This window comes from Diabrotica undecimpunctata, chromosome 10 (assembly GCF_040954645.1).
Source record: "Diabrotica undecimpunctata isolate CICGRU chromosome 10, icDiaUnde3, whole genome shotgun sequence".
Taxonomy (NCBI): domain Eukaryota; kingdom Metazoa; phylum Arthropoda; class Insecta; order Coleoptera; family Chrysomelidae; genus Diabrotica; species Diabrotica undecimpunctata.
Window position 1 is genome coordinate 24470870 of NC_092812.1, and position 72089 is coordinate 24542958.

General features: G+C 33.0%; 2 protein-coding genes across 2 annotated transcripts; both read left to right on the plus strand.

The window, feature by feature from the left end:
• Positions 1-16751: 16751 nt before the first annotated feature.
• LOC140451651 (protein FAM200A-like) lies at positions 16752-17150 on the plus strand. Its single transcript, XM_072545495.1, has one exon. The coding sequence runs from the start codon at positions 16752-16754 to the stop codon at positions 17148-17150; it is 399 nt and encodes a 132-aa protein (XP_072401596.1).
• A 162-nt stretch (positions 17151-17312) lies between these two features.
• LOC140451652 (SCAN domain-containing protein 3-like) lies at positions 17313-17855 on the plus strand. The gene has a single exon (XM_072545496.1). The coding sequence runs from the start codon at positions 17313-17315 to the stop codon at positions 17853-17855; it is 543 nt and encodes a 180-aa protein (XP_072401597.1).
• Positions 17856-72089: the final 54234 nt, after the last annotated feature.

Here is a 72089-nt window from a genome sequence, read left to right on the forward strand (position 1 = left end):
ATTTAACTTAGCCAAGTGAGCTGGGAATGCACCGTGATTAGTTTTCAGTCGAGTAATTGTGGCTGTCAACTTCTTTGGCATTGCATATTTGAAAATATAGTCAACATCTTGTGGTAGGGTAGGGTGGATAGTATAATATTGATTATTTGAATTCGTTGCTATGTTTTTCCATTTTTCTTTCCAATTTATAAAAATTTTGTTATAATAATGTTGTTGTAAGTCCTCCAATGTAAATATGGGAATATAGAGTCCAACATGGGTCGCATCTTTAGCAAGCTGGTCAACCAGTTCATTTCCCTCGATACCTATATGACTTTTAACCCAAATAACTGTATTATCTTTACTATATATTTTATTTTTAATAGCACAAAGAATATTATTTCTTTTATGTTGAGTCATATCTGAGTTTAATCCTTTAATGACCGATAATGAATCTGATAATATTACTGCTTTATTTAAATTGTGTAAATCTAGCCAATCTAATGCTTTTTCGATAGCTACCGCTTCAGCAGTATATATTGAACAATGTGATGGAAGTTTAATTTTCAAAGATTCGCTTTTATGTGGAATGTAAAAGCGATTGTTTTTTGGAACCATCGGTATACATTATTACGTGATCATTATAGTCACTCAATATGGATCTAAGTAAGACAAAGTTTATTTGTGGGAAGTCTGTGTACTTTGGTATAATGACTTTTGGTTTATTTAATGTTACCTGAAAATTAGCTTTATATATTGGTAATCTTTTTTCTTTGCCATAGATATTAGGATACTCATTAGTTTCTAAGAAAGCATCAGCAAGTGGAGGAGAATTTTTTATGCGCCAGTATTTATTTGAGAGGTTTTCAATAGATAACTCATACAGTTGACCAAGTAGATTATTATTATTTAATCTTAGCTTCAGGATATGTTTAATTGCCATAATTTCTCGACGATTTTGAAGAGGTATTTCATTACTTTCAGCAAGTAGTACAGGGCAAGGAGTAGACTTCATGGTGCCCAAGCATATTCTTAGACATTTAAACTGAATGCGGTCTACAGTTAATAAGCGTGTGTTACTGGCGGCACCATACAGAATGCAACCATAGTCTACAATAGATCGCACGTAGGCTCTGTAAAACATCAATGCAACTTTGGGGTTAGCACCCCATCTTCGATTAGTAACACATTTAAGAATATTAATACCTTTTTCACACCTACTTTTTATATATTCCACATGTTTTGACCATAAGAGTTTGGGATCAAGAAGAATGCCAAGATATTTGTATTCTTTGACAATAGGTATATCAAATCCAGACAACTTTATTTTGTCAGGCGTACGAATCCTATGTCTAGTGAATATCATTGTGGCTGATTTGTCAGGGGAAATGGTCAGTCCATGATTTTTTACCCAGTTATTAACGTTTTGCATGATGAATTCCAGAGCCTCCAGGCAGTCAGTATACGAGTTACGCTCTGTATAGATGCATATGTCATCAGCGTATTGGATGCAATTGATTGTGTTGTCAAAAATGCCATGAATACTTGCTGAAAATATGTTGAACAATAACGGACTTAAAACTGATCCTTGTGGAAGACCTGTATGAGCAATTCTAGGACCGTGTAGTTGGTTTAAATGATCTTTAATATATATAACACGATTATTATAAAGATGAACAATATTAGTCGCTATATTTTGAGGTAATCCTATATCATATAGTTTTTTGTGTAAAATGGTTAAATTAACAGAATCATATGCCCCTTTTAGGTCTAAAAACAAACAAGCAAGATAATTGTTTCTGGAAAACGTTATTTGAATGTCGGTAACTAAATGTGATATTGCATCCAGTGTACCAACACTAGCCCTAAATCCATATTGTGTACTTGGAAGGATACTATAATGTTCTATAAGCCATTCTAATCGAGTCTTAATAAGTCTTTCAAATGTCTTGCATATGCAAGACATTAATGATATCGGTCTGTAAGAAGAGGAGAGTGTTTTATCTTTATTAGGTTTAAGTATTAAACAAATAACTATTTCTTTCATATGATCCACATATCTTCCATTGAAAAGCCAATCGTTGAAAATTGTTAGTAAACTTTGTTTAGCTATAAGAGGTAATTCATATATTATGTTATAAGTAATTTGATCGCGCCCCGGAGCCGAGGACTTTGAAGACTTGAGTGCAGCCTCAAATTCTATCATATCAAAACTTTCCTGGAAAATATTGTATTTACAAGTTTTACTGTTATCCTGAATAGGAAGGTTAACATATGGCGGAGCAAATTTGTCGAGCAACTCTTCTATTAGTTCATTTGGCAGGGGATATCGTCTTGTACGGTAATTTTTATTCACTAGTTTATGAACAAAATTCCAAATTTTACTGATGGGAGTATTTTTGTTTAAAGTATTTACAAAGTTAATCCACGAACTTTTTTGTTTGTTTGTAAAGAGGAGTTTACTTTTGGCTTGAATTTGTTTGTATTTAATATAGTTTTCAAAATTTGATGCTTCAATGTATCTTTTGTAAGCAACTTTTCGTGAAATGATCATATTTTTGCATTCATAATCCCACCAGACTGGAATTCGAGATTTTGGCTGAAAGGAATTTTTGATATTCATAGAAAATGAGGCAGCATCGTCAATTGTCTTTAACAGGAAGTCAAAACGTTCCGCTGAAGTGATATTATCGGTTATATTTTCGGATAATGTTTTTTCTATATGACCTTTAAAGATATTCCAGTTTGCTGAAGACTCTTTTCATTTAGATGAAGGAATTATTGTACATGGGTGATAGTCCAAGTCGATAGTGATTACTATAGGTAAGTGAGTTGAACCCAGAGTATCGGGAACAGGATCCCATGTGGTGTATCCAATTAGATTTGGTGTAACAAGGGATAGATCCACCATTGATGGAAGTTCATTAGGTCTTGTTACTTTGGTCGGTCTATAGTCGTTTAGCAGAACTAAATTACTGTTATCTAGCGCGTCTACTATACACTTGCCCTGAGCGGAATCCTTCAAGGAACCCCACCTACTGTGGTGTCCATTGAAGTCCCCACCAATGACAACCCTACCACTAAATTGAGTTAAAAGCTTTTCCCAATCTCTATTATTGACTATTACTTTGGGTGGTTTATAAATACAAACGATTACCAATTTAATTTGTTCTATAAAAACTGCACACGTTTCAATACCTTTATTAAAGTTTTTCTTTACATTAATTTCAGTAAAACAAAGGTTATTTGATATGAGGATGGCTACACCACCGTAATCATCAGGTCTATCGCTTCTAATAACGTTGTAACCTGTTAAACCAAAATTTTTATTTTTAGAAAGCCATGTTTCATTAAGCAGAATGACATCAACAACATTGTGCTCGAGATAATTAAGTAAACTAGGTTTATGTTTATTTATAGATTGACAGTTCCACTGCAGTATGTTAAATGTCCTGTTGTTCCCCATCGCTTTCAATATCTGTTAGGTTGTTCAACATTTTTTCAATTTCTTCTTTTGTATTTTTTTGTAAGTTAGGTAAAAATATTTTAGGGTTAATTTTCTTGATGATATTTTCTATCAAGGCTGGAATTTCATTGATTATTTTACATTCTATTTTTTCTTTATACGCCATAAACTCGTCCCTGTAGGGATTAGGGATTATAGGTTGGGATGAGGTGTTTGTAGCATTGGGAAATCTTGGGAAAGTTGGTGTCTTTTTGATCGCAGTAGGAGAGATAGCTTTACGCTTGTTTCTTGTTTTTTTAATGGTAGGTACATAGGATTGATTTTGATTTGTACCTTCAGGGATGTTAGGGGTTAAGGCGGGGAAATTTTGTATAGTATTGAGGATATCGAATCTATTATTTGTAGTTACCTTGGCGTATGAAGGATTGTTAGCTATGGTTTCTGCCTCTTTAAAGGTAGTGTTTTCTAAAGCCATTATTGATTTTATTTTGTATTGGTGTTTAAATGCAGGACACTGTTTAGAGAGTGAGTTGTGTTCAGTGGAGTTGCAATGTAAACAAAATAGAGAGTTAGTGCATGTTTCATTATTATCATGAGTTTGACTACATTTTTTACAACGATTTGATGTTGATTTGCATTGCCGAGCAGTATGACCGAAACGAAAGCAATTAAAACACTGAACAACCGGATATATATATTGTTCAACATTAAACCTAACCAAGTCTAAATTAACAGTCTTAGGAATGCTATTTCCTTCAAATGTCAAAATGACCATCTGGCGAGGTACAAGAATTGTTTCATTATCCGAATCAATTATTTTCCGTTTTAACCTTTTTACTTCGACAACATTTTTATCTGAAACAATATTTTCTAAAATATACTTTTCATCCAAAAACGTATCGACTTCCCTAATAATTCCCTTCTTTTGAGTAAAAAATGATGGAATATACGCTACAAGTTTATTATCCTTAATAAGCTCATGTTCAATTAGAGAATTTGCGCAAGTATAAGTTCTAAAAATTACTTTTACCTTATTTCTGCCAACAGCTTTAATGTCTAGTACATCGTGTTTAAAATATTGGTTTTTAAATAGATAATGACCGACACGTACTGGTGATAAACGGGACAAGTTTTTGTCTGTAGATTCTACAAAGACATTATAATACCCTGAATCATTTATTTTATATCTGTTATTTAAATTAATATACCTTTTGTCTTCCGTATCCATTAATGATATATTATTCTGGGGTGGCTCAACACCACCCCCCGATTCACTCATAATAATAAATAATTAGATCCTACCTTTTTTGAAGATCGGTTGGTTTATTTTCAAATTAAATACCTATTAATTTGATAATAGCACTAGTTAAGGACCCGGCACAGATTTATCGAACGATGTTCACCTGTTAACTGTCCAACGAATACTGTGATTTTAAACTCTGTTTTACTATTAATCCATTTTTTCAGAAGAATTGACTTGGTACTTGAACTTTGTTTGGACACTTTCAAACACTTTTGATAAACACTTAAACACAACTTTACTGAACCAAAAAATACACCAAACTGAACTAACTGTAACTACGGACAGAACGACAATTGTATTTTGTCTTTTGGTAATACAAATTCTGGTAGTTTGTTATTTGTTAAGCTTTCGGGAAAAATCATATTAATTTATGATTTACGATTTTATTTAATTCCGGCAACCGGATTATCGCGATTTACTGTTCATATTGTCAAATTATGCTAATACCAATAAGGGGTATTCACGAGGGAAATTTGTACCTACCTCGCTAAATTGCATGACGCGTTCTCAGATATTTGTCTATATTGTTGTATATCTAAAGATATGCACTTTTAATAAATGCATATGCAAATGCATATTTCCCAAGCTCTAATGATGATGATCCAATGTGGTTGATAATTTAAAAAGCAAATGCTCCTTCATAAGCTTCTTTATGCTTCTATATTAGAGTAATTAATAAAGGAATAATAAAAAAACAAGTAGTTTTAATTTTGTATTTCAATAATTTATTATTTTCTTTAATTTTCATGTATTACTGATTAAATTGTTTTACAATAAATATTGTTTGACTTCGTATGTTTTTTTTAATTCGCTGGAAATAATAAGAAATCACAGATGATTCCATATAAGTTTGATTGTGTATATATGGGCAGACACAAAACTGCGGTAACCTATTTGTGTTAAATTTATAGAAAAGCACGCTATCAAAGAATGCAATAAAACACTAGAAAAGAAACCAATACGTGTAAACTGCTTATTAGAACGTCCAGCAAATTATAGACGATATAATTTGATATATATTACCTGACTAACAATGAGTTAACTTTCGTGGAAAATAAATCTTTCAGAAAAGTTTCCTCTCTTAGATTTATACGGGGCGGTATAAGATTTATATTTCACATGATTACGGATAACGCAAGAGATAGCAAACAATAAGTGCGAGGATTTAAGGACATCAGAGTAGAGATATCGTATTTGTACGCTACTACTGTGTTAAGAACAAGCATAACCTACATTATATCGTTTTATCTGCTGTATACTAACATATATTTAAGAATTTACAAGTAGCTTTAAATTGTGATAATATACTGATATTATACACATTTTGAATGAAATTCTTCTCAGAGCCCTCTTTCAGTGGTGATAGCTTCTTATGTTTTGTAGAATGTAGAAAATGGGGCGGCCAATAGAGCCTGATACACTGCGACCTTTGCAGATCTATTGTGTTTCCCCCTTATTTTAAAGCACTTCATCTAGCTTGGTCCTCTTAATGAGACTCAACAGCCTTGATAGTGGCCTTTTCATGTAGCCTGGTGCTTCCGGTTTTTCCTCTCCGAGTTCTAGAAACCGCATTCGTGCGAGACCTTCGCAATGGCACAGAACGTGTAGAGCGGTTTCCTCTTCTTCCAGACAGAAACGACAGGTGTCCTCTTCTGTCAGGCCTATGAGACTCAGGTGTCTATTGAGTCTACAGTGCCCAGTGAGCAGACCCACTATCATTCTGACAGTCCTGCGCCTGTGCGAAAGTAAGTCTGCTGTAAATTTAGCCGAATGTCCTTTGATGAACTGTTTGGCCTGCCTCTGTCCTGGTGAGTTGTTCCACCACTCAAGAGACTTCTGTTGCACCCATTTGTGTATGGCTGCCCTTTTTATCGTATTTGCGATTCCAAAGAAGGGTTCCGGACCAACCAGTGGCGTAGATGCGCCTTCTCGGGCCAATTCATCGGCCTTCTCGTTGCCACGATGACCCTTATGTCCCGGCACCCAGGCAAGTGTCAACCTGTTTTGACTTCCCACCTGAGAGAGGACATCCAAACAGTTCCATACCAGCCATGAATCGACCTGTACCGAACTGAGAGCCTTTAGAGCCGCTTGACTATCCGAATAGATAACGATGGAGTCGTTATCTACATTTCGGCCGATTAGTTCCATAGCGCACCTGTGTATAGCAGCTAATTCGGCTTGAAATACGGTCGCGTATGTTCCTAGACATACCCGGACTTCCGTCCTTGGTTTTATGCCATATATTCCAGCCCCCGTACCTGTATCCGTTTTGGAGCCGTCCGTATACCATATTGAGTTTGCTGTTAGCGGCGGACCAGTTTCCCAGTCCTCTCTTTTTGGTATTATAATTTGAAAATTTTTGTTAAAACTATACCTCGTAACCATTCGGTCTACAGGCATTCCTAGAACGGGGTCTGCCTTTATGTCCTGGTATAGCCTTAAGTTATCAGCTCCCTGCATCATACTTATTGGAGCTTGGCCTTGGATCAACCGATGTACTGTTGATCTGGCTTCACTCTGTATGTATATATGCAGAGGAGGTAGGTTTAGCAGAACTTCTAGCGCGTCCGTTGGGGCTGTTCTCATGGCTCCGGTAACACTCAAGCATGCAAGCCTTTGTGTGCTACTGAGCAATCGAATCGCCCCGGACTGTTGCGTTTTGTTCCACCACGCCACTGAACCATAAGTTATCATGGGCCTTATAACCCTTGTGTACAACCAGAGGTTCATTTTAGGATTTAACCCCCAATTCTTACCACACATTCGTCTACATGTGTTCAGGGCCATAGTGGCCTTCTGTGTGACTTTCTGAATGTGTACATTCCATGTCAGCCTCTGGTCGAATATTACACCTAAGTACTTGGCCTGACTTGTGAATGGGATTTCTACTCCCTTGAGCACTAGTGGCTGTAAGCCTTGCAGTGCTCTTTTTCTGGTGAAGGGAACAACAGATGTTTTTTTAGGGTTAACCTTCAGGCCTTCTTCCTCACACCAGCTGTCCACAATCCTCAGAGCGACTTGAAGTCTCTCCGAAATTATTTTGGTAAAGCGTCCTCGGACTACAATTACCAAATCGTCCGCATAACCCAGACAGTAAAAACCCTCCCTGGTCAGTGTATTAAGTAGGTCGTCCATAAGCGTAGCCCACAGTAATGGGGATAAAACTCCTCCTTGTGGGCAGCCGCTTCCTGCCTTCGCTTCAATAGTGGCTTCACCTAACGAGGACACAATGATCCTGTTTGTTAAGGTCGCCTTTGTCCACTCGCATATGAAGGCAGGAACTCCTCTTCTTTTAAGCGCGTCCGTTACAGACTCGAAGGAGACGTTATTAAACGCTCCCTCCACGTCCAGAAACGTCGCCACCGCTATCTCCTTGTCATCTAGCGACTTTGAGAGCAGTCTGTTAAGATCATCCAGCGCCAAGTCAGTTGACTTTCCTGGCTGGTATGCATATTGGCGATCGCTAAGTGGATTCTCCATCAGCACGTCGTCCCTAATATACCTGTCTATCAATCTTTCCAGCGTTTTTGCTAGGAAAGAGGATAGACTTATTGGTCTGGTCTTATGTTTTAGGCATGTCTAAAATTATTTAATACAGTTTGAGACAAATTTAACAGTTTCCAGGATTATATCAGCCAAATGAGCATTTGTCATGAAATTAAAAATGTATAATAGGGAATTTGATTTGGAACAGACGGACGAACAAGAAATTAAATGGACTACATCCTAATAAGATCAAGATGGGTGTTGTCGGACATCAACTGTAAAACATATCCTGGCGCAGACTGTGGAAGTGATCATTAACTCGTGGTATTGAACGTTCGACTTCGTTTTAAAATCCCCAAAAGAAGACTCCTAAGAAAAGTTATGTCTCTAAATCCATCAAAAATCAATGACTTTCAACAAAACCTAGAAGAAGCTCCTTTTTTAAACCAAGTAGATAGTGACCCTGAGAGCACTTCGATCTATCTCAAAGATAAGGTAATCGAGGCTGCAAGAGACTGTGAGGCAGCGGTTTCCACGGGCCTTAAGCCATTGATATCCGATAATACGTGGACTGTGATTAAACGCAGAAAAGAACATAAAACTAGATACGGAAAAAACGATGAACACAGAACATTATCGAAAGAAATCAGAAAACAGTGTCGTAAAGACAAAGCAGATTAAATCTCTTAAATATTCGGAGAGATAGAGGAACATGGCTGTCGAAATGAACCGAGGGATTTATTTCAGAAGACCAAACTCCTTACCAGAGAGTATAAATCTCAAACGGTGTCTGTAATAGATAAGAAAGGTAATCTAGGTAATCTAAAGACCGATACTGACAAAATATTGGAAACATGGTGAAACTACCGTGCTGAGCTATATAAAAATAACGAGGTACCAGCAGTAGCCCTCTGACTACCCTAGAGAACCTACTGTCTTACTCGCTGAAGTCAAAGATGCAATTAAATGGCTAAAGAGACATACATCCCAGGCATTGATTCAATACCAGGTGAAATACTACAGTTAGTAGGTAACAATGGATGACATATCATCCATTCTATCTCTGTCGCTATTTGGAATTCAGAAAAATGGCAATCTGATTGGTGTAGCTCAATTTATATCCTGCTACATAAAAAAGGAACTACCAGATGTAAAAACTACCGCACACTGTCATTAATAACACAAGCTAGTAAAATCTTGTTGCATATCATCAAAAACAGATTAAAAACCTATCTATATTACCAAATACCTCAAGAACAAGCTGGTTTGTCAAGGGTAAAGGTACACGGGAACAAATCCTGAGCCTGAGACAACTAATTGAAAAGTCTAGCATTTGAAAATTCTTTGGATATGTATTGAAATCCCCTCGTATTTGCTAAAGCAATCGAAGAATATTTAAGTGTATTTCATTTCCCATTCGCATGTATTAAAACACCAAATTCTTCCAATTCATCTTAGCGTCGCCAAGTAAAATAAACCATTTTTAGAGTTGTTTATATATTTCCTTGGTATTTTTCTTTGATCAAAACCGCTAAATATTCTGCGTTTCAAATAAATGTTCCAGTTTATGTAAAATACTGTTTGTGTTGACAGTAATAAATGTTTAATTTATCTTTCTGAACCATTTTGTTATTTTAGAAAAATCTCCTAACCCCTGTTTGTGTTCTTTATTTTAGAAAAGAAGAGCCTTTTTCCCTTTTCCAGCAAGATTAGGATTCTTCGAATCGGCGTCCTTATTTCAAATAGCCAGAGGTCTTTCTTGTTGTTTTTGTTAACTCTTTGGTCTAGGAGATTCATGTAAGTACTTGCCATTAAGTACCCTTTGTTTAATTTTTGTAGTTGCCCCAATCCAATCCCCTTGCCATTCAACTTATCCACGACCCAGCTAACCCTGAGTGCCGTTCGCACAATATCGTTTATTTTGCTTGCCCTATCTCCACCTCGGTAACTTCTGTCCCAATTTTCAAACCCCCTTTTCATACCCGCCTTTGTTGAGCTGGAAGCACCTTTCTTTTCGCTCCCAGAAACTTCAACACTGGTCTGTTCCACATTTTTTGGTTAGGCTAGAGCCATTTTAATAGAAATCTGCCATTTGTCGTTTTGCTTAAAAGCCAACGAAGTGTACCTGGTGCCGATTCATCAAGTCGAGCATCAGTTTTATTTTTTAATGTAAATGTGTTAGTACCATAAACAGTTATGATGAATAGTTTTTGATTATAATTTTTGTATGTCCTTTTTTTGTTTTGGTTAATTCCCTGAAGTCATGACGTATTGTTGCAATAGTTAGAAAATGCTACTGTTGTTCCAACCTGGATTCTGTTTGCCCTAAACGAAAACTGGGGGTATTGTAGCATTTGAAAATTCTTTGGATATGTATTGAAATCCCCTCGTATTTGCTAAAGCAATCGAAGAATATTTTAGTGTATCTCATTTTCCATTCGTATGTATTAAAACACCGAATTCTTCCAATTCATCTTAGCGTCGCCGAGTAGAATAAACTATTTTTAGAGTTGTTTATATTTCCTTGGTATTTTTCTTTGATCAAAACCGCTAAATATTTTGCGTTTCAAATAAATATTCCAGTTTATATGTTTTGTTTATGATAAGTTAGGCGAATAAATTTAAAAGATCATGAGATCACTCTCGGTAAAGCCGGCTGCTGATTAAGGCGTGCTTAGTTTTGTTGGAGTCCGAATTTAGCATCAAATTCGTAATCTTTTCGTTTTCCTTTTTTTTTTATCATGGATATATAATATAAAGTGATAATGGCAGTTAAAATGTGTAGTATTGAGCAGTTAACAATTTCAGTTTAAGTGAGGTTTGGAAGAATGTTTATTTCCATCCTCGTTTTGTCCCTCTCTGGTTATCATCCCAGGCTTTTTGGCAGTTTGGAGATGAATTTGTTCCTGTTCAGAAAATTCCAGTATGATTCCGGTTTCAACCTTCAGAAACTTTAGTGCTTTTGTTTTGGTGAAATCAGGTAACTTTTTGTGTTAAATTCTAAAGTCAAGATAGACATTTTTTTTTCATAATAATGTTGCTTTCATTATTTAAAAAGATATTTTTTATTTGCAATCATTTTTTATTTGCTACAGTTTATAGCACAGTAACTGTCCAATATCAAATCTTCATAATTCATATCCGAAATTGGACAGTATAATTTTATCACCCAGTAGACCGAATGAATCTATTTGTTATTAAATACACACACGTAGTTAATTAGGTTACATACACATTTGGTCAATTATAAATAATAATTTGGACATCAGTCAAAAGTACTGACAAAGTTAAACAATTTACATAAATTAAATACACATATCACGCTAGGTACGCGAAAAATATTGACCCAAATAGAATTTATATAAAACTAATATCTCTTGACTAGAGAAGCATTCAATCAATATTCACTCAACGAACATATAGTCTTCAACGATCAACTTCATCAGTCTCTACTCAAAGTAATCCCGGGTCTACACCCATAGTGTACGTCTCAACAATAAACTCTGCTACTATTATTTGGTGTTTCCATTACAACAGAACGAACATCTTCACTGAGCCAACGAAGGGAATTTGTTCAGTAACATTTGTACGTTTTTTAGCAATAGAGTTTGTAAACGAATAAGACATAATTATGTAAGTTTCTTTTTCTTTATTTATTTTGGTATGAATCTATGTAACTAATACTGTAATTTTTTGTGCTATCTGTATTTGTGTAAGCTATCTGTATTTGTGTAACTGTTTGTGGTGAGACACAATAAATGTTTAATTTTTTGTAAACCATTTTGTTTGTTTATCTTGACTAACTCTCTAACCCCCTTTTTTTAGTTTCATTTGAAAAGATATATTTTTTATGTTTAATAATTATTTCAACAGTTACAACTAGCTGTTGTAATGGTTATAATTTGGCACCTCGAATCGGCGTCCTTTTTAAATTACTAGAGGTATTTCCTGTTTCCTTTTATTTTGTTTGTCCCAAAAGATTCACGTTAGTACCCCTTTGTTTCATTTTTTTGTAGTTGCCCCAATCCGACCCCTTGCCATTTACTTATCCACGACCTCAGCTCTCCAAACAAACCCTAAGTGCCGTTCGCACAAGTATCGATTATTTTGCTTGCCCTATCTCCGCCCCAATAATTTCTGTTCCCAATTTTCTACCTCTTACAATAATACCCCATGTGGTAGGCAAAAATATTTCGTTACAGCAACAGTACGACTAGATTAGAAAATCTCAAACCAATTCAAGATCGAGAGAGGTGTTAAAAAACAAGGATGTGTGTTGTCACCAGACTTTTTCAACATTTATGGTAAATATGTCATGAGGATGGCTTTAGATGGATGGGCCAGTGGAGTAACAATGGCTGGTAGGAAAATCTTTAATTTAAAATTTGCTGATGACACTACACTTATAGCAGCAAATGAGCAAGAAATGTTTAATCTCCTGCGAAGAGTTGAGTATGAAAGCAATAAAGTTGGTCTGAAAATCAATAATGCTAAGACAAAAATAATGGTGGTCGACAGATTACATACTATTCAACTGACCAACATGTTACAGGAATACCAGATAGTGGACAGTTTTGTCCACTCGGGTCTAGTATAACTTACTAGTGATGGTAACTGTGAAACAGAAGTTCGAAGACGGATCGGTATGGCAAAAAATGCGATGAGTCGCCTAACTAAAGTTCAATAAAGACAGATCTATCTCTCAAAATATCAAGATAAGACTGGTGAATGCCCTTGAGATGTGGTGCTGGAGAAGAATGCTGCGCATACCTTGGACAGTTCGTAGGACTAACGTTCCATTCTAAACCAACTCGAGATTAAAAAAAAGGCTGTTCACAATATGTCTTCAACGTATTCTGCAATTTTTTGGTCACGTGGTTAGCAGAGGTGACGATAGTTTGGAGAGAATGATCGTTTTTGGAAACGTTCGCGGGAGAAGATCAACAGGACGATCACGAACTAGATGGTCCGACCAAACTCATTCTGCGAAGCTCAAGAAAAGATTATTATCAGTTGTTATCTTGGTGTCTTGTCGTTATTAGCTTCTTAAATAGTTTAGCAATTACCGGTAAGAGACTAATAGGATGATAAGAGGTATATTCGCGCGGCAGTTTACTAGTTCTATGGATCATTATTATATCAGAAATTTTTCCATACCAAATGAAGACAAAAACAAATATATGGTCATGGGAGGGACAGATGGGAAAAAAGAAGACTTTAGTGTGAGGTCTGTAAGTGGTTAAAGCCATAGTTTTAAAAGGGTGGACAAATTTGAATACCTGGGTGTAGTTTTCGATGAAAATGGAAAAGAGAAATGGGAGCTCGAAGCCAGAATAGCTAAAGGAAATAAAAAATTAGGTAGTTTAAGAGGTTTACTAAACTCAAAATACGTTTCTAGACAAGTTAAACTCAGAATACATAAAACAGAAATTTAACCCACAGTAACATATGCCAGTGAGACATAGACATTAAATAAGAAGGAAGAGGATACTCTGGAAAGATGGGAAAGGAAAATATTGAGACGCATATTCGGAGGACGGAAGACAGAAGATGGTTGGGAGAGAAGAACCAACAATGGATTAATGGCTTTATACAAAGAACCTACCATTACCAAGTTCGTCAAGGCACAAAGAATCAGATGGTTGGGACATGTGGAAAGAATGACAACAAACAGAATGCCTAAACTAGTAATAACCAGTAAATTAATCGGCCTCAAAAGAAGAGGTAGACCCAGAACGAGGTGGATTAGTAAAGTGGAGAAAGACCTTAAACACGTGAAGGTGAGGGACTGGAAAAGAAAAGCACAAAATAGAAGCGAATGGAAAAATATTGTACACCAGGTCCTTCAGAGTAGCTAAGAATATTCTATATACATATTTAATTTAAAGTAATTAATTAATATTAGGATTATGTTTAAAAAAAATGCTCTAGGCCTTAACGGCCTGTTGTGCGTGAAAATAAAGTACCAACTGTATTTTCAATACAGTTGGTACAATTTTGAGCTTCAGTAAGGCATTGAAAAGTTCTGTTATCATAACCACTCCTTTATCTGTCTAAGATAGTTACTGTTATAAGGTCATAACCTGGAACTTTTTTGGTTTTTAATATACATTAAATAGCATTTTTTACTTCTCTTTTAGATACTGGTTTAATTTGCTCACCTGGCGGTTTAATTGTTGTTAGACTTTAGTAAATAGCTTCATCTCCTTCAGCACTAACAGGGAGTAGAGGTTACAAAAAGTTCTTTAAGAAATGAATTAATTAAAAATCTAAAAAAAATATTCTTCAGTGCAAAAAAGGTAATTTTTAGAATGTATAAAAAAATGTTTAAACAATTTCTGCTCAAAAATTTCGCCAGGCACCCTTCAGATTTGTTTAGAGGAGACATTTTTCTTACGGTGAGCCACTTCACAACATGGACTAATTATTAATTCAACTGTCAACAAATAAAAAAAACCCAAAATATTTAAAACAATTAACTTTTATCATTATATCTAGTAAATTTTGTTTAGTGCTTACGTTTTTGTGAAAGTACTAAAACGTATGATGCATGTTATAATTAAAGGTTTCCAGATATGTATGTAAAAAACATTACTGTAGCTCTTTGTACATTGTAATGTAAATGTTAATAACACTAAGTGGTTGAAGCGTACTCTCTAAATAAAAAAAGTAAGCACTGATTCGTTTAAATGGTACACGCATTCGAATATTTTATATGAAGTAGCGTTCGAGTAGGCTTTATTTGAAATTTTATGGAATTAACAAAGTGAAGTAGGTAATAAATTTTATTATAGGATAGAAGAGATTGAGCAGAGTTTAACGAAGTCTACAATTTAGTAATTAAGTCCCATTTCATTTGTAGCAATCAATTCTAGGTTCTAATTGTATTTAAACGCTTACTGGCATCCTCTTTAATCACAGGAAATGTTAGTTTAGCGTTGTACTTTGAATTCTTGGTGATTGATTTTCTAAAGTAAAAATGTAGGTGAGGACAATAGTTCCATTAATTTTTTGATTCATTTCAATAATGGACCCCGATTCATAGTAATACAAGCAAAATTGTTTATACTCTTTATAATAAGAATCGAAATTTCAAAACTTAGATGACGTCTACAATAAAGATTATTTATTTAAATATTTATACAAGGTTAAATGTTTGGTATTGATTTACTATGCAAAAACTCTACGAAATACCCGCAGTTCTTTTAACAGAATGTCCCAATAAATTCTATTCCCACGTCCACGCTTGCGATCTCTGGGACATGCATAGCATAAAACGGGTGTACGTTATATAGCTAAAGGGAGGGTGCAAAAATGAGTTTTCAGCACCAAAAAAATTGCAACAAATTGGACAAGGTATGGTAACCCTAACAGAAGAGTTCCTAGTCCTCTAGTTCAGTGATTCTCAACCTGTGGTCCGCGGACCACCTGTGGTCCGCGAACGGTTTTTATGTGGTCCGCGAAGTGAACAGTCATAAAATAATAATCAATTTAAATCTTGACTCTTGAGACGTAAATTAATGCGTCGGCCTATTTTTCTTAACTCAAAACCTTTCCAGGCGACCATCGCGCCTGAACGCAGGTTCATTCCCCTCAATCTTCCGCGTATTTTCCCTTACGAATAGTTAGTTCCGTTATCTTAGTTTAGTTTCGGCCGCTGTCGTGTACGTACAGGACACTGCGTCTTTGATCGCGCGATCGCGCCACTACTCAGTGACTCAGTGCTGACTCAACTGTCAATTGACAAGCGTGCGTGTTTTTTGCTTGGTGATTGTAGTTTACTAAAATGAGCAAACATATGAAACTTTCGGTTTTTTTAAGAAGACGGATAGTGAGAACGTTAAAGCAGGATGTTCTACCAGTAATATTGCCAGTGATAGCACAATATTAACTCAAACTGGTCCTAAAAGAAAGGCTGCTAACCGTAAGTACAATCCCGACTACATAGCATGTGGATTTACATTCATTGAAGAATTTGGTGTCCAGTTACCTCAATGTGTAATTTGTGCGGAGGTATTGAGTAATGAGGCAGTGAAGCCAGCAAAATTAACTAGGCACTTTGAAACAAAGCATAAAAATTTTGCCGGAAAACATGTAGATTTCTTTAAGAGGAAGGAGACGGAACTAAAATCGTCAAAAAATATCCTTAAGGCATACTCAACTTATGATAAAGCTAATTTGAAGGCGTCATATCAACTTTCAGTTAGAATCGCAAAAACCAAAAAACCCTTTACTGTTGGTGAGGAAACCAAAATATTCCTCTTTCCAATGACACCGTTAGTAGGGAAATTGAAGATATGGCATCAGATGTTGAAACCCAACTTCTAAAGAAAATTCATTCCTCAAGGATTTTTGCTGCACAACTTGATGAATCTACAGATATTACCAATAAAACTATTCTTCTTGTTTATATACGATTCATAGATAAAGACAACAAAAAATTATCTGAGGAGTTCCTGACCTCGATTGAGTTGCAAGGTAACACAACCGGAAAAGACATTTTTAAAGCCATTGATGGATAATTCACACTTAAAAGACTGTGTAGTACTTTGCTCTGATGGTGCTGCGGCAATGACAGGTCACAAAACAGGCTTGCCAAGTTTTGTAAGGAAAGAAGGAAACCGTGATATTGTTTTAACACACTGTAGTATTAATCGCAAAATGCTTGCTGCCAAAAGATTAAGTCCCGACTTAAACAAGGTTTTGACTACTGTGGTAAAGGCCGTGAACTTTATAAAAAGTAATGCTCTTAGTTCGAGATTGTTTGCTTTGTTATGCGAGGACATGGGATCTATCCATTCCAATCTCCTTCTACATACCGAAGTTCGGTGGTTGTCCAGGGGCCGGATTTTAGCCAGATTTGATGAACTTCGAGATGAAGTATGTATGTATCTTGATGAAAAAAAAACCTGATTTAGCGGAAACACTGCGTGACGGAGAATTTATGGCCCAGTTAGCTTTTTTAGCAGATATTTTTGAACAGCTCAACATATTAAATCTAGGCCTGCAGGGACCATCTAAAACCGCATTTGACCTTTGGTAAAAAATTGATTCATTTAAGAAAAAATTTTTGCTATGGGAGCTGGAAAAGGATCGTTTGAAATGTTCAACTTGTTTTCAGATTTTATCTCTGAAACTGAAGGCTTAAATGAGAATGTTTTACATTCACTGGTTAAGTCCTACATTAAATCGCTTCAAGATTACTTTGAGAAGTACTTCCCTGCTGATACAGATGTGAGGAAAAATAATCTGTGGGTGATTGATCCCTTTTTAGCTACCCACGATAATAATCTGTCTATTCAGGAAAATGAACAGCTTATTGAAATTTCATCCGATGATCATTTAAAAGTGATAAAATCTCACTGCGAAAATGTTGCAGATTTTTGGATAGGGTTACTTGATGAAAGTCCACTGTTAAGTGAAAAAGCTTTGAAACTTCTTCTTCTTTTTCATTCCACTTATCTCTGTGAGGCATCATCCTCAACATTATATGTCATCAAGAATAAACACAGGAATAGGTTGCTAAATCTGAATGCTCCTATGAGACTGGCGTTAACTTCTTTCGAGCCAAATATTGAGAAATTGTCAAGTGAGAAGCAAGACCAAGGGAGTCATTAACGTCTTAATTTGGCGCTATCTATGACTTTTTATTTTGTTTTTTATATCTCTTTTGTCTTTCACTATGTATTTTCTTTTTTTATTTTGTAAATAATAAATTCATTAGTAAAACTTCAGTGTTCATCTCATTTTACCTATTATTGGGAAATATTAATAATAATATCTAAGTGGTCCGGCAAGAATTCTGAAGGAAACAAGTGGTCCTCAGTGGTGAAAAGGTTGAGAACCACTGCTCTAGTTTACTCTCATAAGAAACAATATACAGCCGAGTTTACATAGGTAGTAGATAACAAACGTGTGCCACGCTTTAGTAAGTTACGCTCCGTGTAAACTATTAAACTCGTGAAATACGAAGAGTCAATTCTTTTAATGAATCGAAATAATTCCGATGTTAAGAAGATCGAACTTGTTTAATGTTTGGATCATGTAGTCAGCTATGCAAGAGCATAAATGTATTAGTTATGGCAGCTTAGTTTTTAAGAATGAATGACGCAGACACCAGACACCAATAAGTTTGTAATATTGTATCGAAATGAGCTAGGTTTGTGAGATCCGACCAGAGAGGATTGTAAAAAACTCTTGCAGCTACAGCAACAAAATTTTGCAAATCTGCTTGTGAACAGGAGTCAGCAATAGCAAGGTTGAGAGAGAGTGCACTACAATGTACATAAAGAGCAGAAGAACATTCTTAACGAATATATACTTGGGCACATGGGCACCATGCAAATACCCACTCATAGCTACAGCCCATTGTAACCTGACCAACGACATAAGAAGATTCACGTCCATGCCTTTTCAGAGCAGTAATTATTAGATTTGCAAGACCGGATCCTGGGAGCATATAGCGCAGAAACATAGATCATTACAGAAAAAACAATAAACCTTTTGAAAAAACAATAAATTAAAACTTTTGAATTGAGAACGATATGATAAAAAGTCAGCTTACTGTGATTGCTAATTTCAATAATAAACCTTTTTTTTATGAGAGTGAAAATGTTCTAAACACCGTACTATTGCTCTATGTGTGTTGGATTCAGGGCAGAGGAAAACATCCGAGCCCATTTCCCCCTGTGTAGAGGAGGTCCTGCAAACGGATGCCTTCCTGTTGCCCTGTCTACCAACTAAAATCACCCATTCTTCGTCAAGACACCCCCGTACGTGTTCAGTCAGTGAACGAAACTTAGAGATGCCTTGCGCTGCCTGAATTGATAATGATTTGTTGCCGGTTCTTAGCTAGGAGCGGTAAGGAACCAGAAGAAAATGTATGTAAAATAGAGACATGGCCTTGCCGATGGTATTATCTAAGAGCGGTAAGGAACCAGGGGGAAAGTATATGGAGTGTATAGGTATCCTAGGTATTAGGTTAGGTTAGTAATAATAAGTAACAATAAGTAAGTATAGTAAATAAGTGTAGTACATACATATATACTTACATACACATATACACACCTACGTACACACACATACATATGTACACACATATACACATATCTATATATTCCTACATAATAATTAATGATAACCAATTTTGAACGGAGGCGGATTGCCCCAGATCACTCTCACCCTGTCTCAGTTTTTTTCTCTATCATGGACTTTCTCTTCATAATTTTTGTTACTTTCAAAGAAATTCAAAGTTTTCTCTGCTTTCCATAGCGACCTGTATCAAGTTGGCAGAGGATATCTCTCCTAGCTTTGTTCGCATTTTATGTTATTCCGACGATTGAGGTTTGCACCTCAAGATACAATGCTCCGCATCGTCTTCTACATTAGATGTGACACAATTATCATCGCTGGTTTTTCGTATATGTACAATACGTATAAGACCTGAAAGATCCATGTCCGGTCAGGAACTACATAAAATAAAAATTTACTTGCTTGAACTTACATTTGTACCACTCTCTCACAATGGGTATTAATTTTTTGGTCCATTGTGCCTTATCTATTTGTCCCTTTCATTCTGCTTATCATTCTGTTAGTAATTGTTCTCTAATGGAGGCTCTGACCTCAGGTAGGTGGCCGTCTAGAGAGTTATAGAGCGTCTGCCGTTCTTTCGCTGGGAGGTGAATGGGGTTACCTGTAGGGCCATCGTTGAAGTAGTCCTGTACGCACTTGTCACTTTTAAAAGGAGCTTTCGCTGGGCTCTGGTTATCATGTCTCTGTACTTTTTGTAATTTAGTACATCTGCCCAAATGGGGGTTCCATATAGGAGGGTCGACTATACCACTTGCTAGTACATTCTTCGTTTGTGGCTGCTTGGGCCTCCTATATTCGGCATGATCCTTTGTAGGACTGCCGTCCTTTCTTCCGCCCTCTGGACTACATTTGTCAGGTGTTTCGTGAACCTTAGGCCTGTGTCGATGTATATACCTAGGTATTTTGCACAGTTTGTAACGATGCTCTGATCGTTTAACAGTTCAAACCGTGGGAGTGTCAATATTTGCGCATCCACTTCTACAACGTGACGGCGAAGTGGGATTCAGAACGGCTATTTAAGGCGTGTGAATAGCGGAATTAGACAGTCTTGTAGCTAGCGCTCTAGGCTCCCTGACTCGCCGGTGTAGTGAACCTGCGAGCCATCCCGGACAGAGAGATTTCCGTATTGAGGATCATACTCTGTCCTTAACCAAGCGGAACCCATCGGTGCTGTGTATTGAACATTACCGTGGATCTGCACAGAGCCAAGCCGGACAGAGAGATTTCCGTATTGAGGATCGTACTCTGTCCTCAGCCAAGCGGAACCCATCGGTATTGTGTATTGAACATTACCGTGGGTCTGCTATTTCATTTCTTTATTAGTAATAATTAGTTTCTTTTCTTTTGTAGACGTTCGCCGGGGAATTCATTCATCGCGGGACCCAGACGGGAACGTAGAATTCATTTTATTTTTGTTTTATAAGTATACAACGTAGAATTCCTTTTTTATTTTTTATTTATTGTATATATACTAAATAGATTTATTTTTATTTCAAACCTGTGTTTTACTGAGTCTATCGCCCCGAAAGAGCTACCCATCACAAGTTTGTAGGCATTATAATAGTACTACCAATTTGAAAAGTCATCTCGGGTCTTCGTCGTGCTCCTTTTAGTATGACCAATTCCGTTTTGCTTCCTGCCAGTTCAAGATCGTTTTTAGCCATCCAGCTGTTGACTTTTCTGCAGCATGTGTTGACTTTATCTTCGATTTTCCAGTTCATGTCAGTCGTGACTAGTATATAAATATATAGTGATTAGTATATAGTGACAATAATAAATCTAGAAACTGCTGAAAAATAGTAAATTTTGAAAGAAACGATGCAAGATCCAGTTCGGTACAACCTGATCTACCTCTAGACAAATATATTTATACCCTTTGCCATTATTAATATCGATCTCCTGTTTAGTTACAGAAATTGTTCTTCTCCGAGCATGTCCTTTTTTTCGCCCCATTGTGAAAGAAGAGATCTCTCAAATAATTAAGTCTCTTAATAATTCCAATTGTTGGGGCGTTCACTTACTTTATTAGCCAGATTTTAGAAGAAACTTTTACCAAATAGTTTTAACACCTTATAATCCAATATTTTATTGGACTTACAGTTTCACACAACTAAGCAACTCTCAATATGGATTCAGAAGTACTCGTTCTACTACGAACGCGGTATGTAAGGTTGTGAGCGAGATAATTAAGAAGCTTGATGGCGGTAATCGTATAGCAATTTCACTTTGCGTCTTGTCGAAGGCTTTTGATTGCGTTTGACACGACATTTTGCTCCACAAATTAAATTAATATGGAATCGGAGGTATCTCTCTTAAGCGTATCACTTCTTACCTATGTGGAAGATACCAGCAGTCTGTAGTGTCTAAAGGCCATCTCTCCGATTTTCTATCCGTAAAACATGGAGTCCCACAAGACTTGGTCTTAGGACAAGTTACTATTAAATCTAGCACATGGTTAACTGCACACAAACTGAAACTTAACTCTGATAAAACCTAAAACTTTGTTATATTTGCATGTAATTTATATAATGATCTAGATAACAAAGTAAACTATTGGGAATAACTATAGATGATTGATTGAAACTGGTCGATTCATATCTCACAACTAACGAAAAATCTATCAAGTTTAATATTTGTTATTCGCTAACTAGGAAAAATTGGCTACAAGTAGCGTACAATAAAAAACAATGGAAAGGAAGACTTGAAGAGGCTTATGTTCAGATGTGTACGTGAATGGCTAGACGAAGAAGAAGAAGAACTAGGTAGGGTGGTTAACTTTAAAGCATTAAAAATGACATATTTTTCTTTATTTCGCTCACGCCTAAGTAGGTATGGCGGTTTTTGACAAAACACCGGTTTTCGGTTATACCGGTTTTTTTGCTTACGGTTTAACCTGGCGGTTATAACCGGCCAAAATAAACCGGTTTTTCCAAAAACCGGTTTTCGGTTTTTTTTAATAAAATAGGTTACATATTTATTGATTATTATTAAATATAATATAGCGTAAGATTAATATATATATATATATATATATATATATATATATATATATATATATATATATATATATATATATATATATATATATATATATATATATATATATATATATATATATACCCGGTATTTAGGCAGCACACGCCCTTCCGGTAGGGATCTATGGAGGAGTATCACCAGGCCGCAAGCCCTTATCTCTTGCCGTACTGCTCCACCATAGGCCGATCAGATACCAGCATATTCTATCTAGACTAAGCCACAGATTCATTTAGAATTTTAAACTGCTGCGTTAGCCTTTTTGTTTTCTATACACCGAGCTGGGGATTGAACTGACATCTCTCGCAGTGAAGCGAAGGAGAAGCCAGCCGCCTAGCCCACTTGGCTATCCGATCGACTACTAGATTAATATATACATATTACAATAATATACAATAAAAGAATAATATAAGTAAAATGAAATAATATTTTAAGTAAAAAAGTATAGGTTAAAAGGTTACAAATAGGTTATATTATATGAAATGGATTTAGCATTATGTTGGCCAGTATTTTTCATGAAGCCTATGGAGAAAAACTCGATATATATATAACCATATATATGTTGGTCGGTCAAGCGGCTTCTCTCATCTGACACAATATCATATCATTCAATGATGACACCAGTCTCTCTGATGCCACCGAACTTCCAACCAACGACATGTATTTTTTAGTTATAAAAGCCAAGCCTGGCATACAGGTTCTTTTCTGCTCCTAGAATGAAAACAGATCACTTAATCTCGGCAGCAAAGGCTGCTGCAGATATAGAGTCAATCAGAACTGGAACCACTGTTCACCAACTCCAGATCGTGTGAAGACCAAAGAGGGTTTGATTTTAAACTCACTTTAGCTTCTTCATTCTGGAAGGAGCAGGAAGGAGAAAGTTTTCCTATTTTGGTAAGATACATCCTAACTTCCGAGCCTAAATTGGATGTGACTGTCTCCGCCATAGACGGATTCAGATATAGTTTTTTGAACCTCGGGTCCGTGATTGTAGCTTGGCAAAGCAGCGGGTTTCGTAAAAGCTTAGTGTCCCTCTCTTGAAGGCTAGTTATAAGCTATTGGCATAACTGTTGGGCTGTACTAAGGTTTGGCTTGAGGTTTTTTAAAGATCTTTCGATAATAGACACAAGGAGGATAACATGGCTAGCAGTAATGTAATGGGAACCCGAGATCTCCTTTGTGGCCTCATCGAAAGGCGATAAAATTTCAGTAGTCAGATGTAGAGAACAGTAAACCAAAATTATTATACTACTGCTCAACAAAGAGAGCTAAAATAATTCAGGTTCTATTGTCATTGAATATATTATGAGAGTAGAATATAATATGCAATTATTGTATTTAATTAATGATGCAAATTTAATTTACCATTTAAAAATATAATCTTCTAAAATACCCACCAATTTTCCTCTCCTCCCAAACCCAAAAAATTCCCCACCCCAACCATTTCAATTTATAAAAAATTTCCCAAAATCTTTCAAATGGGATTTAAAAAAAATTATATCAACATAAATATAAAAATAAATTGGATAATGCAATTATCCTTTTATTTTTACTACCATCAAAAAAAAATTATCATGTATTACTTTTAACACGTTTGTATATTTGTATAACACATACATTTTAACTCATTTAATACTTCCTGTATGGTGTATCGTTTTTAAAACGTAGGGAAATCCTTGGAGATTCGTATTCATAATCGGTAATTTGATATTCATAGTCAAAACATTATTTTTGGTAATCAGAAAAAGCCATTCTCCCACTTTCAATGTCAAGAGTCAAGTGTGAAAAATAGATGATGTACCAGATCGCTTCTTATGTAAATATTACGACTACAAATACCTTTTCAACGAAATATTATAATAAAACTTAATTGTTTCTGGCTGATGTGAGTTTGCACTTTCAGTTTGTTTCTGTATTTATAAAATAAAATAAAATTTGAATTATGGTTTTTATGGAATAATTACTTGTGAATAATAATTATGATTGGTATCCAAAATATTACCTAACCTAATCCTAATTACGGTAAAAACCTAATAACCGGTTTTTACTTAAAAAATAAAAAACCGGTTATAACCGGGACAAAAAAACAACCGATAAAACCGGTTATTGCGAAGTAAAAAAACCGGTTTTCGGTTAAAACCGGTAGGTTTTTCCCCTCCCTACGCCTAAGATATGAATTAATCATATGGGTCAATTCAACAAATGCACTTCAAATTGTTAGAATGCAAAAGAAAGCATCAGGGTTTTAGCAGAGGTTAGTTATTTAGAACATTACCGACCTTTCTTTATCAAATTCAAAATTATGCCGGTACCTGCTCTGTTGATATTTCAAGTTCTGACTGAAATTCACGGAAAACGGGCTCATTTAATAAACAGTCTGATGTTCACGTTCGCAATACGCGAAACTGTCACTACTTACGAACAAATGGCTCTAGATTGCGCCTCTCAGATAAACATTGTCTTAACTATAACTGTTATAATATGTATTTTACCAAAAAAATATTAAAGTACTAATTCAAATTATGCTTCAGATATTGTTCTCAAAATAAAAATTTTGCTTTAAAACTTTAATATTTGGAAAATGATCTGATTGACAAACAATATATATTTTCAAATAAAATTTCAGTTTATTTCGTATAAATGTAGTAGATGATTTAGGCCTTATTCATCATACTTCATACATATTAGTTTCTATATTAACGAAATTTTATATGTACTATCAAATAATAAATTAATAAAAAAATCAAAGCATACATTTCATGTCAGACATTAAAATCTTTAACTGATTTGAACTGGAACGACAAAATGAATAATTTTTTTCTTTTTCAGAATTATTTCCACTTTATTGGAAAATTAGGGAAAGCATGAAATAGCGCCAACCCTTCCCTTTACCGCATTTTTCGAATTACTTGGTACGAAAATTAAAAGGCAGCTTTTACAGATCACTTTGAATTAATTGCTTTTGAAACATCATTTAGCTTTGACCATTTTTCAGATGACGGTTAAACCACTTTGTGAAAGCAAGTATTAACACAGATAAAGTCCATTCACTAGCAATATAATTACAGACACTTCCATCTTCTGGATTTATAATTAACATTTCTGAGTTTATTCATGCAGACGTGAATATCCTGCCACAACACAGTGTTCTTGTCTAGTAATTGATATCGGTATAACAGTGTAACGGATAGTTTTCATTACCCAACTTTTTACGTCCACTGCTGAAATTTTTTTCATTTTATTTAGATGCAAATTTAGAATCTTCTCTATAAGAGTTCCAAGTCAATACGCTCACATTATGTAGACAACTTGAGAGGAACGGTTTAACTAGTTATAACATTCCAGGAGTAAATTTAGAATAATTATAAATTGTATAACAATAAAACACTGAAATTGTTTTCAAAACTTCCACAAAATTTATTATAATATCTTATCACTACAGCTGTTTCGGCAGAGTGCCTTTCTCAAGTGATCTATTTTTGGTATGTGTTTACACTTTATATTCTTTAACTGAATAGGTTGAGGAGGGGAAACTGTTTGTCTCAAGTTGGTCATTCAGAATTATATTTGTTTTTTTAATTTGTTGATTTCCATAGATTCTAACAAAGATAGCTTAAGGCCTTTATTTTGGATGTGAAGAACTTGAAATTCGTCATTTAAAGAATGATTATGATCTAGAAGGTGAAGTGCGTATGTATAATCTGTTTTTCTATTATTAAAAGCTCTTTTATGTTCTGCTATAGGTTTGTTAACAGTTCTACCAGTTTGACCGATGTAAGTTTTTGGACAGTCGCCACATTTAAGTTTGTATACACCACTGTGTAAGTGGTTTTTTTTGGCGCTTGTTGTTTTTAATATATTTGTCTATGTTTTTGTTTGTTCTGAAAGCTAGTGGTATTCCTTTCTTTTTTTGTGTTTGGCTATTTTTGTTAATATCTTGCTTGTATATGTAATCAAGCAGAAGGTACTGGGTTTTTCTCTGGTGGTGGAAATACTAGTTTCAGAACCTTCTTGTGTAGTTTTTGAATTAAAAGTTTATTAAGTATTTGTTCGTTGTACCCAATGTTAACTACTATTTTCTTAATGATAACATGCTATGAAAGGTAGCTAATTTATGTTGTGTAGGATGGGATAATGAATTAAGTATAGTCGTGTCAGGGATGGGTAGGTTTATGAAATACGGAGAACTCATGTTTGTTTTTACGTCTGATAATTTTTAAATATAAAAAATTTATGGATTGATTTCTGTTCTTTTTCTATTGTAAATTCAATATGACTATGCAATAATTTAATATACGATAAAAATCGGTCAAGTTGCCTGTTAGTTCTGGTAAAATATACCAGTAAATCGTGTATGTATCTTCACCAATATAAAAACTATTTAAATATGGGATTTTTGAAATCTTTCAAAAATCCCAGTCAGATCCATAAAAATATCTGATAGCAATAGACTTAGAGGATTACCCATTCTAAGTCCTGCACTGTTATTTGTATATATTTGATTATTAAATTCAAAGTCGTCAGGGTTGTGCGGCAAATAGCACTTTTCACTCACACGCACACATAATTCATTTGATTACCTGACATAAAATTTCACCAAAATGTTTATTTTATTATTAAAAAATACCCTGTTAAAATAGCAATACCGGTTATTAGTCTAAAAAGAGAAAAACGGTTATAACCGGGATAAAAAAATAACCGGAAAAAGTGATTATTACGGAGTAAAAAACCGGTTTTAGGTTATAGCCGGTGGGTTTTCCCACCCTTAGTATAATATCTATTTTTCGTATTCCTCGTAAACCAAATTCCTGAAGCATTTAGCAGTCACGGTATTAAAATGCTTAGGTTTTCCAGCATCCGATCTTGTTTATCTCTTTTTAACAAAACTCTTCACAATTGTAGAATACGGAATTCCTGTTAGAAAGGTCAGTTTTCTTATAATACCGCCTTTACAACTATTTTTAGGATAATTTTACAGATTTTTGTAATGTAAGGGTTCCAGTAATAGTGCCGTTGTTTTTTTATATCACTTAAAAGATTGTCCACTATTACACTTTCTCTACTACTACTACTTGGGTTCTTTTTCTCCCATGGACGAAAACCTGCAGGTGATTTTTCCTATGATCTAAACGTGTTTTTTATACACGGATAGACAGTTCCAAAAAACAAACAACAAAAAAAAACTATTATAACGACCGATTTAAAATTATTAGACGATAAATATTAAGAAAGAGAAATTAAACTTCGTTTCTACTTTCAAGGACACAAAAAACACGTTTATTAACGGAACCGAATTTAAAATTATTCTGCACATCATATTTGAAGCATTATGTGGTTAAAACATTTCATTTTTGCTAGTGCAAAAATATTTTAATTTGTCTGGACTAAAGGTGGTGTTTGTTTGAATTTGCCGACAGCGACAGACGGTAGGAAGAGATGGAGGTAACTTTACTTCAAAATGAGTAAAGTACGAAAATATCCAAGACTTTAAATAAAAAAGAGAAAACAAAAAAGTTAAATAAACAATATTAATTAATTCAAATCAGTTTAATCATCTCAGTTCCAAATTATACAGATAAGAGCCTAAGGTCCAATGATCCGACTGACCGAAGGCTTTTTACGCATCGAGATAAGGAAATTAATTAAATAATCCAACAACAAGAAAGCGCAGAACCGTATTTTGATAATTGTTAGTTGGGTTTAAGTAATAATTAACAAAAATTATATGAGTGGCGAAGATGGTACCAAGGAGAGGGAAAGTAATAGTGAACATAAAAATATTAAATGATGAGTAAAATACATGGTCAGAACACCGCCAAGATCTAACAAAAAATGAAAGAAAATATAGAAATGATAATGAATATGGTAAGCAAAATGAATGACAAAATCAACGATATACCAATAGAAGTTAGTAAAACTGGAGAAAAGTAAAAGTAGTCCCGTGAAAGAATTAAAGAACTGGGAACTGAAAATAAAAAATTATTGGATAACAATTACAGATTTAAAAAATATTATTGAATTGAACGAAAGGGAAGAACTTATAGAGAGGGAAGAAAGAGCGAAGAAATAATTAACGCCATGGAACATTTTCTAAAAGATTCCATTAAAAGAGATGTGAAACTTGATAACGTAATAAAAGAGGAATTAGAAAACTAAAGCAGCTTCTGGAGTTTTCAAAATAAATTTTGTGACTTAGAATGAAGACCTTTGTATGGAGATGGTGTTTACTTAGAGCTGAAATTGAATCGGAATTGTGAGCAGAAATTTAATGTTCATAAATCCTATTTGGGATTCTGCGATGTGTTTGGCCTATATAGGATCGGGGGCAGTCTACACAAGTCTTCATAAACTCTGTGTTGTTCATTTGGAATGTTGCTTTTGATTGATCGGACAAGAGAACAAGTTCAGGCTTTAACAAACATACGTTTGCTTAATAAATGCCTTTTCATGCTCAGATTTTTGTAGGATTAAACCGTTTTGGTTTGTAAGCAAATTGTAAACAAACGAGATATGTCTCAGTGCAGAAAATGTGTCAACTTCCCTGTCGCATTTTTTTTACAAAATCTGCATCTTTATAAGTTAAGCCCTTTCTATCATCAGGTTGCAATTTAAAAAAATTTTCTAAAGGTGACATAACTTATCACAAACTTTCTACTGGCAATGAGTAAATAAAAAAAATCGAGAATAGGTAAATCAAATGCTGTATTCAATGTGCAAATAGTCGCAAAGCAAAAAATATTTTGCTCTGTTGATGAGTTAATTGCTGAAGCTAATAAACAATTGATACCGTTTCTAAAACAGGCTTTGCATATACAACACCAAAATACCACATTGAACATCAGTTAAAGCTTCTACCAAATGAAATCTTGTAGTTGACTTTGCCAAGAATTACGTGACCAAGTACAGCAGTGAAATTCACAGTGCCACACTATAGTGCATCAAAACAACAGCTAAGTCTTCACACATATATCCTCTACTTTATCAATAGAGATACAATGTCAGCCGATATGCAATCATTTTGCAGCTTCTTACAATGGATCGTATATTTGAAAAAGGACGAATTGAGGATTTAATATTATTAAGGATATGGTAAGCGTAGTCAACAAGAAACGTATAATATCTTTAATAAATTTTATCTTAACTGAAATCCCAGAACAAGATCTACTGTCACTAAATTAATAAAAAAGTATAACAAAAGTGCTTAAGTAAAAGATTTATCCAAATCAGAACGTAGAAAAACTGTATCAACTGAAAAAAAATCTTTAGATGTTGAAAAGGTCAGTTGAAAGATGGCAAGAAGAATGAAACAACACGGAAGATGTGGCACAGTGGACGAAAATGCTGATCCCGAACATAAGAGATTGGGTGGACTGTGGCCACAGGCGACTGGATTATTTCCTGACGCAGGTGCTCACAGGACACGGGTGTTTTAGGGCCTACCTCTATAGGATCGGAAAGGCTGATACAGATGAATGCCTATACTGTGGATACTCGGACACTGTGACACATACGATGTTAGATTGCAGCAGATGGATAGTGGAAAGGAACAGAATGGAGAGAGAGACAGGTGTGAATTTTGTTACAGTGAGAGAAATGATTGAGAGAATGATTGAAAATAAATTAGTTTGGACTAACATACACAGCTATATCCGTGCAGTGATCAAGAAAAAGGAAGAGGAAGAAAGACTGCTAAACCAACGCTAAAGGTAAGAGTGAATGATGCTGAAAGGTGAAACTAAAAAAGTGGGTCACACTGTGTGAGTTGGAATGCGTGAGTCAGACTGTGGGAAAGGAGGAAATGCCCATCTGGAAATAATGCCGAACTAGGAGCGATGAGTGTCTTCTACGCGCTACCTGGAACGAGACAGGGAACCTCCTTGCTGATGAATAGAGTGTGGATGTGTATGAATGGAGAATGAATGAATAAAGGTAGTGATTCGGAAGTGATGCAGCGGCCATTCCGCTTCCGGATCGCTGGATGACAGAGGAGGGTCTGGTTTAGCAGGTAGGCATTCGGCGTAGACTCGGCGACGAGAGGGTATTTTAAAGTACCTCGGGAACTATCGCCGGGAGTACGAAGAACGAATCCTGCACTAAAGTTAGTCAGGCGGCGTCTTGGATTGAGATTCCAGACCCCCCCTCTATAAAGACGAAAAAAAAAAAAAAAAGATGTTTGTGTTCAGTTAAAAGCGCGGTTCACTTTACGCTTAAGAACAAAAAATTAAAATATTTTTTATCGTATAGGCGAAAACAAAAATTGCCTATATTTTAAGAGACTTAATAGACAATATTAAATAGGTACATCGAAAATAGTATTTGTATGAAAATTTCTAAAAAAAAATTGGTTGTATATTTACACAACTTGTTCTACATAAAGTAATTGGATGTAATATAATCTCTACAAACTGTATGTAACCTACATAATTTTCCTATATGCCGCGCTACCAATTTCATAAAAGTATTTTCGCAGCGAGGGATTCTGCTGTGTTGTCGTATTTAGCCCTATAGCCAGCGACATGGGAATACAATTTTTGTGTTTTTAATATTCCTGCTTAACAATGAACTCATTAATTTTAATGCGTTAATTCTTATTATACGGTTTTCTACCTCTATTATGCCTTACTGCTTACTCAGTTCGCTGCCATATTTTACAAAAATATAAATATACGCTGCAGGTATTTAGAGTGTGGGTAATTTTTGTTTTAAACGGAATTTCTACAGAATTTTTACACTATAGGATTTATAGTTACGAATAATTACTTCCATTTAGTTTATCTTCGTGTACAAAGTAGTGCAATTGACATGCACAATTAAAACTATTGATAGTGGTAAATGTTGAATAACAAATTATATAACGAATACAGCCACGGCTGTACAGAAAATATTTGCCTTATCTGCAGAGATGAAAATAAGTGTATGATTGTAAAAAAATAAAGTAACTTCGTTATACCAGTTCCAAGTCAGCGATCTCAAAACACAAGAGTTGAGAATTCAGGAGGATACGAGTAGTAACAGCTCGCTAAAATAACCAGGGTTAATTTGAACCGGATGATGTGAGGGAGCTGGCTAGAGTGTCAAAATATCACGATTCAAAACATAGATCGGTTCCTTTGCCTACAATAAGTAGGCAAAACCACATTCCAGTCTTAGTTATACAGAATTCCTCGAGCGTGGCCACGGTGATATCTGAGACACATAAACTCGTTCATAAACAAACACCCTCCTCAACAACAAATTACCCACCGGACTGCCCTCGTGGTTTCCTGATTATGCCTGAGCACCCTGTCTTCACTCAGGTCGCGTTGTTTTCAAATCTCTGAACTGTTCTCCACCAATCTCATGACAAGCATCTCTCTCATACTAACAGAGTGTGTGAGAGAGTGCCTGGTATTTCACAGTACAATCATTTCACTTTCTGTCTTTCCAAATCTTTAAAGTATGCCCTGAAATATCCATGTTCTGTGGGCATCTACGTCAGGAGGTAATCCAAACGTCGATGTCCGCAGTCCATCCATCTTTTCAGGTTAGGAATCAGCGACTTTGTCCACTGCACCACCCTCCTCATCTTGTGACATTCCTCTTGCAGCACCATAATGGACCTCTTCCGTAATTATGTTTTAAACACTCCTTTGGTTACCGTCCATCTTCTCGAGTTAGGAATCAGCGACTTTGTCCACCGCACCAACCTCCTCATCTTGTAACATTCCTCTTGCAGCACCATAATGGACCTCTTCCTTAAATTATTTTTTAAACATTCCTTTGAATACCGTTTCGGTTCCTTTGACTGACACATTACCCAGAATTTTCCGCGATTGCCTAGCTCATAATAACATTAACTACCTACAACCATTAAAATAATCTTAATCGTTTTTGTGATATAATTGTTTTGAATTTTCACCATATTTCTTACAGTTCATTTATGAATGTAAAATATTGATACGTGTTTTAGAGCTGTTTGTTGACAGTTCTATTTTTTTAATGAATTTTGTTGAATTCTTTATACATACATTTTACGAGAATAATAGTCCAGGGGAATAAACAAAAAAGTAGCCTGTTTGTACACTGACCCGGTTAGACAAAACGATAGTTGTTTTGAGTACTATGGATCTCTTCAACAACAACCTATATTTTTCCTGTAGGCTATTTTTTTACTTAATTAATTATTAACAACTTAAGGTCAAAAAGACGGTAAATTTTAGCTTGTTTCGTCTATCAGCAAAAGGTGAAGCATTTGACACAAATTTGAGAGTAAGAAACTTATAAGTCATATAAAAATCGTCAAAATGGTCGTTTTAAAATGTTTCTATCCTTATTTGTGGCCTAGAAAGTTGTAAAATAAGTTATAAATTTAGATTTTTTAGAACTGTTAATAACTTTTTTTTGTGAAGGTATATTTCTTTTGGATATGCCAGAAATGATATCCAAAAATTTTGTAAACCAGTACCAAATTCCTAGTTAGTATAAGGCAAGCTAAACTGAAATTGTCTTATCAGCAGAACATGTAAAAGGAATAGAAGAAAAAACTGGCTGTATCCCGAGAACACAGTACCTCCCCAAGAGTCACAAAAATTGTCAAACTAGTTATCTCAGACAATATTGAATTCTACACCAGGACTGTTTTCGATATCAAAAATGTGACTACAGCTAACCGTCATGACACTGGAAACAAAAAGCAAGATATGGAAAGTGATGTGATATACAGGGTGTTTCTATTTTTATGCAACAAAATTCAGAAAGTGATTGCTATAGTGATAAACTTAAGATCATCATGATCAATGGCGCTACAACTCTTCGTGAGTTTTTATAGTGATAAAATCCACCTATATGTGATCAGTGTAACGTCCGATTAACAGTCGAACACTTTTTAACAATTTGTTACTGATGGAAGAAGGACAAGCTGGAGAGAAACCCTGGTATTAGGAAGGTTCAACTGCTAGGGATGTTAACTACAGGGTCTCGACATTTTGTTAATTTTTGACTTTTTTTACACCTGTTGTAATGTTACTTCATTCAATAGTCACAATATCGTTCGGATATTTCCTCTGTATACAAATATATCAATGAGTTGAATTTTTGCTCTTTGATTTAAGAATAAACTTGAATCCAAAATAAGGAATAACGGGTTTTTTAAGATTTAAATTTATCATTTCTATCACAGATATTGAAATCGAAATCACAACAAAATTACGAAATTTTTCAATAATAGCAATAACGAAGGACCAATTTATTTTTATAATATCGAAACATTTATATCATGCTGTTGTTGGCGTAGTAGGAGGTAGGCACCTAAATATTACTAAGAGCGATAAATCCTAAGAGCCATCATAATAGTAATAAATACTTTACCTAAAACTTTAACGCACGAAATGGGATTCAGGAAAAGGAAATATTTTCTGAAAGCCCGAAAGGGAAACGCACCAAACGGGAATATACCGTTAATTTTGGCGTTTTATTCGATATAGTTATATTCTTTTGTTGGAGTTAGGTAGAATTCTATGGTCGTGTTGATACCGTTTTCCCGGCAAAACGGAAAACGTTATGATAATGGTGTAAAAGAGTCTTAGTTGTTCTCTGTCTTACTAACGAGTCTTGACTTAACCCTTTCGATACTGTTGGGACTTAAATTTTTCCAAATATTTCCATAATATTGAATGTTTATATAAATGTATTTAACCCTGCAGTAGTGCGGCTGATTTTTGTCGCGGCATTAGTACTTCGGGGTCTAATAGACCCAAAAATTCTAATTATACAGTTTATGTGTTTTTTGAAGTGCTGAATATTTTATTGCATTGCGGAATTTTATTTTCTATAAAAACTATATATGTAAAACGTAAATTTATTACAATAAGATAAATTAAAAATAAACAAATCGTCAAAAAATAAATAATATATATATTTCTTTTTTTTTTTTTTTTTTTTTTTTTTTTTTTATTTCAACTTTAACGTGCTCGGCTACTCGGCTACTATGGCCACTTATACAGGTACTATAACATAAATTTTCATTAAACAAACATTAAGTGTTACATTAAGAATATGTTACAATAATACGGAATGATAATAATATGTTATACAATGTCTAAATTAAAATCTAATTATATTTTTTGATATAAGTGTTCATCTCTAAGGAATTGTAGCACAGCGTTTATTTGGTCAGGGTTATTTAGGATATCTCGTACTTCACTTTTGAGTTTGTATTGTAATCTTCTGGCCAAATGTTGATGGCATTCAGTGAGAATATGTTTGATTGTCAAATATGATTGGCAGATTTGACAGGAGGGACGGATGCTAGAGGACATTAGGTAGCCGTGTGTGAGTTTTGAATGTCCTATCCGAAGTCGTCTTATCACAATGAGATCTCGTCTTGAGAGGGCTGAATAGTCAAATGTAGGCTGACTGGTTATTGACGGTTGTATTTCGTGTAAGATCGAACAGTTAGAGTTCCAATGCTGCTGCCAAAGGAGTCTGGTTCTTCTTTTAATATATGATTTTAGGTTCTTACAAATTTGAATTTTATCGGTGATTTCAGGTGATGCTGTAGCAAGTTTAGCATAGTGATCTGCAGTTTCATTGCCTTCTATACCAATATGAGATGGCAGCCAGATTATGGTAACTGTTATGTTTTGGGACAAGATAATTTGGTAAGAGTCTAGGATCTTTTGGACGATTGGATGATCAGTAAATATATTTTTGATAGAATAGATTGATGCTAAAGAGTCTGTGCATATGGCAACCTGCTTATTAGGTGGAGATATATGGTTAAAAGCTTGCAATATACTAAATAATTCGCCAGTATGAACGCTGCTGATGGCTGGTATAAGTGATGACTTAATTAGTGAATGAGAGGTTGTAACAGAGCAGCCTACTCCTGTGTCATTTTTTGAGGCATCCGTGTATAATATTAGGTCGTATTTATTTGTATCTATAATGTCTTTAAATGCATTTATAATGATCTCTTTCGGATGTTTATTTTTATCGAAGTTGATGAGCGAGGTGTTAAATTTGGGCGTGGACATGATCCAAGGAGGAGATGGAGGGAGATAAAGAGGAAGGGTATGTGTAAGAGAGATATCATTAAGTGTCTGTGCTAAAATTAGTGGAATAGGTTTTATTGGTGGTAAGAAATTGGTATTGTGTAAATTATACGTGGACATTACAAATAAGGGATGCACTGGATTAGAGGGGTTAGCTGATACCGATGCTGCATAAGAGAGTAGCAGTTGTTTTCGTCTTATACAAAGAGGAGGTTCGTTAGCTTCGCAATAAAGATTATCTACAGGACTAGATCGAAAAGCGCCAATACAAAGACGAAGGGCTGTGTTGTGAATTGAGTTTAGAAGGTTAATATATGTTTTGGAGGCGGATATATATATGTGACAACCATAATCTAGCTTGGAGCGTATTAGTGATCTGTATATTTTAAGTAGTGAGTTTTCGTCAGATCCCCAATAATGATGTGATAGAGTTTTTATTATGTTTAGTCTTATGCTCGTTTCTCCTTTTATTGCAAATATATGTTGCTTCCAAGTTAGTCGTGAGTCAAACGTTAATCCGAGAATTTTGCATTGTTTAACAACAGGAAGAGGGACATTGTTGATCAAAATAAGTGGAGATGGAGAAGGGGGACGTCTACTAAAGTTTATAATTTTAGATTTTACATAGGATAAAGATAACCCCATGTCACTAGTTTTTTTTAAAAGTGTGCCAACAGTAGTTTGAATAAGCTTTGAGGTGGTAGAAGAGTTTTGTCCATGACAGTAAATTACTAGATCATCAGCATACATGATATGTTTAATAGGGGAAATGAGGTGAGAGCATAAATCACTTATTGCTAGATTAAAAAGTGTAGGACTTAGTACCGATCCCTGAGGTACGCCATCAGTTTGAGTATGAGTAGAAGATAAAATACCGTTGACAGAGACTCTGAACGATCTAGAAGATAGAAAATTTCGTATGAAGTTAAATATATTACCATTAATATTAAGAAGGATAAGTTTGTTTAATATACATTGCCTACTTATAGTGTCAAAAGCACCTTCAATATCAAATATGGCAGCTACGACTTCTTGTCTTTTGTTTAAGGCCTCTGATATATGAGTTTGGAGGATTACAAGGTTGTCTTGGGTTGAACGGTTCTGACGAAATCCTGACTGTTCACTAGCAAATATCTTATGTTTTTCAATGAACCATAGGAGTCTTTTATTAATCATTTTTTCGAATATTTTGCACATCGTACAAGTTAGTGATATAGGTCTATAAGAGTTGGCCAAGGAACGTTCTAGGTTAGGCTTTTTAATAGGTATTACGATAGAGGTTTGCCATTGATTGGGAAATTGGTTAGATGACCAGATTAAGTTATACATCTCAAGTATTTTGAGTAGGCTACAGTTTGAGAGCTTTTTGATTAATGTATGGAATGTCGTCAGGACCAGCGGCATTGTTTTTACAAGTTTGTATGTATTTTACTTTTGAATTTAGTGTCGAAGTGCGTTGCTAGGGTTTCACCGATTTCTTGGTTGTCAGTGCTTGTAGTGTTATTTACAGCAATACTAGAGATTTTGAGGTTGGTGTTGTTTCCTTGGATTTGCCTAATCTTCTTCCAGAGATCCGCCGGATTGGTGCTTAAATTAATAGAGGATACATATTATCTCCAAGATGATTTTTTACTTTGTTTTATAATAAATCGGGCTTTGGCTCTGGTTTTCTTTAGTTCAATAAGATTCTCCAGATTTTTGTTTTTACGGTAATTTTTAAGAGCTAATTTTTGTTGTTCTGTTGCAGTTTGGCAAGATGTATTCCACCAAGGTACTGCCTTTCTTTTATGGGAAATACTATTTTTGCCTATGTGCAAATTTGCAGCTTTAAGTATGGAATCTGTGATTAATAATAGATTATTGTTAATATTGTCGGATAGGGGTAGAGAAGGTAAGGTGTTATCTGTTTGTGAAGTATAGTCTATCCAGTCGGCATTTTTTAGCCGCCAGAAGTTTCTGGTTATAGTTTGTTCATGGTTGGAGATATCAGATGATACAAATATTGGAAAGTGGTTGCTGTCATATAGATCATCGGAAGTTTTCCAAGTTAGTGAAGTATATGTTTTTGGGTCGCTAAAACTAAGATCTATCGCCGAAAATGTGCCAGAGGAAAAGTTCAGATGCGTATTAGAGCCTGTATTTAGTAGACAGGAGCCTGTGCAATTGATAACGTTTTCTATAGTTTTACCTTTGCCATTAGTGTGGTTTGACCCCCACATAAAGTTATGAGCATTGAAGTCACCTACTAGAATATATGGAACGGGGAGCTGATATATAAGATTTAGAATTTCAATTTCTTTAAGGGGGTAGTTAGGAGGAATGTAAACACTGCATATCGTAAGTTTATTAGGACACCAAGTAGTTACGGCGATAGCCTCGAGTTCGGTGGTGATGAGAAGATGGGATGAATATATTTCACTTGAAATAAAAATAGATGTCCCACCACTGACTCTGTCACAATTAGTTCTGATATAATGATATCCTTCGAACTTTTTTAGTGTGGGAAGCTTAGATATTTTTGAGTTCGTTTCTTGTAGACATATGATATCGGGTTGTTTTTCTGTCACTAGTTGTTGGATTCTTTCAATACGGGGAAAGAACCCATCACAGTTCCATTGGATTAAATTGAAGGTGAATCTTGAGTTGAAGGAGTAAGGGGCAACTGAGATGGTTGTTCTGGCTGTTGGGAGAGAAGGGTTTTGGTTTCATCATCGGTTAGGAGTTCAGATGAGACGCTGATATTATCAGAGTCATCTGAGTTTAGCTGTCTTTTGATTTTCTTTTGAAGTCTCGTAAGTCGATTTTTAAGGGATCTTTCCTGAGTTTCTGAATGGAGAACTGTTATGTCTTGTAATAGTCCTTCAATATTTGACGTAAAAACAAAAGCTTCATTAAGTGGACTAGGATTACCATGTGTATTTTCTAGGAAAGCAATAAACTGAGTCTCGGTCAAAGTTAGACCAGATGGATTATTTTCATAAATGGCCGCTACGGATTGTAGTGAACTAGCTGTTAGATTATGTTCCTCTGATTTTGTAGTTTTTGTTTTTTTCTTGTGAGGTTTGGAGATAGTGTTTGTTTTTGTGGATAACGGAGGAAGCATTTGGTTAGACGCTGGTTCGGGTGTACTTGTTGAAGATAATAGAGAAGGAATATCAGAATTGCTGTCTGTTGATATAGCTCTTTTTTGTCCTTGTGTGGGTGGAATTGATGGGTGTATAGTTTCAGTATCTATTTCAGTGTGGGTTTCTGTGCAATTTAAAGTAGTTAGGTCTGATTGAACAGGAGTGTTTACGTCAGAAATTATATCAGTAATTTCAGATGTAGGGGGCTCTAGATGGGGTAGTTCAGTTTGAGAAAAAGTAGTTGGATTATTGGTACATGAGTCAGCGGTATGTCTGACCTCTTTACATAAAAAACAATGCAATTTATCCGTAGAAATAAATATTCTATAAGGTGTGTTTTCGTATGTAATAACGAAGTTTCTATCTACTGAAAAGTTCCCTTTATCGGGGATAATATACGTTACTCTTCGGAAGCTCATTATGTGTGCATAACCTTCTCCGAGTGCACCACATTTCACAAATGACACAGGAGAGACCAGCTGTAATCCAATATCTTTAAGGGCTTTCTCAATTATGGAATGTGGAATTGAAGGAGATACGTTAGATATAAGAAGGCGTTTAGCTGGGGTGATAAGTCTTCTGATGGGAACTACTGTTGAGTTGATAGAGATATTTTGATGTGTTTTTAGAAGGTTATCGACAACTGTAGGCGAGGAAAGATAAATACAGATGCGGTTATTTGGAATACGTGATGCAAAGGTAATGTTTTTTGGGGTAACAATGTCCCCTATAGCTTTACCATAGTCAAATAAAACAGTATTTGGAATAGCGTGCATTAAAATGGCTTGCTCCTTACGTGGGAAAGTAGGAGGTGGAGGTTTGGATAAAGTAGCAGCGACATATGATTTTGTGGGGAGGACTTGTGGAGTTGTGAGGTTTTGATTTAAGTTCATTTTTGTGAGTATTCCTGGATACCAAAAACACTTCACTTAATTTTTAGTATTGCAACAGTCGTCCTATTAGGACACTGTGGATAAAATAATAGGAATATAACAGTTACCTGTATCTGCAGTTTTCTTTCAGTTAAATATAATAATATTATAGTCCAATAATAATTGCTGTTTCCATAACACACAAAATAATTCGAATTATCACATCACAAGGTAATGTTTACTCGTTGGCTACCTCAATGGGAATCTTGAATAATAATTAATTGTAATATAACTATTAAATACTGTTTAATATACACACAATTATTAAAAACTAATAGGAGAACTTTTAATTATCAAGTTTAACTTTGACAGTTATTTGACATTTTTAAATAATATATTTTGTTACAATCATAATGAGTACAATGTAAAATAGAAAATGATAACTTTTCTTATTATAACAAGTATTAAACAATATATTGTGGCGAAAAAGCTAACAGAAGTAGATAAAAAAAGCTTCTCGTTTACCAATACTTCACGAAGACAACGTTGCTCAAGTCAGGAGCCTTATTGGGGGTGGGTAACGATATGGATGATAGCAAAGTGCAAATTATAGACAGATAGATAAACGACAGATATTAATTAGATAACAAAATATAATAGTTTGACACGGAAAAACAAGAAACACGGAATACAGCTAAACTGCAAAACAAAATGGGCTCCAATGAGTTTTACCCTGAAACTCATGAACAAACTCAAGATATTTATAGGTATACAGATATGGATTACGAGAAGGAGAAACAAAGATTATTAAAATTGTTTGAGGAAGTATCGAGGAAATGTATGAAGATGATGATGAACAAAATAAAATTGACCATGTAGAAGAACGATCTGACTGTAGTGATACTGAACAAGAATTTGAAGACGATTAAACAGAGGAAGAAAATGTTAGTTTCAGAAGGGAGCCGTATTTTATAGATAAAGATAAATTAACAAAGTGAAAAACACATTGTCCACCGAAGAATGTAAGAATACCCAGTACCAATATATTTGTACGATTGCCAGGTATAAAAGAATTTGTTAAAACTCAATCAATACCTATTAACATCTGGAATTGCATTTTTGTTGAAGAAATGATAATCTTATATTTAAAGCAGATTAAAGCCTTTAAATAACTGAAATAAACTTCATACGAAAATGAATTTATTTAAAACTCTAATATCTCAACATAAAAAATAATTATTAAATGAATATTGGACTGCAATCTAATTCGAATTTAATAGCCATTGTTTCGTTTATCTTAAAATTATATTTAAAAAAAAAACAGGAATTTCCATAAATCCTATACTTAATTGTTTAAATTCCAAGACATAATATATAGATACATCTGCAATTAACCATAAAAAGTAAAAATAGTCAATAAATTAGTTAACACTCACATTATAGTTCGATGACATTCGTAATCATCTGAGACTGGTGAAAACAGGTGCATTTGGGATGACCTTTTTCTGATCCCCAAACTAGCCGTCATCTTCCGACAAAATAAAGCGAAAAAAGAATGACAAAAGACAGTGACGGTATGGAACCTGGCATTGAATGTGCGGGGGAGCGATTGGTATAAAAATTGTGTATGAAACACACATTTTATGAAATTTACCACTGAACTTCAAACAAAAGAAATATTTATGTCAAAATGCATATTGCTTGGAGATTAAAAACTGACTTAGAACTGAAATTAGATTTTGGCTTTTTTATAAATTAGCCCTAAGCTAATTAATTTTTGGGGAGGGGAAGTGTAGTTTTGTTCAAAATATTTGCTCCCTTGCGAAAATAATAACGCTTTAACTAGGTGATATGCCAAAACAAACAAAATTTTGAGGGTTTATGTTAGATTAATGCTTGAATAAAGTAGTTTAAGAAAGAAAACGTGCTCGTTTATGGAAATATATATGAATACTCTAACCACAAACATATCTAATTACGAAAAGGAAACTTTTAAGTACTTTCAGTATTGAAAGCGATAAAATGAATAATCTCTAGACAGGGTTAATTGAAAATACAGTCTCGTCAGAAGTTTTTAATTTAAGGGAAATTAACATGCCACATTGCCACAATATTTACATGTTGCAAACTCACTATTTTTACACATTTCACAAGAATATTTTGATTTCTTGCCGTTATCATGAGGACATGAATTACATTTCATAAATTGCGGTTTCTTCTTTGTCTTTCCCTCTCAATCTTTTTAATACACACCTTATTTTCGTGGGAATTTTTAGCCTTTGCCATTAATAATCATTTAACAAGCTTATTAAACTGTTATCTGTCAGTTCTTGTGTGTATATTGTCAAATTGTGAGCAACTTAGGAGAAATCTGAATATTTCGAGAGTCATAGTCAAATGAAAAAATTCCACACTTCCATCAGTTCCATCAGTTTTGTGAATTTTTAATTTCCATGAAATATATAAACTATATATATAAAATATATAAACTTTTATATCAGCCAAGGCAAGGAGGTTCTCATTGCCGCTTATACTCATTTATACTCTTTTTTACTCCCTGGATATTTCAATAGATTTTTAAAAAGCGTCAGTGTGATTTTTCAACTGCTTTTACCAAAGATATACTCGTTTTAAACATTTGAGAAAAATGTTCATGATTAGAGGCCAATAGAACTCTGTGTCTGATTTTTTTTTTAATTTTTTAGTACTTTGGAAGGCTCAATAAAAAATACTTTCGAAAATGGGAGTATATTATGATTGTATATACGAATATACTCTTGTAAAAATCTAAAAAGAATCATCTTCTTCATAATTAATTTGTGCTTCATTATTTTAAACCTGCCCATTGTAAAATTTATGTTTCGAAACAATATTGTCATATTTATTTAATAATATTTCTATTTTATTTCTCTGATTTGACAATAAATTTTGCTTCGAAAAGCTCTGTTGGAATTCTTTGATTAAAGTTTATTGAGTATCCTGTAATAATAATATTATTTTTAAATTTTTCAATCTTTTCTTCAGTGTTTGCATTCAATCTTTGATAATTTTTTAAATCAAAATCTTGTTTTATTTAAAAATTCAAAATATAATCTAATCCAAGTAGAACATCATACTCGAAATATTCATCATTAACTACAAAAAGATATTTTTCTTGCTGTCAATTAAAGCTTGCTATTGCTTTGATTATATAAAAGCCATATATTATGGCACTGGAGCACAAATTAGTCAAACTTTTCACGTCTGAATCGGAATCAATAAAACGATATAACTGTTATTTCAGTATCTCTTCTTCGACAGCCGTTCGATCTGAATCCGATTCAACCAAAAAGTCTAACTAATGTCTCCAAAATCTTCTCACTTTCAGTGGTTCGGGCAACTGCTTTAGTGGCGAAGAATTAAACAATATTAAATAAATTGTTTTCTGTTGACCTGTCGCAAATTTGCAAATATTAGTTGCTTTCAATATATGGCTTTTATTTCATCAGAGCAATAGAAAGCTTTTGCTGAAAGCAACTAATGTTTGCATATATATATATATATATATATATATATATATATATATTTATTGATATGATATAGGAGAAAGAAAAATAGTGATTAAAAATAATTTACAAGTTATATATTAGATAATATTAGATATTAAAAGTAGTTGGTTATTTTAATAAGTTATATACTAGAGAATTTTATAAAAATTATTTATGTGAGGGCATTTTTAAGAAATTAGCATATAATAATTGTAAAAAGTTGTATTTTAGTAATTATGATTTTGTAGATATATTTAAGTGAGCCATGTGACTAGGCAACCAAAAATACTCTTTAAATTGACAGACAGGAATTAATAATTTGCGAATTATAAAGTGGGGTTATAATAATATGATGTGTAAAATGTGTAATTTATTAAATTAAAATGTTTAATTTATATAAGTTACTGATTTAAATGTATACTCTGATCTGAAAAGCCTAAATGCCAACAAAATTCTCGATAGCTAAGTAAGGAATTCTCTAGATCACCGGAGATGGCTTTGTTGGCGAAATGTATTGTTCCAGAAAATTCTTTAGATATAGATGGAACAAATCGAACATGATTTATTGCCAGATGATTCTAGAACATGAAAAAAGATATAAATACCCGGTGATTTGGATTCAAGTCAGTCAGTCAGAAAGTTTAGTAAGAAAGTCCATTCAGTTAGTCAATCAGTTATGAGTTTTTAGTATAAAAATTAGTTAGAGGCAGTCAATCAGTTACAATTGTTCAATATAGTGAGTTAAATCAATATTAAGAAACAGTATAAAGAAAATAATATTGAAGATTAAAAATTATGTTATGTATAAATGATAATTGGATAATGGAAGAAGTATTAATTGAATATTAAAATTAAATAATATATTTGGTGATTGGATATTGGTATATAGCAAAGAAGAATAAATATAAATGCTGTTTGCTGGTTTGCTTGGTGGTTTATAAATGCTGTGAAGAAAAATATCTTAAATTGGTGGAAGCTGATAATTGGAAAAAGTAATTTCATAAAAACAAGGATAACCGAAGCTGAGAAGAAGACATTTGAGTGGTGATTATAATCTATATAGTGGAAAACAGTTCATTTAGGCATTCAGGACAGAATGGTACAAAAATTTTGTTAATATAATTTAGTTAGTGTCATAACAATTTCAATTTTGAAGATAGTTTGTTTAAATTTTACATTGTCTATAGAATTTAATTAGTTCATAAGAATTTTAATTTAAAGATAGTTTATTTTAAATTTACATTGGCTAGGTTAGATATATATGTGTTTTTCATAATAGATGTAATAAAGATAATTTAAAAAGTACTTACAAACTAATTCTTTGAGAATCGCGATAAAAACCCTATATATTATATTATTAAAAATACTCATTGCTCATCATTCACAAACAAACAATACATCATAACAAATTTGGCGCCCACCGCGGGGCTCTCTATTTAAAAGAATTAGTTTGGGAAGATAAGTGCTCTCATATAATTAAATTAATTTTTTATTAGAAAGAAAAAATTATAGATTTTATTTTTAATTATATTTGAACAAGTAAAGTCTCAAAATGTCTCAAGGAAAGAAAGGTACAAGAAGCAAAAAGAATGAAGAAGATGTGAAAGTAGAAACACAACCTATACAAGAGAAGAGTTTAGTTCAAGTTCCACAAGATACTGCAGAAATGAATCCAGAAAGAGAGGAAAATGTCAATATGGCAGCTTTGATGTCATTAATGATGCAGATGAACAAGACAATGGAAGAGAATACGAAAAAAATGGAAGAGAATTCAAAAGAAGTCAAAGAGGACATAAAAAAATGGAACAGAAATTGGAAGAGAATTATAGAAAATTAGAAAAGAAAATAGAAGATAATAATAATAAAATTGTAAAGCAAATAGAAAAACCAATGGATAAAAAACTTGAAACTGCAGAGAAAAAAGTAGCAAATGAAATAAAAAATATACGGAATGACTACAAGAAAAGGATAGAAAATGAGAGGACAGAAGTAAAGAGGATTATTCAAGATAATAAGATAGATATAGAACAGAAAATAGAGTTGCAGAAATGTAACTTAGAAGTAAAAATTAACGAAGACATGAGAAACACAGAAGAAAAATTAGACGATATACAACAAAATATCCAAATAAATAGTAATCAAATAAGAAATGTGGAATAGAGAATAGATGATATTTCACAAATGAGAGACATAGGGAGACCTTACTTAAATTTAACAAATGAGACTGGGATTAAATTCACTGGTAATATAAAAAATTTGCATCCTAGGGTATACATAAATAGTTTAAAACATAAATTAAGATTTGTGAATAATATTAATGATATTAAAGATTATATTAGAATGACATTAAATGACAATGCAGCAACTTGGTTTGCTAGTATTGAAAATGATTTAGATAATTTTCAAACATTTGAAAATAAATTTTTAAATTATTATTGGGGTGAATTAGAGCAAGCCAATAGAGAAATTCTATATTTTGGAAAGTATAATCACAATTTAAAATCAAATATGGTAGATTATGCATTGAAACTGATAACAGTTGCAAAATATTTAGAACCACCACTTAGAGAGGAAGAAACAGTCTTAAATGTATCTAGACATTTTGATGCTGATGTTGTGCAAACAGTAACTGTACAAAATATTCAAACAATAGATAGTTTTATTAATTTTATTCAAAGAATACAAAGAGGCAATATGACAAGTAATAATAACAACAGAAAAAACAATAATAACTTTCAATATAATAAAAATGATAATCAACAATATAGACAATCATATAATAATTATAGATATGGTAATAATTTACAAAATTTTAATAATAATAACAGTAATTATAATAGACAACATTTTAATAACAGTACTAATAATAATAGACAAGATTTTAACAATAGAAGAAATACAGAGCGACCTAACTATAACAGACAGGTAAATTGTGTACGAAGGAATAGAAGCTGCGAAGACAGGGAACGAAATAGTACAAGGCAAGAAAATGTGAGTAGAAGTCACAGTAGGGAAAGACATAGGACATCAGATCCAAGTGGTCAGATACAATCTGACAATTCTAATAATCAAAATTTTGTTCAGTAAACTTTCTGAATTACAAGTTAGGCCATTGCTATTATGAAAAACCTTCTGAATTTATTTTTCTAGATGAAGATAAAATTATTGAATCTATTAATTTAATTTATATAAATACTTTGGCCAAAAATAAAATGATTAAAATTACGATAGATACTGGTTCAGAAAGTACTTTAGTCTCGGAGAATTTTATTTTTAATACATTAAAACTATCAGATATAATAAAGATACCAAAAATTAAAATTGTTGGTGCAAATAATAAGAAGTTGGGTGAAATTGATAAACTAGCCAATTTTAAAATTAATATTCTTAATAAAGAAATTAATATGCAAGGATTTATTGTCAAGGATTTATGTGTTGATATATTAATGGGAAATGATGAATTGGAAAAGAAGAAAGTAAAGATAGATTTTGAAGAAAAAATGGTAACTTTGGAAGGGCAAATAATTAAATTTATGCAGAAAGATGAGGTGGAAGAAGGAATAAGAGTTGATAGGATATTATTAAAAAAAAATAATGATGTTTATGAAGAAGAAATGTATTTTGATGATAGGGATATGTCCAAAAAGAATGTAAAGAATAATTATTGTAGTGAATATTTAAGGAATGGAAATTTTAAGCAGATGGATGCCTACGAGGTGAAGTGCGTAAAATTGGAAGCAAGGAATAATGAGTACATAATGAAGAATCATTTTATTTGTAAAGAAGAAGATATAATAAAAGTTTTAAATTGCCCTGAAGAATATAAATCAATAGTCGTTTCCATATTGCAGCAACACAAGGGACTTGTCAATAAAGAAAATAGAATTGCACAAAATTATATCCATAGTATAAAAGTTAAAGAAGAAAAAGATTTTAAAACAAAATCATACCCAATACCATATAAATACAGAGAAGAAGTAAACAGAACGATAAATAATATGTTAGAAGATGGAATCATTGAGAAGGCAGATACACGTTTCATAAACCCAATAGTAGTAGTACGTAAAAGATCAGGTGAAATCAGGTTATGTTTGGATGCAAGGAATATTAACAAGATCACTGAAAAGCAATTTGAAGCACCAATGAGTATAGATGGAATACTAGGAAGAATTACAGGAATGTCATTTTTCACTAAAATTGGTTTACAGCATAGCTTTTTGTTAATACCTCTAGAAAGAAAAAGTAGACAGTATACAGGATTTCAGATAGATGGAGTAGTATATCAATTCAAAGTAGTACCATTTGGACTTCAATCATCTTGCAGTGCTCTATGTAGATGTCTTCATGATATTTTGGATCAATATGAACATTTTGTAATTCACTACATTGATGATATATTAATTTTTTCTAAAACGGCTGAAGATCATGAGAAACACCTAAAAATTATAATAAATAGCTTAGACAAAGTTGGACTAAAAATAAATCAAGAAAAATGTACATTTTTTCAAAAAGAAGTAATATATCTAGGTTATAAACTTAACACTAAGGGAATCGAAATGGATCCAGAACGGACACAAGTCATTCAGGAATATAAAACACCACACAATTTAAGAACTTTAAGGGGATTTATTGGAATAAATAATTATTATAAAAGGATGATACCAGATCTAAGTATAAAAGAAATTCCATTACTTGAACTACTGAGAAAAGGTGTAAAATGGAGATGGGATCAGAGAAGAGAACTAGCATTCCAAGAAATTAAAAACATTTTTCTGTCAAATTTAAAAATATATTATCCTGACTACACACAGCCATTCATATTAAGAACAGATGCATCCATAGAGAGATTATCAGGGGTAATATTACAAATACATGATGGGATCGAATACCCAATACAATTCATTTCAAGAATTACAAAGCCACATGAAAAGGGTTACTCAGTTTCAGAATTAGAACTAGCAAGTATTATACATTGTGTCACAAAATTAAGATTTTATTTGTTGGGTAATGAATTTACAATAGAAACAGATCACCAAGCTTTAACATCTATATTAAATAACAAATATGGAAACAGTAGAATACATCGGTGGAGTCTAATATTGAGTGAATACTCCTTTGAAATCAAATACATTTCTGGAAAATCCAATATGGTGGCAGATGCTTTATCAAGGTTAGAAAATACATCACAAAAAGGGCAGCGAACAATAAAAATTGGATTAAATCAATTAGTAGAAAGTACAGGATTATATTCTAAAGAAGAAATTATAAGAGATCAGATCAATTTGAGTGAAAAACAAAAAGTCCTTAAGAAAGATGGAGTTTATTATAAAATAATAAATGGCATAGAAGTATATGTAATAACTAGAACTTTAGCAAGGAAAATATTGAAAAATTTACATAATAATTACATGCATATTGGTTCAAGAAAGCTATGGATGCTATTTATGGACAATTATTTTGCAAAGAATGACATAAGTATAGCAAAAGAAATTACTACCCAATGCCAAATATGTCAAATAAACAAAGAAAAGAATTTCAAAAACCAGAACACATATAGATCTAATGTTGTATATGAAAAACTAAATACAATGTACATGGATTTTATTTCAAATTTAGTTCCAAGTCCAACAGGAAAAAAGCATATACTAGTGATAGTTGATTTATATACAAAATTTATTAAACTATATCCCTGCTCAAGAACAAATGTTAAAACATTGAAATTATATATTAATCAATTTTTCGAAGAAATAGGACCATTTAGAAATTACATAATAGATAATGCTACATATTTTAACAACCAAAAATTTCGAGCATTTTGTGAGAAAAAGGGAATCAACATTCATTTTACAAGTATCAGACATCCTCAGGCAAATCCTGCAGAAAGATATATTAAAGAAGTTATAAAATATTTAAGAATAGTGTGCCAAGATCAACATGAAACGTGGCAGCAACATATACCACAAGTAGAATATTTTTTAAATAATACACATAATTTAAATACAGAGGAAGTACAGAATATTTAATGTTTGGCCATATAGGAAACAGAAAATGGATTAGTGAATATAATCAGGATATGTTAGAACAAGTAATGCAGAAAGTGAATAACCGAATTAGGAGGACAGCTGAAAAATATATCAGAAGACAAAATCAAAAAATAAAAAAACCAATCACATTTCAAAAAGGAGACCAAGTGTTAATTCGTTCACTTAGAAAAAGTAATGTTAAAGAAAACCGTTGTAAGAAATTACAACCAATATTTGAAGGTCCATACAGAATTGAAAATCAGAATGGACTAAATAGTTATGTCTTAATAGATACAGATAACAGACCTAGAGGAATTTTTCATATCAACGACATCTTTAAGTATTATAAAGAGAATGAATAATGTTTTCTATACTTTTAACACTAATAATAACAAACACTAACAGCTTACTAATAGATCCATTTCATAGATAGATGGTAGATTTCATTGTTGTGAATCAATTTGACATCATACTTGATGATTTTATACATATGGAAATTGTTGGTACCCTAAAAATCATAATTTGGGGTTAGATACAGAATTGATTCTATAAAAATGTCTTTCTAATATAATAAAGTGTAAAAACTTACCAATTTATATTGATGAAAGTTATTTTGAATGGAAATAATTCCTAGATTTTGTCTATAAATAAACATAACACAATAATAGATGATTAGATGATATGTTTATTTTCTCATAGAGCCTCCATGGCTTTATTTGACATGACAGTTTGACATAGACAGCGAACAGGGATGTATTTAACACATTTTAAATAAAAAAAAATTGATTTATTAAATTTAATAAGGTATGAGAAAATTAATATTTAAAAAAATAATAAGTAAATTATTTATTTTAAATATTATTTTGGGGTATTGATATGATATAGGAGAAAGAAAAATAGTGATTAAAAATAATTTACAAGTTATATATTAGATAATATTAGATATTAAAAGTAGTTGGTTATTTTAATAAGTTATATACTAGAGAATTTTATAAAAATTATTTATGTGAGGGCATTTTTAAGACATTAGCATATAATAATTGTAAAAAGTTGTATTTTAGTAATTATGATTTTGTAGATATATTTAAGTGAGCCATGTGACTAGGCAACCAAAAATACTCTTTAAATTGACAGACAGGAATTAATAATTTGCGAATTATAAAGTGGGGTTATAATAATATGATGTGTAAAATGTGTAATTTATTAAATTAAAATGTTTAATTTATATAAGTTACTGATTTAAATGTATACTCTGATCTGAAAAGCCTAAATGCCAACAAAATTCTCGATAGATAAGTAAGGAATTCTCTAGATCACCGGAGATGGCTTTGTTGGCGAAATGTATTGTTCCAGAAAATTCTTTAGATATAGATGGAACAAATCGAACATGATTTATTGCCAGATGATTCTAGAACATGAAAAAAGATATAAATACCCGGTGATTTGGATTCAAGTCAGTCAGTCAGAAAGTTTAGTAAGAAAGTCCATTCAGTTAGTCAATCAGTTATGAGTTTTTAGTATAAAAATTAGTTAGAGGCAGTCAATCAGTTACAATTGTTTAATATAGTGAGTTAAATCAATATTAAGAAACAGTATAAAGAAAATAATATTGAAGATTAAAAATTATGTTATGTATAAATGATAATTGGATAATGGAAGAAGTATTAATTGAATATTAAAATTAAATAATATATTTGGTGATTGGATATTGGTATATAGAAAAGAAGAATAAATATAAATGCTGTTTGCTGGTTTGCTTGGTGGTTTATAAATGCTGTGAAGAAAAATATCTTAAATTGGTGGAAGCTGATAATTGGAAAACGTAATTTCATAAAAACAAGGATAACCGAAGCTGAGAAGAAGACATTTGAGTGGTGATTATAATCTATATAGTGGAAAACAGTTCATTTAGGCATTCAGGACAGAAAGGTACAAAAATTTTGTTAATTTAATTTAGTTAGTGTCATAACAATTTCAATTTTGAAGATAGTTTGTTTAAATTTTACCTTGTCTATAGAATTTAATTAGTTCATAAGAATTTCAATTTAAAGATAGTTTATTTTAAATTTACATTGGCTAGGTTAGATATATATGTGTTTTTCATAATAGATGTAATAAAGATAATTTAAAAAGTACTTACAAACTAATTCTTTGAGAACCGCGATAAAAACCCTATATATTATATTATTAAAAATACTCATTAAACATTAATTTTAAACTTTAATCATAAACTATATCGCTGGAACTTGTTAATAGACTTTATATCTCTTTTATTATTTAGTTTATTAATTATTTTTTTAAATCGCTGTTCTTATTGGCAAGTATAGGAATAGATCTTTTACACTTAAATTAACAACTAATTGATTCAAACATTGATTTTCAATGGATACTGTAAAGTCATACGTATCCCAAGAGTATCTGCCAATGGCAGATTTTTTCTCATAGAATCGGATACCTGAGTGCCCTCTCATGTAAATTTCGGTTAGTACCTACGCTGTTGACTGACATTTCAGTTAGTAGGCCGTTTGCAGTGAGGCTAAGTGCTTGCGGGGTTAGTTCGACCCCAGAGTGTTTTTCACGTTACAATTGTCTGTTTTTACATTTTTATGTCAGCAGATCTAAAAGTGTTCTACTAAGTAAATTTAATGATTTATTATTTATGTATTAAAATGTATTTAAATTATTTTGGAACAAAAGATACATCTTGGTAGATTTATTTTTTTCTACGAAGGTAGAAATCCCTGGAAATAAAAACTTTAAATGAGATGAAAGAGTAATTGAATAAATATATTTAAGACAAAGATAATAAGACTCAAGCTTTTATCTTTTATGATGAAATAAATCATCTTTTTATTTATTTAGAAGAACAAGTTGTTTCTGACAGTGAATAAAGTGATGAAAAACAACAAGAAAGGAAGATCCGTCTTCAAGTTAGTTGGCAGTTATAAAAATTTCTAAACGTCTTTTTTAATTAGTATATTTGAAATTGTTCTATTTGTCCCTAAGAAAAATAAGATATGATCTATGAGTAAAAACTATAAAAAATAACAATGTTATTCGATATAAGAACTGTAACTCCATGCCTGTGTTAGACTTTATTATTACCAGAGAAATAGCTCGAATCGTTTGTAGGCGTGAACTGAAAAAAAATCTGCCTACCTGATGTCGCTGATACCCAGTTTATCTGTATCTATTGATGCTCATATTCGCATATCGGTGAGAATGGAGACACTAAATCTGGTCTGCTGCTATATTCCACCGTATATAGAGGTATATAAGTACGAAAATATGTTCAATGCAGTTGTGGAAGAGTTTAGGCCACTGGGTAACTAGTGCGTGGTGCTCAGACTTCAACGTAAAAAATGGGGCTGGCCGATCACTGAAACTCGGGGACAAATATTAATGGAATGGATCAGGGCACCAGACCTAGTGTTTAACACTAACACAGTTGTGGAGAAAACATTTGTTAAAGGCGATTCCAGATCGTATATCGACGTGACATTCGCTACCCAGGGAGCCGCCCGATGTGTCAAGGACTGGGCAGTACTGGCGGAGTACACCGATTACGGCTTCTCGATTGCCAAGACGGAGGCCATTTGAGGTAGATACAAAACTTGCCTGCCGAGGTGCCGGGAATAGCAGGTGAACTGGGGAGTATATGATGAGAGTATTAGATGGAAGGTACATGGGATTTAACGTCTTATACCTTTGGTGGAAGGCCTTGAGGAGGTTATGAAAGCCGCAGTGCATATAAGTAAAATTGGAACTGAGCATGTGCGTAGAATGCTTTACTGGTGATGTGTCGAGATAGAGCAACTGAGGAGAGAGTGCGTGGCCCTTCACCAATACTTGGCAAAGGCGAGAATACGTCAGAGCGCAGAAGAGATGTAACATGTGAATACGTCTTACTATGCAACAAAGAAGGAGTTGAACAGGAAGATTCGAGCTGAGAAGAAAAGGCACTGGAGAGAAATATGTGACAATGTGACAAGCTGGATGATGACATCTGGGGTGAAGGGTATAAGATCGCAATGAAGCATTTCGACACCTGTGCTCCGTATGTTATGTCATTGTGCCAGAAGCTGGAGACAGTCACCGAACTGTTTCCACAAGGGCTGTTGAGGCTGTTATATTATTATTTATTAGTAGCTGAGTGAATCTACTATCAGTGTTTTGGAAAGTTGGCTTGTTAAAATAAGTCTAGTAGAATTTGTCATCATCTGAGAGATAGGTAGTTTTAAGACACTCTTCCAATTCCCAGAATTTAGTAAGGTTTTTATTAATGTCACTTTCAGTCGAAACGTAGTAATTCTGTGTTTGATTAGAGGATTTATTAGTAGACATATGACCCGAAATAATCCTGTTTTGTGTAGTATGGGACCAACGTTGGTTCCCAATTTAATTTGGTTAATGCACAATACTTCCCAAAATGTGTCCGCACTAATAAGTAGGTCAATATTGGCAGGTTGGTAGAAATTCTTAAAATTCTTGTCTGCAAGTGTAACGTCTTCTTCTTCTTCTTTTTCCTTCTTGTATGTAAGCTTTAAAGCCTGTTTATTCTTAAATATTAGCCTCCTAAATTGTTTAAATTGTCGCACAATCTTTTTCTTGGTCTGCCAATATTTCTTCGTCCATTTGATGACTTATCTCGTGTTATTCGCACTTTCCTATCCTCTGCCATTCTACTAATATGTTTCCGTTTTGTCACACATCCATTTATGTCTTCTATATTGCATTATTATTAATGGACGAGTTTGAACTTGTTCTCCATTTACTGTGACTAAGTCTCGATGTTGTTTCATGAACTCATGGACAATAGTTTTACCGGATAAGTACAAACAGATACCACTATTGTAAATTTTTGAGTAGAATAAAATGTTTTTTAGATTAACATTATTTCCAATGGTTAAAAAGTATTCTTTAAGTGAAATATTATTTAAGAAAGTAAAAGCTATAGTTTAGTTTTTGGTAGAAAAGTGTTGGGCTGTTGTTGGCTGAAAGCGGTTAAGTAGGTGTAAGGTTTGTTGATAATGTTGCTATTATCATTGCTATTGGATATTATTTTTTATATTATTTGTTGATTTTAATATTTTTCATTTTAAATGTTGTTAAACCGTACCTTCGGTTTAGATAGGTGCAACTAATTAGCTGATTTATAAGTAGTAAGCAAGGTTCAGTACACACTTTGTATAAGATTATTTTGATTAATTAAAATACAAAATGAAATTATGGATGTGACTTTTATGTAAATTATTACTCCTCACTAACACTTTCCCCAACCACTGATCCAATAAACTTACTTTTAGTTTACAAATTAGCGAAACTTTAATTGTATTCGAAAATTATACTTTATTTAATAGTTGAAAGTACATCTCAGCAAAAACGATTTAATTTAACGAGAATACTCCCAAGCTATGTATGCAGTGAACTGCAAAGGGAGACACATGTGCACCTTTGGTTACATACACCGCTGGGAAAAGTTTTATTGCTACATTTTCTATATAAACTAAGTGAAAGATAAGATACTATATAATTTGATTGTGTTTCTTATTTCGTAATGTCCGATCTATATGTTTCACTGTTACAGAATTACTATCCAGTCTCTTTTATTGCGTGATAATATCATTGAAAGTTAGATTATAAGAATACTCCTATTTTACAGTGAGACTATTATATATTTCTGCTCATATTTTGTAAGACAATAGCATTGCCTATATCTATATATAACCTAATAGATTTTCTTTATACAGCCTGTTATTTAATCAATTATGCAACCATTCTAGAGAAGTATTTTTGTAAGCAAAATTAATAATCCTTATGCTTTTAGTAATATGTAGATTCATGAAATTTAGTTTAAGTCATATTTTCCTTATTGTATTTATTTTAACTTCAGAGACCAAATCGATTATTATTGGGATGAATAAAGTTCGGATTATATGCAAAATGCATTCTATTGTCTATTTTGCATATTATACATATTTTTTTGCACATTTTGTTTGCATAGTTTATTTCAAAAGTTAACCCTGGAATGCCACCTGGGTTAAATTTGTACCCCAACCTTGTTTGAAAGTTAAACCAATCTGTAGTAGTGAAGGCTGCGGTCACGTGCGCCTCGGTAGTTTCATCATTCGTGATGGCATTTTAAAGGGCCTAAAGGAGGAGGAGAAATCTAATAGGATCGCTCTGACCATGTAGAGTCATCAAATCCTGACAAACTTCTAATGCTATGTCCAAATTCTAATAAGCTGTGTCCTAATCGACAACCTGCTACTTCTAATCCAGAATACGTTTCAATGCACTTTCTAGATAGCTTAAAACACCTTTGATTTCTACAGCAGGGGATATTCTCCTGTTAATTACACTATCCCAATACTTATATAAATCAACAATTTCTAGCTGTTGAATTCTAGACTCTCAAGAGACCAAGCGGTCTCGTCATCATTGTTTGTTAAGCCACATCAACTTGAATGCTAAACGTTTAAGAGATAATTAAGAAAGATTTTTCTCAGATACATTATGTGGCTTAGGATGTGTTCCGAAATTACTCGACTTAAATATGTGGGAGGCATATACCAAGGATTCAAAAGTTTTAAACGGTAAAAAATGCTACAAATACACCTCATATTTGATACTAAAGGGCGATGCTCATTCAGATGGGTTACTTTGAAGTAAGAATATGACCCAGAACTGTTTCCTTTCCATAACGAACAAAACAACAGACCACTGTTAGTATTACGAAAAGTTTTCTTACACTTTCTTCACAGTCAGTACTCTCCATACTCATTGACATTGGCATCATTATACTATCTCCAGTTTCATCATTCTCAGCTTATTCTACCGAATATGGTGCAGCGTTCCGAACATAATCCTTCTTCATTTCTGCCCACGATTGTCTAATATCCGCTTTTATGTACCATGCTCTAACGGCTAGTTTTTTTATGTCATCGTTCCATCTTAAATTCGGACATCTTCTTGGTCTCTTGATGCCTCTTGGATACCACATCTTGGATTCTGTTAAGTATCTACCATGTGCACCATGATTTGTGTGATAGTTTTACCTGGTATTAGTTATTCATATTTATTTTTAATTTTTTTTGTGAGAATGACTTAGCATGTAAAAGTCCATGGCCTATTTTAATTAGAACTTTTTTAGATGATTCGTTTTTATCCCCATCCTAGTTTTGTTAACAGAAAGAATTTTTAATTACTATCCGCTTTATAAGCTCTATACAAAAATTGACCCGAAGCAATTTAATTTGCTAAAAAATATATTGTCGGTGTTTTATTCCTTCCGTCTTTTAAAAAATTGCGAGAATGAAACAAATCAAGTTCGAGGGAACGATCAATCTTTTCATCGAAACCAATTTAGAATAAAAACGCATGGGTGCGTTTTTCCCGTTGGTTTTCGCGTGTTCGGAATACGGTGATATTGGGCAGTGATGTCCCAAACAGAAATTATTAGTAACTTACAGAATTATATCTAAAAAATACAAAAAAGAATTATACCTAAACGAATAAGAGACAAATAGAAAATACCTAAAATGCATTACTAATTTTTAACAAAAAGGAAAATATTTAGGGATATCACTTGTATATCGTCGGTATACTGCGAAAACCAGGTAAATGTCGAAATACCGAAATCGAGAAAAAACGTTTTTAAAGTTTAGTTTTTTATTGTGAATTAAGCAGTCAGCTTGTTTTTGATATTAGGTATTCTAGTGAATGATGCATATATCTGAAATGATATTCTATCATTAGTTTGAAAAAGTTGAGACACCTATCTGAGTACTCCTAAATTTAAGTTGGAAATGCTATCACTTACCTGGTTTTACCTGCAAATCTAAATAAATCAGTTACTCTTCAAATAACATATTTAACACAAATATAATAAACCAAGTATAATATTTTTCAGTTTTGTAATCGAGATATGAAGCTTTTACTAGGTAATAGCAATGTTTTAAGGTATTAGTCGATATTTATGACATTTAACTGGTTTTCCCTGAAAATTTTATTAACAGCTGTTTGTAGTTATAGTTATTTATATGAATGATAGGCAGTTTTATAGAAAAAACAAATTTATTTCGAATATAATAATAACAATTTATGAGGCTTCCTCGTCCGATTCGTCACTGAAAGCAGGCTCTGGCAAGATGTCTGTTTCATCATTTCCCGTTTTCAAATTACGATACCACCCTTGACATTCCTCCGGTATCACTCCCTTATCACATAGCTGTACCAAATATCTCTTTTTTGCTATGCTAATTGGCAAATGTTCATCATAAAGATCTTCAAGATTGCTTGTTTGTATTAGTTGATAACTTGGCGTGCTTTTTTCTTGTTGACTGCCGTGCAGTATCAGTAAGGAAATAATTGAAGCTTTTTGACATGTCATAATTAAAATAGATTCTGTTTGACTCTCCGTTCACGAATCTTATTCTTTTTATCTTCAACCACATTATTTTTTTGCCGCTTTGTAAGTAGTAAGGCTGCAACATGCTGATTACGATTCTGTCTTCTGCATGTATCAGAAAATAAACGTATTTCACTAAAATATTCTGAAACACATTTTGATAAGTAGTGGAGTATAATGCTTCCTATTTCAGAACTTCCTCGTCTACCGTTAATTTCTGACCAGGCAAAACAGTAAGCTGCATTTGGTAATGCGGCTTCATATACACACAAATTGTAGAATTTTGTTTTTCAAGATTACATACTTCTTTTCTTTTCTGATATCTGTCTTCGATTCGATTTGTCAGTTGGATTAGCCCTATCATATTTATTAAAAAATAAACATTGATCTTTTTTAGGAACAAAAAAGCTTAAATTATAATCGTTAGAAAATATTCTTCGATATATGTAATTTCGCTAACACCTTCCAGTTTGTTCTGCCCACAGTCATTTATATAAAGTTGGTACATTTTTCTTATACTTAAATTTTTGTCCAAATATCTACGCTTTGAACTTTGGCGAATATAATGTGGGCCCATGGTTGGAAACGACTCAATATGAGCCTTCACGATTTTTCGGGTTTCACTGCTTGTTTTATTTGGCGGTGTATGCTTGCCTCTTTTATCCGTATCTGCATAACAGGCTAGAATATCAGTTTTTCTTAAAACATCTTGTATTAACGACGCTGATATACGAAGTGTCTTACAAAAAAATTTCTCACATACTTGTATGTCTTGACCATTCAAAGAAAAGTAACACTTTTTGAAAAATGCACGGATTTTTTTTAAACTTCGACAAACTGCAACGACTCTCTTTGGTAGCTCCATTTTAATACGTGCAATAAGAAAATTTTTCTGGCCTATATATTCTAACTTCCAATGATCACGACATAGTCTTTGTCTGTAATCTTTGGTGGTGTATTCTTTTTTTATCTCATAAGGCAAACCCTTAGCACGCCCCCTTTTTGCAACATTTATTACCCATTCTTTGGAGTTAGCTTTTCTCCAACGTTTTAGTGGATGTACGTCTTTCCATACGTTGTCAAAAAGTAGATTTAATATTCAACTAGCTATTTCAGTTGACACTAAATTGTTCGTGGGTGCACCTATTTCAGTATTTTCTTTCTCATCATTTAGTCTATCAACGTCAACTGTTTGTAATTCATATAGACTTCCTAGAGAGAGTAATCCCTTTTCACTTGGCTGATATGTGGGGTCTACATCTGAAAAGTCACTATCAAAAATTTATTCCATCATTGAGAGTATATTGTTTTGAGAATCATCAAGAATAGAACTGGTGTCTTCAATTTCAAAGAAATCTAAAAATCACAATATATTGCACAACAAGTAACTAATTAATACCTATTAACAAAGTATTTCAAAACTTTCTTCCTAGTCACAAATCTAGAAGACAAGCAATTTTATTTAATAGTCTGCTTAATTTTAGCATAATCTTTTAACTTAACACTATTAAGATCATTTATGGTTTTAGCTTAGTAATCATTTCTAAATTTAACTCAACCCGTTTTCAGGTAAAATGAAGTAAGTGTACTTAAAGGTTTTTACTAGTCGATATGAAAGAGAAATTTTAATAAATCATACACGTAAAATGTATTAAAGACATTTATCACCATTTTACTGAATATGGTATGCAGTAGTAAAAATATATTGTTGTCCGGCATAATAATATATGTGGGCTTACTTTGTTTTACATGCAACAGAACTTTAATTTTATGGAAGTAAGTAGCGATATATTGTTTTATTTGAAAATGAAAATTTGGTTAGGTGTAACTTATTTGTTTATTACACAAATTATCTGCTGAACGGTAAGTCGTATCATTTATTGGGTTTTACCTGTATATAGAGCGGAAAAAGATGAGAATTTTGGTATACATACCTCAATATTTTAAAATTTGTCATTTACCTGCTTTTCGCAGTATACCGACGATATAAATAAATAATTCAATAAATAAGTACTTTGTTTTCTTTTTGACAAACATAGTCTGTATAAAATTGGTCATATAAGTAAAAAAAAAACGAACAATGACAAAAGTCTTTGTGCCATTTAACTATGGACTGTTGTGCAATAAAGACTTCATTAAGTTAGTTGTTACCCAAAAAAATCCCCGGTTTGGGAATAATAAACCACTATTAATTTTTTTTATTTACATCAACTACCTCGACAACTATGGCCAGTGGTACAGGGAATAAAAACGAATAATAATTATATCAGTTTAACTAATGTGTAGTAGGATAAATCTTCTGGTAAAGTTGAGCGGTTTTTAGAAACTGTGTAGTTTTTGTGATCTCTGTAGGGTTGATGGGTATTTTTGGTGTTTGGCAGTGTTGAAATTTACATTACATATGAAACAGACAGAATCAAAAGCAATAAGAAATTTAAAAACTAATACTTTACAATTACCAAAAAGAAGAAAAAGTAAATAGTTTTAAAACAGTTTTTAAAAGTAAATAGTAAAATATCAGTATAAATAATAAAGTAAAAAAGACATCTATTGCGATCTGGCAACTGGTGGTTTGAGGGTTCTGATTTTATTGCCAAATCTATCCGCTAACCTATCGAAGGGCAATTGCCAACATTTTTTTTGAATAATTAATTGCAATTAATATCAAACGAAACAAATATTAATTTATCAATGTTGGCAAAAGTATAGAAAAAGTGCCGATGAAGTTAGCTACAAATGAGGGACAGATTTCTATTTGGCAGTGTTGCCATATCACAAATAAATCACGAAAGAGCATGCGATATAATATTAATTAATGTTACTAAACATTCTTTTTAAATTTTTAAAAGAAGTTTAATAAATTTAAATTTAATTTAATATAATTTAAATTAATTTTAATATTTTATTCAGGTACCATTTCATCCCAAAATTATAAGAAAATAGTCATAAAATTGAAATCTGCTGAACATCTGTTGCAATCTGGCAACTAGTGTTTTGAAAGTTTTGACAGTATTGCCAAGTTTATTTGCTAATCTACCAAAGGCCAATTATAAACTTTTTTTTCTAATAACTAACTGCAACTAATATCAAAAGAAACAAATATTCATTCGTTCGTGTTTTATATAAATTTAAAATTTTTTTTAAAAATGTACTGTTTCAAAGCATATTTGAGGCATAAAACATATACATAATAAGGACATGGTAATACAGCAAACACAAATTTGACGGATCATTTGTAGCTAACTTCATCGGCACTTTCTCTTTACTTTTGCCTTAATGTTTTATGTAAGGTATAAAATTGCAAAATTCATAAAATAATATAATAAAAATGTATATTTTAAAAGCTTTATCTCTTTGTATTTGAAGCATGTAACATATACATTATAAGGACATGGCAACACTGCCAACGAAATATTTTGTTCTGTGAAATTAAATTGACTGCTAACTTGAGGCTATCTTCACTGGAAATGTGAAAAACGTCGAACTTATATTAATAATATATAACTATTGATATTTCCATCAAATCTTGGAATTATAGCTAAGTTTGCCATTTATATTTTTGGTGCAATATGTGAAGAATTTGTCGAAGTAATTTTTTTTATTTGTAAAATTTAAAACAATAAAAAAATATAATATAATAATATAAAATATTTCATATAACTAATTAAAAAAGCGTACTCTTTCTACTACTATCACAAAAAGAATTAATAGGCAAAGAGAAGTCTGATTATGAACAAAAATCGCTTACCGTAAATGCGGCACTTATTATTTCGTACTGTTAAAACTTCCAAGAATTAATATATTTATTCGACTTTTTTACACAAAGGTTAAAAGCAGACTAATATATAAAAGTTAAAACTAGACTAAAAACATAAAAATGTTACAGCTCGTAAAATTATACATAAGTGTCTAAGACAGATATAAATTACCGTTCAAGGGTTGATATTCTTAAATACGAAACATGGGCGTAGTTAGGCCAATACATATATAGGAGGGCTCGTTAAATATCGACACGAAAGAGTGGAGAACTGCCCGCTGTAATATCTCAACTTATTTCTTGTTGATAGAATAAGTTCTTATTTTTTTTTGGAAACTGTGTTTTCTCACCAGCTTTTACCCTACTTACAAGCGTATGAGATAAAAATTGTTAAAGTTATTAAAAATGTTTAGAAGTTAAAAAGTCAGCCCTTTTTAAAAATATTTTTTTTATAACAAATTTAATAAAAACTTAAGGTTGTTATTTTACACACCTAAAGATGAAGCCATAAAAAATCAATTGAGATTCACAAAGATCTTCTATAGTGACTGTTTGGGCAAGTACAGTTGTTTAAAGAATCCTTCTCCATTGGAAAACAAATTGAATAACTATTTGGTCGATCTGTTTAATATTTGGCATATTTTAATGAATTATTAACTGCCATAATTTTGAGTAGTTATGCTATATATAATTGTGCAAAAATACAAAGTTATTAATATTTATAAATTACTACAAAAATAAGGGTTGTTTGCAATTATCTCGTCAATTATTTATCTGTTTTAGTTTAGATACTCTCAAGTATCTAGACTCTAGTTTTTTTCTAGACTGTATAAGAAACGTTTTATAGACAAAAAATATATTTTTAATTTTTTTTTAGATTGTTTAAAAAAGGAAAGCAAAATCAGCTGTTCGTCTTAACGTATTTTTCTTCTGCTTCCTCTCATATCACTTTTAGAACCTTTAAATATCCGCTTAAGATTTTTTCAGCTTTTTTTCTTCCTTGACTTGGGTATAATGTAGTGTACGGATGAAGAAGAAGGTGGTCATCCAAAAATGTATGTGTAGCAAATGTATGTACTATCAACTTTTTTGGGATGGTTGCAATTTCTTCTAATGGATCACTTTTAAAAAACAGGTTAAAGTTCGACAAAAGAATCAACAAAATATATTGTGATCTAAATCCTATAATGTTTACATCTAGTACAATATCAACAGCCGAACAAAGGTATTCTACTACCTTTGTTCTTCTACTACTACTACTAGAACTATTGACTAACCGTCATACAATTACAATTTATTTTCGGAAAGAATAAAAGTATTCCAGTGGCTGCAGCATCTAGAATCACTCGATTGGCTATTATCCTAAGATGATTGGGAATGCCGATGGTCTATCGAGTCTTTCGATGACATCAGAAACAGAAATCTCAAGTTCTCTTTATTCTTTCAGTTTAGTTAATTGTATATTAAAAACAACAAGAGCCAAAATAAAAAGCACTTACACAGTGGTGTATACAAACTTAAATGTGGCGACTGCCCAAAAACTTACATCGGTCAAACTGGTAGAATTTTTAATAAACGAATAGCAGAACATAAAAGGGCGTTCAATAATAGAAAAACAGGTTCTACATACGCACTTCACCTTCTAGATCAGAATCATTCTTTTAATGACAAATTTCAAATTCTTTACATCCAAAATAAAGGCCTTAAGCTCATGGGCGTCCACAGGATGAAAAACTGGGGAGGGTGGCAAATTTTCAGATTTGAGAAATAAAAAAATTGGTTAGATAAGCAATAATAAATATAGTCGTAAATTGAGAGACTTCACTGAGAAGGGAGAGGGGGAAGGGGTTTCTCTCAGAAAAGTTTTGAAAATAACGTTTTCGGGGCCAAAATTATATATAACTCAACGTCTTCATACAAAAATGAAGCAAACTAAATATAATTTAAATATTTAAAAACCTTTTTAATGCTTTTTACAAAAACGTGTTAAAAATTTAACAAGTTTATTTCTTCCTGGGCAAGCCTTTGATTTGTGAAGCAAGTTAAATTGTCTGTTCCTAAACACTATTATTTAAACAACAATTTACGCGGATCAATTGTAAATTCTTGTAAAACTTTCTCTACAAACTCTTCCTCTTTTAGTAATATTTGTTTCCGATGAATGCTCATTAGAGCTAACCCATTAAGGCAATCTTCGACCATTGTACTCCGCAACCATGTTATTCTTCAAAGACTGCTGAACGACCACTCAACTGTAGACGTAGTGCAAGGCAATGTTACGAGAATTTACAGCAAGTTTTTTGTTAACGGATAAAAAGTAGTGGACGATCGAAGCAGTTCAAAAATTTTAAGGATGTTGAAGTTGTCTAACTCATTATTAAGGCGTTTTTTATTCCAATGTTCTCCAGCTCTGCATATATTCCATCTATTTCATAGTGGTTTAAAAATTGTCTTAGTTCTAATTTAAGGCAATTTAACTCAATTTTTGAAAAATGCTTGGAATGCAGAAGACTCAGAGCGAAGGCTGGAGTATTTTCTTCTGAAAACCGTATCTCTAGAGAAGATATGATAGAATCCAGATACGGAAGAATCATGGATCGCCTTCAGTGTTCATTCAGCTGGTTGATTGCTTCTATGCTGTTGCTTGTTTACAGTTCTAGGGGTAGATAATTCAAAACTGCATTCTTCGGCGTTCTTATTGGTTTCATCCAATAAAGTATTTGTTATGTTCTCTGCTTTATGTCTGTGATTTTTTAAAAATATCCACGATTTGACGAATATGTTCCGCTACCTTTAAAACATTAGTTTGCGCAGATTGTAGGCGGTTAACTATAGGCTCTAGGTATTCAGAATATTTTGCAATCAAAATGACAGCGGCGATAAATCCTGACTTGGATACTGCAGAATGCAACTGATAAGATGTTTTTCTAGTGGCTAACGGATAGGGTTTGCAAGGCCTGTACAGTTTCAATGAAATTTTTTCGAAAAACCCTAATTACCTTGTATTTCTCGGACCACCGTGTTTCGCAGAGGCTAGGGATATTTGCTATCATATTCCTTCTTAATACTGATTTACGGAAGAAATTGGTTATATCTTGTGATATAACCAATTTATATATGGTGTGACGCATAGTGAAAAAAAAAAAAAAGATTTGCTGTATTTTTTCCTTAAAATTGCTTGAACTCCACCTTCCTTTTCCGACAGAGTGGAGCAACCATCAAACCCCAGGCCGACACATTTGAGTGGATCAACTTCATGATTTTCAGTCAAAGCGATACATTGATATCGGGTAGACGTGTTTATCGATAAAGTCATTAAGCTCCCAGTTTTTGTGACAATTAGAATATTTAAATTTCGTGGTGTTTAAAAATATTTACATATTATTGTAAAATAGTGATAAAAAGTAAAAATATTCTCCCCTGATGGGGGAGAATACCAATAAGACGCCAATGCGCGAACTAAATACTGCTGAAGTTGTTAGTGTTAGTGAACAAGATATGGATACAGGAATTAATACCACCGTTTCTCCTGCTACAAGGGAAGTAAAACTTTTTAATATTAATTCTAATAATTACGACTTTCAAAATTGTTGTGTATATGTTGAAAAGACCAATGATCAGAATATAGGCCGATTGCACCCTATGGTTGTGGGTGATATTTTACATCAAAAATTAAAAATCAACAATATTAAGGAAATTAAAAGTATAGGAAGAAACCGTGTTAAAGTAATCCTCAAATCTATTTTGGATGCAAATAAATTAGTCAGTAATAGTCATTTAAAAGACGATAATTTAAAGGCGTACATTCCCAATCACCTCTTAGAAATCAAAGGGCTGATACGTGATGTCGATACCAAATATAACATTGAATATTTGAAAAAATATATGACCTCTAGTTCACAAATTATTGATATTAAAAGAATGCATAGGAAAATAGAAAAAGATGGAAATACAGAATATGTACCTAGACGTAATGTTATAATTACATTTGAAGGCAATTGTTTACCAAACTATGTTTATGTAATTAATTATGTATATTTTCAAGTTGAAAAATTGTTAGGTAAAGTTACACAATGTTATAAATGCCTCAAATTTGGACACATTTCTAGACAATGTAAAGGTACACAGGAATACTGCATACGATGTGGAGAAATAAAAACTGATACACATGCATGTGATGAAAAAAAAATGTATTGCATACATTGTAAAAGTGATAAGCATATATCGATCTCTAAAAACTGTCCTTTTTTCGAACATCAAAAAAAAATAAAAAATATCATGATTGAACATAAAATTTCATATTTGGAGGCCAAAAATTTAAACGATTCTTCTTTTTCTGGTCTTATTTGTAATAACAGATTTGAAATATTGTCAAATTCAGATAGAGAGTTTCCAAAATTAACTAACACATCTGAAGTTAATAAACCTGCTTATTCCAACCTATTGAGGCCTAATTTACAGAAAACCAAAAATATTAGTCAACCAAGTTGTAGTAAATCAAGCACTGATTATAGAGAAAATAAAAAAAGAAAAGTATCATCTCCAACTTCCGAATACCCTACATCTCCTCACATCCCTTTCAGATTTGGACCATCTCAACCTTTACCACCCTTAAACAAGGAAAGTTTTTCAACTGTAGACAATGATAAAAATAAATAAGTAGATTCTTTAGTAATTCTTTTCTCAGATTTTATTCAAAATATTAATTGTTTAGAACAGGCAAAATCACTTGATATCAATATGTTAGCCAAAGGTATTAATAATGTTTTAGATAATATTTTAAAAAAATAACTAATCTAATTACTTTCAAAGCTAAACTCAAAATAATACAATGGAATGCTCGATCAGCTGTTGCTAACAAAAACAGCCTTCTCAACTTTTTAATAACCGAAGATATTGATATAGCTTTAATAAGTGAAACTTGGTTTAAACGGGATGTTGTTTATAGTTATAGAGGTTATAATGTAATACGCGAAGATCGGGATGACGGATATTCCGGAGTTGCTATTTTAATTAAAACTGGTATTCCCTTTGAAAACAAAAAATTAAAAGAAATTATAATAAAGAATTGCTTGCTTGTGGTATTAAAATCAACTATAACAAAAGTCATTTAACTTTACTCTCTGTATATAGGTGTCCGAAAGCTAAAACTAACACCGAAGATTGGGATAAGTTATTTTCTCAATTAAAACACCCTTGTATCATTGGAGGAGATATGAACGCACATAATTCTCTGTGGGGCTCATCTAAAAATGATAAAACAGGCCATCAAATTGTGGAGACAATTCAGAATCTAGATTATGTGGTAATGAATAATGGACAACCAACTTGCCAAACGAGACCAGGAAACACAGATTCCATGATTGATGTCACATTTAGCTCACCTTCTCTCTTTGATAAAATTTCGTGGTCTGTAGATACTGATACTTTGGGATCAAATCACTTGGTTATAAGGATTGTAATCAATATCTTGGGAACTGATGCGAATATCATTTTTCCCAGCAGTAAGTGGAACATTAAAAAAGCCAATTGGTCATTATACTCTCAGTTTATTGAAACCTTATTAACTAACAACCCTCACGCCTACTCAGACACGCAAGAAAAATATAATTTCCTTATTGACTGTATTAATGAAGCTTCTAAACAATCAATTTGTCAATATAAATCATTTAAATGTAAAGCAAGGAAAATGAACAGGAAAAAAGTTAACTTTCCACTGCCTCTAAGTAACACATGGGTAGACGACTTTTTTGATAAAATAGCTCCACCTTACGTAAATAATCAGATAGATGTAATACCATCTGAAACTCTCTCATCTGATCAGAATCATTTTCTCTTAACACCTTTTTCAAGAGCTGAATTAGAGTTTGCCCTTGATAATCGCGTTAGTACCTCACCAGGATATGATGCAGTCAAATATCCTATGATACAAAATTTGCCAGATAACGCAAAAGAATTACTTTAAAATATATTCAACCAGATAATTTTTGAGGGTAAAGGCATAATCGATTTTAAGCGTATTATAGTTGTCCCTATTCCCAAACCGGGAAAAAACCCTAAATTAGCTGAAGCTTACCGACCTATATCATTATTATCATGTATATTGAAGACTCTTGAACGGATGATTAAAATTAGGTTAGATTGGTGGCTAAGGGATCAAAGTCTCTTACCCGCTAACCAACATGGCTTTAAGAAAGGTTATGGAACCTTAGATTCCTTAACAACACTTGTTGTAGACATTCAGAATAGTTTTTCCAGGAACAGTTATGTATATGCTTTATTTTTAGACATCGAAGGTGCTTACGACTCGTTATCTCTTACAATTCTCCAAGAAAAAATGATTAAATTTTTTCATATTCCAGCGCAGTTTGCTTCTAACGTTGTGAACTTGTACACAAATAGGATAATTTATTTAAAAGACAATCATACTCTTATAGGACCTAGACTTAATAACAAAGGATTACCTCAGGGCTCCGTTTTGAGTCCTATTTTGTTTAACATTTACACAGCAGTTCTACACAACATCACTATTACTAATATTGCATTTAATATTGTACAATATGCTGACGATTTCTGTTTGTATACAGAACACAAAAAATATCAGCAATCTATTGAAAACCCGAATGAAGTGTACGGATTCCATAAAAAATGGTTTATAGAAAATGGTTTCGAATTATCCTGCAGTAAATCACAAGTTTGTTTATTTACCAGACATAACTTTCCTAATGCTAGTACAATCAATTTAGGTGGGCACCAATTTTCCCTTAAAAACACAATTAAATATCTGGGAATGATACTCGACCAGAAATTGACCTGGAAGTTACCTATTGATGACATGTTGAACAGATGCAATAAGGGATTAAACTTTCTTAAATCAATTAATAAAACTTGGTGGGGATCGGATGTTGAAGTAAGTTTATTATTTTACAAAGCTTACATACGATCTATTTTGGATTACGGAAGTGTTTTGTATGGATCAGCAAGTAATGTACTACTAAATAAAATCAACGTTTTACAGAACTCAGCCTTACGAATATGTTTAGGAGCCATGAGATCCACTCCAGTACAAGCTTTATATTTGGAAGCCTTAGAACCTCCTTTAAATATAAGACGAAGGTTTTTGTCCAAAAAATATTTAATGAAAGTATACATACTGAACTCATCTCTATACGAAAAGATAGTCACTTTGAATTGCCATGACCTGACAAATAAATATTGACAAAAAAAGAAATCTCCCTTACTTTGCGAAGCGTATAATCAAAATATAGCACTTTTAAAAAATATAGATAGAACGAACTACATATTCAAAAATTACTCTTCTTTCTTTTTACATACAGATATTATTGTACCAAATTATAGTGAAAATATATATTTAAATAAAAATATTGTTCTATCTATAACAAGCAAATACAAAGAGGCAATAGCTCTATATACAGATGCGTCTAAATCTCCAGATGGAACCGGATGGGCTTTTTTTATACCATCGGAACATATAGAAAAGAAATTCAAACTGAACCCGGAAACTTCGATTTATACAGCAGAGGCTATTGCAATATATGAAGCTTTATTATATGTAGCTGAAGTTGAGTTTGCCCATATTCTAATTTTGTCGGACTCCTTAGCAGTGTTAAAATCCATTGGTAAATATGGACCACCTAACTTACAAGACTGCCCATACATTTATAGAATTAAACATATTATTCAAACTCTTTTAACTAAAGGAATCAATGTACATTTTCTCTGGATTAAAGCACATGCAGGATTTGAACATAATGAATATGTCGACTTATTAGCCAAAGAAAGCATTTTAACCGATACTGGTATTCTACATAAAGTAACGCTTTCTGACAGTATTGTTTCTTGCAAGTTAACATTACTTCGAGAGTGGAGCTACCAGTGGAAGGAATACTCTTTTGTGAACCAAAATAGATACTCGATAATTCAGCCAGATATTCCCAAATTTCCTTGGTACAAGTCTTTTAGAGCTTCCAGGAGGCACATAACCTCCATTATTAGAATACGTTTCGGACACGCATGTTATCCAAAGCACTTATTTAAAATAAAGGTTTTGGAGGATGACAAATGTGAGCATTGTGGAGAGGAAAGTGATTTAGATCATATATTTTTTGGTTGTTCTAAAAACAAAGTCTTCTCATCCAAACTTATAAATGATTTATTAAAATATAAAATAGCAGCTCCTTGGAATATACTATATTTATTATCACTTGGCTCTGTAGATATTTACAACTCCTTAATTAAATTTTTAAAAGACAGCAAATTATCATTATAATTCTCTAAAAATTATTTAGTTAATCTTGTTACCATTTGTATAACGTCCTCCTCCGCGTGACCTAGTGTTGTTGTGTCTTATATAAATAAATGCCTTGATAGGTCCCTAGGCGAGAAGAGTGTGTCCCTGTTCTCCTAATATCGATGTAATAATCTTTTATTTTGATAGGGCATTTAGGTAAAAATTATAATGATGACTGTCTTAGTCCTTTTGTGTCTGGCTGTATGACGATAAGTCTAAGCCAAAAAAAAAAAAAAAAAAAAAAAAATAAAAAAAAAAAAAAAATAAAAAAAAAAAAACTTCATGATTTGTCAGGAAATCATCAATTGCAATGCTTGGTGCGTTCAGAGCATCGAACTGAACAAACCCTGGAAATTCTTCACGAATTTCTTCTGCTTCTTCATCAAAATATCTCAAACCAATTGACAATTATTGTTCTTTGCCTGAGATGTCATCTAATATTGCGTAGTAGTTTGCTTTTTTGACTTTTTCAAAAATTTCTTTTTTAATAACGTGGCCACAGATGTCAATTATTTCATTTTGTATCCTCACTGCCGTGTACCATTCTTAACGCCATGTTCAAAATGCGCCTGCAAAGTTTTGTCTCCGGCATCAATTCTAAAATTACACAAGTCTTGGAAAATACGCTCACTCGATTCTTTCCCTCGAAGAGGTAAATCATGAAGAGTGCCTGAGAAGATGATACATGAGATAACTGAACACAAGACTTTTCTGTTAGTTTCTATTGTTTTGCTCGCAAACTCCTTGATCTGAATGTCAACTGGTTTCGCTGTTAAAAAAGCTTCCGCAGCCTCGCTAGCCATCTTACGATATTGATTTTTTGCATGATCTTTGCAACACGTGTGGATATCTTTGCATTTATTAATGGCCCTTATCATAAATGACCCCAATGTACCTTTGATTGTCCCTTTCGGCGGAGGAAAGATGGCACATAATTTACAAAAGGCTGCTTTCAAGCGCTTTGAATATACTATTCACGGGCTATACAAGTCCAATTAATTAGGGTTAAATTTTCTTTTTAAATGTGCAGCATCTCTCACAAAATCATAATCTTGAGGCGGCACCCAAGTTGCTTTCAGCAATTTCATTTTTTCTTTAACTGACAATGTATAATAAAAACAATAATAAGGAAGAAAATCGAAACGGAATTTTTATGATTGAATATGTTAATAAGTATGGTATAGGTACACACCTACATGAAAAAATTTCTGAGTTTCTATTAAATTTAGGTTTGCATTTTTAAGAATAGTATCTGCATTTCGTAGGTGGGAGGGGGGGGGTCCAAATATTAATTCTTGGCAGCCCAAAATAATAATTTTTGCAACACAAAATATTATTTTTTTCCAAAACTTGTTCAAAAAACGTAAAAAATTACAATATTTAGTTTTGTTTTAATTTTTGTCCATGACTTTATTGTGACTCAAAATAGGTATAGCCATTGCTTCAAGAAAAAGTTTTGAGGTGATGTCAAGAAAAAAAATGGTCGTTTTCTTTAGTCTTTCTTAATAACCTATAAGTTTTTTTTCCACATGTATTGGACACTCGTCATCATTAGAGATCTAAAAATAAACTGACGCCATATAAAATCTAATATGACGCTCATAGGAAAGGAAAAACTTGATTATAGTTCCATCTAACCGAAACTTGGTAATGAAAAACTAGCTGGAAATTATTACGTTAAAAAGAATATTTTTTTTTTAATTTTCTCGCAAACTAAATAATGTAAATTAATTATGTGTACACTATCCATCAAATTTTCTAAAAACGGCAGCTTTATATATATATATATATATATATATATATATATATATATATATATATATATATATATATATATATATATATATATATATATATATATATGTCAGCATCCAAAACATCCTTACAAACCCTTAATTCAGTGCATAATACTGCTATCCGCCTCTGTTTAGGAGCTTTTCGTAGCAGTCCAGTTGAGAGCCTCTACCGCGAAGCCAACGAACCCCCTCTTTGGCTTAGGCGCCAATATCTCCTCCTTTCTTATGCTGCCTCTACTTCAGCTAACCTTTCTAATCCAGTACACACACTGTTGACATTACCCAACTATACTAGTACTCACCCTCCTGCTCCACGCATACACACTATCGCCCTCCTACTTCCAACTTTAATACCACATATAAATTTATCCCTAACTAACCCTCTCCCGATCCCGCAGAATTCTCCTTGGACCAAAACTTTACCGAAATTTAATGTGTCACTTACAAAGTTTAGTAAGGCAGAAACCAACCAGGATTTGATTAAGAAATCTTTACTAGAAATTCTTAATTTTAAGAAATTCGATCGGGTACTCTTCACTGACGCATCAAAGAGCGAAAAGGGGGTTCATGTCAAATACCTGCCACATGCAGCGTTCACACTGGTGAACTGTATGCTATTTACCAAGCCTTCAAACTCTGTACAGCACCCAATCAACATATTGCCATCTATACAGACTCCCTTGCCTCTATCCAGTCCGTCAATAATCTATTTACTACTCACCCTCTTGTAGAAAAAATCCATGACACTTACCAAAATCTTATCATCCACGACATCCATATCACTATCATATGGATTCTCTCCCACATCGGTATTATGGGTAACGACAACGCCGATCGCTTTGCCAAAGAAGCTGCTGTATCCAATTGTACACCACA

Excerpts from the sequence above, each read along its gene's own strand:
- LOC140451651 (XM_072545495.1), top strand. The coding sequence starts at position 16,752 with ATGGATAATTCACACTTAAAAGACTGTGTAGTACTTTGCTCTGATGGT.
- LOC140451652 (XM_072545496.1), top strand. The coding sequence starts at position 17,313 with ATGGGAGCTGGAAAAGGATCGTTTGAAATGTTCAACTTGTTTTCAGAT.